At 39.9% G+C, this 72,089-nt stretch overlaps 1 protein-coding gene across 1 annotated transcript; it reads right to left on the reverse strand.

The window, feature by feature from the left end:
* Positions 1 to 11,400: 11,400 nt before the first annotated feature.
* Positions 11,401 to 34,538, reverse strand: BPNT2 (3'(2'), 5'-bisphosphate nucleotidase 2). The gene is made up of 5 exons (XM_015618945.3): positions 34,012 to 34,538; positions 21,486 to 21,645; positions 20,457 to 20,552; positions 18,442 to 18,603; positions 11,401 to 17,320 (listed from the first exon to the last, which is right to left on the reverse strand). Exons 1-5 carry the CDS (start codon positions 34,396 to 34,398, stop codon positions 17,049 to 17,051), a joined length of 1,077 nt encoding a protein of 358 aa, XP_015474431.1. The 5' UTR covers positions 34,399 to 34,538; the 3' UTR covers positions 11,401 to 17,048.
* Between the last annotated feature and the right edge of the window lie 37,551 nt (positions 34,539 to 72,089).

The following is a 72,089-nucleotide window of genomic DNA, read 5'->3' on the forward strand; positions in this document are numbered from 1 at the left end:
CTCAAAGCATCCCCACAATTTGGTATCAGACAGGAAGAAGAAACAAAGTAATTAATATCTTACCCAGATCAACATTTGGGCTTTTCTCATTAGCCTTCACCAGACAGCATAGTATAAAGCAGAGGTTTCAGAGCACACTTTTGATGCCTGTTAACAACCCCCTCAGCAGCATGCCTGAATCAGAGGACAGTGTCCTGCCATGTCAACATCTGTGCAAAACCAATCCTTTCCACTCACTTCAGTGGGGTCAGCTTTACGCATGAGATTTTCTTTGGGCTGTAGCACTGATTTTGTTGTGTTTATCTGAGAGCTCATGACAATTCCTAAAGAGGCAGCAGGACTATTATTAGTTTTCCTTGTCAATACATATGCAGTTCTAAAAAGAATAATAACATTAATCTGATGACGTCAGTAAATCTGGTGGCATTAGTAGGACTTAATTTCCAAATTCAGCTTCCTCCTAGCAGATATCACTTGAAATAACTTACACAATTTTTATCTTTTCTATTCATCCCTCTTGCCATGTATATATTTTTAGTCTTCTCTTCTTTTTTTGAAAAGGCAAATTAGCTCCATGCACTCGCTTTGTAACCTTCCAGGCTGCTGACATTTCTGATGGTTTTCAATCCCTCTGAAGCATACACACAAAAAATATTAGGAAAAGCAACAAGCTCTCACATACCTAGGACCTGGTACTGTTACAACCTTTTTGCTCATCACCCAAACTAAAGGAACTTTCAGGTTCATCTACTACCTCAAAGATTTATTTAAAAGAAGCTCTGCATGGGAATATCTTGGTCTAGGTCATGTTCACATCTGTAGATGACTATTCTAGCAAGCACTTGCCCAAAGGTCTAACTATAAAAAATATCATGCAGTACTGCAGCCATGGTTTCCAGCCTGTTTGTGTGACATTAATCATGCTTCTATTCCACTGGCATTAAACTTCTGTGTTCCTTATCAGCTATTTCAGGAAAGAAACCTGTTTAACAGTTAATCAGTACCTTCTAAAATAATTGTTTCCACTTCAAGCTACAATCCTGACATTCCAGCACATGGATAAGGAAACTTTTCTCCAGCCAAACAAAACATTACAGTCCAAGAGGGGAACCAACCTATGAGCATCCTGTTTCCAGGTAGTTTGTCATCATTCATAACAAATACTAAGGAGAGGGAAACACTGCAAAAATATTGGTGCAGGAAAAGGTTCAAAGTTTTGTATTTTACTAACACAGCTTCAACTTCATCAGAAAGCTGGAGCTGCTGCTTACACCATCATGGATTTACAATGATACTCTACTTCCCCTCTGTGGCAGAGTTTGGTAGCTCACCAGTACAGCAACATGAAAGGATGTAGGAGGTTTGTACTTCTTATTAAAGAACTTGAATTAGAAAGAATAAAAAAGAAGAAATTAGGAATGATTATCAGAAACAGTTTCAATGGCATTCATCCTTTCATTACAGTCATTCATTTTTATTTCCACCTTTCACCTGTTTCAAGACTATTTTTGTTGCCCTGCCCTGGTGCAGCTGCTGTTGTGGAACCGCTCCTTAGCCTGGCCCTCTGCCCAAGCCGGGGGCAGAAATAAAAAGAGGCAGCCCCGAGGATGCTTTTCAGTGTCCAGGCTGAAGTGTTTAATAGAAGGTCCATCCAGGTGTGCAGTGGCCTTTTAGCACGAGGAAACCAGGTCCCAGGAATGCGAGTTAATGTCTTCCCAAACAACCAACTCTTCTTTCCAAGGAAATCTCCAACAGCCCACAGACAGAAGGCAGAGTAAAACCTGGTGACTAAAAATACTGCAATGGAGTAGGAGTCCAAACAAACATCATTGGCAACAATTTATTTTATGTTGTTTCTGGAAGACAGTGTAATTAGTTTAGGTAAATAAATGATGCATTTGTGCAATCTCTACTTATTTCTTTTAAATGTGAAAAATGGTATTTTAATTTCTTTGTCTTCTAGCTCTGACTCAAACTTTTTTGGCAGAGAGGGGCGGGGCAGGTTCTCTATAATTTATAAAATCAAATTTCTCTTATTAATTTGAAAGCTTCCATGTCTCCAGACAATGCATATGACCATATCTTTAAAGCTAATTGTTACACTATCTCAAGAAATATAATATATTGGTGTTTTTAATAATGCAACTACATAATTAAAACTTAAGCTTTCAAACTATTGACCAGTGAATCTCTGACACTTTATTGTCTTTATTACAGTGATTTATAGAGTGACTTTTGTTGCTATATAGACCCTTTCTTAATTTCTTAATCTTCTCTATTGACCATTTTCACCTTTTTGTTTGTTTGTTTGTTTTGGTTTTTTGGTTTTTTGGTTTTTTTTGTTTTATCAGCCTAGACTCAATATTTCCAAAATAAGGTGTATTGTTTCATCTGATATTTCTCACAGCTTTCATTTCTTGATGAAATTCCAATGGGGACACATATCTAAACAGGTGGAATAATAATCTGACAACCCAGAATAGATCAGTCAGGCCATGGAGCAGTGAACCACGTTTGCACTGCCTTTGCAACAGGACAGGCAGCTGCCATCCTTGGCTAAAGAAATCACTAACTGATGTGAAAAGAGAGGAGAGGAGGCTTGATTTTTATCACTGTGTGATGGGAAATGAGACTGAAAAAGTACAGTGGACACGTTTGTATAGCCTAGGCACAAATCAGCAAATCTGGGACATCAGAAATACTCTGGTTTAATATCTCTTGACTAAAGACAGTTGGGAGATTCCTGGCTACTCTCCTATGGTGAAGTTCCTGTTTGGACTGACCTGTGTATAAGAAGCTGGTCAGGATGGTACTCTGCACACTCAGTATATGGATGGATTTAAAGTTAGCATTCAAAATTGGTCATCATAGGGCAGAGGAATAAAGATCTGAACTCATCAGCAACAGCAAAATGTAGAAAATATTCTGACAAAACTGGGCACCCTCGATGTTGCAGAGTTGGGAGAGGTGAACAGGAGACTATTACTGGTTGTATTGGGTAGCAAACTTGCACAATATCACAAAGTAGGGACATGAATTTGAATCTCTATAATTTCAACTCACCACATTCATGTTTAGATTTCTCTAGGAAAATCAGGAGTTTTGCCATTACCCAGTAACATACCAGTGTTACAGTTGAAGCTGAGAGAAGAGGGGCAGTCCAAGCTTCTTTCTCTGATCTTTCTGACACTAATGCTGCCACATCACAAAATTTGGAACAGAAAAACACGTTCAAGGAGCAGATAGCCAGCCTGGGATTTTTCCAAAGCACCACTGTGTGCAGGCTGCAGGTGCACACAAGCATCTTCCATAAGTCTTTTTATGAGACTAGTTATGGAGCTATAAAAATGATGTATGGTCCTCTCATAATTTTAGTATATTGAGTTCTACTGTCAAGCAATATGAAGGTGAATAATTTTCCAAAACTGACACAACATAGGTTCCAGAATTGCTTCTTCACTTCACTGGAAATAGGAAAATAATACAATTGTACAATTGCATTTCAGGAGCTACGAGCACAAAGTGACAGTGGGTCAGAGTCGTGCAGGCATTTTTGTGTCAAGCAAGTGCAATTCAGCTGCTGCCTCCTGCATCCTCCTTCTGAGTGACTGCCTAGCTCAGATATGAAATGTTTCCCTATTTTTTCTCCAGGTGAGTTGTTTGTGTTGCCTTAGAGAGATTAAACAGCTCTGCACAGGGTCAGGAGAGTGCTCAAGGCAGCAAGAAGCCAGAGAAGGGCAGTAGCAGCAGATGGTTTTGTTCTGCTGTGACAATAACAGTGGAATCCATGGCAGAGCAGTGCTTGATACCAAGGTTGGAGTGAGGAATGGAGGGGAGGAGAGGTAACAAGTGAAAAGGAAAGGAGGGATCTGAAACCAGCTCTTCCTCTGTGTGACTAGGAGTTGACCTGGAGCATTTAGAGATATCTCTGGGGACACTTATCTGAAGGTTTTCGCTGTTATATCTGCCTGATAGAAATGGAGGAAGAATAAACTGAGCAAATATTCCTACAGATGTCAGCCTTGCAGCCTCTCAGCTGCAGGGACATTTTCCTTCTTAAGCCTGTGCCTGAACAACTGGAGATATTCTGCCCAGGACATGTTTTCTACACAACACAAAAAGATCTACTAAATTTCATTCTTTTCCACTAAGAAACAGATGAATTTGGAAATAGTCACAGTTTTGCCTGCTCTCCTTTCCTGCTGATTGGTTTACCCTGCTTGACTTGGTTTAGCTATCATTTATGGAAGTAACTCAGTGCTGCAGAGACTCTCACTAGAGGGTTTATCTCTGAAAGAGGCTGAAATTTGTGTACACTGATCCTAGTTTTTATGAACAGTTTAAATAACTGATGAGAAATTTGCAACAAAAAAAATGTCAGCAAACAAGGTAATTAACAATCCAGTAAAAAAATCACTAAAAATCCTGGGATACAGTTTTGTTTCAGAACTCTTTTTGCTTTAAATGAGAGCTACCTACTTCCACAGTCATCCTCTGATAATCTGATCAGGATTTGCAGAAATGCTGAGTGCTCACAGCTTGAGGAGCTTAAAGGGGTCAGTGAAACCCGTGTGCTAACCATGTGAAGCCTTCTGTAATGCTAGGGGACCCAAAAGGCCTGCCAGAAGGCTTTCCCTGCAATTATTCAGAATATTTTAATCTCATATGCTCAAGAAATGCTGAAAGAAAGGGATTTCTAAACCATCCAAGAGGTTGCTCAAACACAATTGTGGCCAGATCTAGATCTGGTTGTTTATAGTTTTATCCAGCCTGATGTTGAAAATCTCCAAGCCTGGAACCTTCACAACCACATCCTACTCTCACAGAGAAGAAGTTTTTGCAAAAACCTTTTGTTACAACATCTGCAATGGCCAAGAAGGTGTAATCCTGATATCTCTGTAGCTATGCTTCAAGCTGCTATTAAATTGCCTCTTAGCTTTCCCTTCTCCTTGCTACAAGCCCAAGTAACAGTAATAATAACAAGGACAGTCATAATTTTTAATAGTCATAATTTACCTACTGGCCATGTTACACCTTGCATGTGTTTCACCTTTTTTTTGCAGTGAGACAGTGATCCTGGCTCAGGTGTCCACCACAAGCTTACTTTTCTATTAAAAGGTTCATTCTTTCACCTCACAAGAAAAAAACGAAAAGCATTGGAACATCAATTTTTGACACTTCTCCTTAGCACATATTGAGTGACTGTGTGATACCTTAGCACTCTCAAAGAGAGTAAATTGCAACAGGAAAATGTAGGTAAACCTTAACTTCATTTCTAAGCCAAGAAAATGAACGTAGTAAGATGGACATAGATATAAATTCATGCTTAATTTTAAAATTGCCATTATTCTGCATTCTAAAAGAAATTTTCTAAATCAAAATGGAGAGAACGAATTGTTCTATGATCTCACAAGCCAAGTCTGTCCCAGACTCCAGACATAGAGCCCAAAGAGGAAAAGTTGCTAATTCCCTACAATTTAGCCCTTTCAGTGCAAAGTGGAGGACACTCTGTATCTCTAGATAAATGTACTCCTGCCTCTGCTTCTCCTGTCTATAGCACAGAGTAGCTGAAAGTTCCGTGAACTGCTCAAATTCACCTAATGTTAGTCGAATCCTTTCCCAGTTAAGCTCCCAGCACAAGTTTCTGCTTACTAGGATGCAGCCATGTGCCAGGAACTGAGAAGGAAAGAAAGGAAGTGGCAATTTGAAAAAGTTTTGATTTTTAGATCAGATATAAATCGTTTAATGCCTTTTAACAAAAGAGAAACTGAAAACAGATTTTATCTTCAAATCTGCTTCCACTGTCATAGAAATCGTTCTGCAGACTTGTTCTTTTTCCTTTTTATGCACAAAGTATTAGAGCCAACCAGTGCTCTAAAAGAAAATAGAAAAGCAGAATTGTCTCTGAAGTTTCAGATGTCTAACAGCTGTATTGGTAAAGACTGCTCAGAAATATACCTATTCTAACATCCACACAAAGAAGGGGAATTCAAAAGTTACTCTTGCCAAATACAGTCATACATCTGAGACAAAAATAGAACTTCGTGATTTGGTTTTACTTTAAATTCCCATCCTGAGTTTTCTTATGAGGGAGTTCTGTGGGAATTCATCCTGGAAGGATTTTCAAAGCACTCAAGTATTTGCAGTTCTGATTAAGGACTCACAAACCCTTCCACTGTAGCAATCAGCTGAATAGTGCAGTTTAGATTTAAGTCAAACCCCATCAAAAAATGCTTCAGAGAGTTCTCAAGACATGAAACACTCCTGAGACAAAACTACTGCCACCTGCATGAATATCAAGGGTTTCTGCTTAGGGTTACAAGGAGGAAACAGAGCCTGAGTCCATCTCATGTCCTTATAGAGAGGATGATCTGAATTTCTACCTAAAGTAATACAGTTATGCTCTTTGGCTAATGCTCAACATTTTTAGGGAGAAATGGCTGTACTGAAGCAGCAGGAAATTGATGTAAATAATCACCTGAAGAGCCTCAGATGTTCTGTCCACTCTGTAACTAAGGGCACCATAGCGGTGACATAAGAGAAGGATTACTGCAAAGAACCACTTAAAACAAGAAGCGTATGATCATATTGATCTGAGGAAATCCCTTGCCATTTTTATTCCACACTTGTGAAGGTGGAAGTGTTAACAAAAGGCTCAGAATATGATATTTGTGATACTGCTCAGATCTATACTTTTGAAAATGTAAAGTAACCCTGAAATCCCTTGATGGCTTAAAAAGGGAGGACACAGGAACAGCCTGTTACCATCAAGAATTTTAATATTCAGAATAGTGAAATAAAAGCTTCTTCCATTAAGACAAAAGTATTTCTAGAGATGTTGAAAAGACTGCACTGTTGATCCTGAAAATATTTTTATTACATTATTTGTCCCATATTTTAACAGTGTCATCCACAAACTAGGGCATGGCAGACAAATACAGATGAGTGGGTTCCCTAACATGGAAAACATATTTGAAGCATTCATTACCATTTCAAACAAACTCCCTATGCTTTGTCTGTTAGGCATTTACAATATAATACTGAAATACTGAAGCACAAAAAAATTAATCTTGTATTTTTAATAAATTTCAGTCTTAATAGATGTTACTTCAAGTAAAAAACACCTACAAACATAAGAACAAAAAATTACAAATCAAATCAAAATCTAAGTAATTAATCTATTTTCCTGCTTAAATTAACCCATTTTCCTTCTTTGGCTTAAGTTTTATCAAATGCTTGTGATGGATATTTTCTTCTTGGCTGTTGATACATCATCATCATCATCATCATCATCATCATCATCATCATCATCATTTTTCATCTCATTTTGATATGAAATTTTCAGACTAAATATTTTGAGTGACCTTAGACATGATCCCCACATCTTCCTTCTCTCTAAGTTGAAGAACCATGGTGGTTGGAGCGTTCAGTGGGTGAGGAATTGGCTGGATGGGCCCATCCAGAGGGCAGAAGTCAGATGGAGTTCAGTGATGAGCGATGTCCCTTGGGGGCCCACACTGCCACCAGTGCTGTTTAATACCTTCATCAGTGGCTCAGTAGGCTTGAGTGCACCCTCAGCAAGCTTGCAGATGGCCTTGCCTCTGATGATCCCAGTCAATGTGTAGGACAATGAGCCACCACCCTGAGCCCACAGACACATAGCAAAGCTCAGCCAAGCCCTGATGCAGAGTGACTGCGCTGCAGAAAGTGCCTGTGATGAATGCAGACCAAGAAAGACTCAGTGATTCAAAGCATTTCAATTTATAGTGTGGACAGCTGCTCAGACAAACAAACAATGGTTTCTTTTATTTTCTTTTTTTTGTTAACACTAGCTCTCTTTTCTTTATTCTCTTTCATCACCCGAAGTAGTTAAGGAAGTTCATTTTCACATTTTAAGTATTGCACTTAAATATGCAGCTATATATAGTTAACAGGAGGAATTACTTGCACACATAAATGACAACTCCAAAATTAGCTCTCTGTTTAAAATTAAGGTGCCTAGCTTTCCCCAGCTCTTCTTTTTGCTGTTGTTATTAGACTTCCTGGTATCTGTACCATCCCTCTGGCAGACAAGGACACATTTAAATTTGCTTTCACTAGGGGAGCAACCATCCTGCAGGAGAATGAAGTCTGGGATGCAGCAAATGCATGTTCTTCAGAACTACTCCTCTCTCTCAGCTTGCCTCAGGTTTGACTAAGTGAGAGTCTGTGGAGAACAATGCACCCCTGCTTTAGCTGGGCAGCTGCAGCATGGGGCACATGGTCCTTTCTTTTGTTCCACAGGCCTGGAGGTGACAGTCACTAGAAGTCCATGTGGTACAAACTAAAGGCAATGCAATGAAATAAGTAATATCACATTTTTAATACACTGGAATGCAATTGTGGATGAAAGCACAGCTAAAATGCTGAAAGAGAAAATCACTTTTTTTTCCTTTGCATGTGAGAACTGAACACAAAGGACAACAAATGCCAGTGACAAGAGATAAGAAAAATAAACTCCAAACAACTTCAGTAGCAAGAAGCTGATAAAATATAAGTGTGATCACTGTTCTTGCAAGCACAGTGGCCTGAAAGAATCTGGAAATGTGTGATGGAGATGCTCCAAATGATCCAACATTTCCAGATAAGGATGTGTACAATTGCTCTCATGTTTATGAAAAGCCAAAAAGAAGCCTGATCTTTGCTATCTTGAAGGAAGATCTAATTGTATCAATTGTGCCCACTTAACTGAAGACATGTCACAAGTGAGGGGAAAAAAAAAATGGTGACTTTTCTTAGTAAAAAATGAAACAGGTATGTAAGTTCCTAGTCACAAAGACCTTTTTGGCTCTTCAGGGGATTCATGGAAAGACAGAGCCCTCTACTGGCCTCTGTTCCCCTCTGTTCTAAGGCCTTTAGAGATCCCAGTGTCAACACTAAAAGCTTTTCTGCCATATGCACTGTTCTTGGTGTAAATCTATTAGGATGGAGTGCAGTTTAGGTTCCAAAAGCCACTGTTAAACATGCATGAAACTATTTTTGTGAGAGAAGATTGGTATCTTATCAGAACAGCAAAGAGAGATCTGGATTAGTTCAGTTCAGTTCCAGTAGAAAACATTGCATACAAAAAATATTTTACTGTTGCTAAAATAACCTTGAAATTTTTACTGCTGATACAAATATTTCCAACAGGTTCAGGTATTAAGATTCCAGAATATTATAGGAAGCAAGTTAAAGCATTTGTCTTTCCCCTAGTACAGATCTGATATTTATTTTATCCCCTTTATTTATTTTAGTTGAACACAATCCCCTTGCAGAAATACAATGTGCACCACGTTATTGGCCCTCTGCAAACACAAACAGAGCATACCCACACAGCCTGGGTGGAGTTCAGATGAGAGGGCTGCAAACTTGACACGTGCTTTGAAGAATGAACACATCCCTTTGGAAGAAAAATGAGCAGTTTTCAAATGTAAAAGCCAAATCTGTCTAGTTCCACCTCTGTGCATACCCTAACAGAATTATTACCTATTAGCACAATGTTTGTTGTGCTTTTCATTTAGAAAATGAAATTTAGAAATCATTAATTTGGAAGAACTCCTGTAATTTGGAGTAATTTTACATTAGATATATGACAAGTAAATGGCCACCAGGATTAGGCCTACAGCAGAGATGATGGACAGCCTTTCCATTTTGTCTGCCCTGATGGCAAAGCATTCCCACAGCCCCTTCCCAGCTGCCTGACTTACAAAACCTCTGCTTTGGTACCCACTGCTGATGCCAGGTCAAACTTCCATCCTCTGCAGTGGAACTTCAGCCCTTTGCCTGGGGATCACAAATTGTCTTTGACTGACAGACTCCTAGAATACCTTTAAGCAATTGAGTTAGGGCCCAGACCAAGACAAAACTGTGTTGTGCAGCACTACCCTGGAAAATAGTTTAATTATTGTAGCAGTGCAAATGAGCCAATGTTTGTAGAAGAGCTTTCAGTGACTGGAAAGCCTTCAGCTCAGTTGGTTAGAGCAGAGTCTTGAAAACGATGCCAAGCTTGTGGGTTTGATCCCTGTATGGGCCATTCACTTAAGAGCTGGACTCTGTGGGTTGCTTCCAGCTCAAAATATTCTGTGTGCAGGATGTACTTAGTGTGCAGGATGCATGATGAGAAGTCTACTCAGGACAGTCTTACTACAGTACAAAGAAACATGCAAGTGGCTCTCAAGCATGCACAGCATAAACTAAACTTACTGCACTTGTAACAAGCTTAGCTTACATTTCTGAATTTAATATGGACAGCATAGATGCCTGAAGAGAATAAATAAAAACCAAGAAGCTGTGGAACACAATATCTGCAAGAAGCTGACCGAAAGACAAATGGGAAGCATAAATTGGGTGTATGTTGTTGAGAAGCAGGACGCCACCATGGGCTGTATAGTTTTGAACAGCGTTACACACCTTTCACACTGCTCTAAATAATGAAACCTGCAAAACGCTGTCCCTGGGGCAGGACACAATAGATCAGGTGTGAGAGAGGCAGGGTTGAGAGCCTCATGTAACTGGCTGACAGCACAGAGCGTACATCAGCCTCTCTCTGGGCCCTTCAGGCTTCCCAAAGGATACAGCTGTTTACAACAAGCCGTGCACCAAATGCACCAGACATGCACTTGTTTAGCAAGATGAGAAGAAGCCCTCCCCCTGTGGGTTGCATCTTCTCCAAAGATGCGTTTTGGAGCATCACAACAGATTCAAAATTCCTTTTCTTGTTAGATCACACATGATCTAGGGTTTTCAAAGCTTCTGTGTGCTTATGTTGCATAAGTCCAGGACGACAGATAATTTCATTGTATATCCAGTCTTGTACATACTGGTACATATTGGTATTGTACATATTGGTAAGGGTGAGAAGAGACACATTTGAAGTTGCATCCAAGAACTGCCCAAAATGCCATATTGATGTGAGACATGAAAGGATCTTTCAACTTGCTCCAAGGTTTCACTTATGAAGAGTGGTACAATAGAGTAAGGGCTAACAATTGTGCAGTTACTACCCTGCTACTACTATTCTCATGGAAACGAGACTCAAGCAGAATGGCATAACATAATTAGGAAGAGATGTGGAAATGATGTTCGAAAAAAAATTTCTCCAGATCCAAAGAACAATACTATCTGGAGGATTTCTATGCACTCACTTTTACAAACTGACCAGCTTTCACAGCAACACAAGTATGAAAACAAAACCAGTGGAGATCTTGAACTATATTTATCATGAAGTTGGCTGGATTTATCAGTAACTCCTCAGGCAGGAAGTCTCACACACATGATCGATACAGCACATGACATGCATTACTGGAAAAAAAAAATTATCTGGAGCACCAAGAAACAATAAATACCCCCTAGAATATGGAAAAACACCCTCACAGAATGGTATTTTCAGATAATTTATTTATAGAATTGTTATTTCAATTTGGCACACAATTGGAAAATGCTAATACAATTTGGTGGGACAACAGTAAAAATGCTGGAGTGTTGCTGATCCTTCGGAGAGAAAAAATGAAATGTGAATGGCAAATAAGGAACAACTGGGCTAGAAAATAATGTTACCTAAAAGTGGGCTCTATCAGCTGTAGACCATTAAAAAAAAACCCTGAAAGACTTAGACTCAGACACTGGAATGATGTTTCCAAATGTAGGCTGAAGCTGTTAAGAAGCAACTTTAACAAACCCCAGATTGCTTGCTCTATTGACAGAGGTTGAGCTTTTCAGAATTTAGCTTAATTTACTGTTCCTGTTTTATCTGGCTTGGTGCTGCTCACAACTTGAGTTCAGTGGGAATACTGCTATTGAATTCAACAAAAATCAGCCTTTCACAGAGGGCTAATGCAGCCTCTTTCATAAGCAATGAAGCTCTGCACCCAGGGGGGCCACAAATGCCAAAATGCTTGCAACATTATACTGAAAAACCATTTTCTTCATCTTTCTGGGTTTTTAACTTCTCCTTAGTCCACCTGCATCTTTTTGGTATGGTTCAGTACCCCTAATTGCATGAACCTCTCCACATTCCCATTATTTTGTGGGCAAGTATTGCACTTCTGGTAGAATCAGTCACTACCTTAGACCTTAGTTCCAAACAATACCACTTTCAGGATAAATTGGATAGTTGACTGCTGGGGTCCTCTCACACTGGACTGTCTTCACCTTTGATCTCATTTTTTTGAGCACATCAGTTAGCAAAGGATCAGAAGGGAAGAGAGGAAGAGCAAAGAGGGAAAAGTGGCCACTATTTACTGGCTCCAGAGAGAGCCTCAAATGGAAACTGGATGAGCACTTACCACACAAGAGCTGAAAGAGCTGCTGTGGCACCCCAAAACCATAACATAGAAGGCTTCAACAGCTTCTCAGTATGAATCGTGGGTGCATGACCTGCTTTTGGGGTGGGAAGACACTCACATAAAGTACTAGGACATCATTGCAAAAGCTGCCATAAAGAAGCTGTGGTTCACAAGTCAAGCAATTGAGTCCTGAGAGTTACCACACTCTTGTCTCAGTGAATTACATTACAGTGAAGCAAATATAGTGCAGTTCTATCATTGAGGACAGCAGATTAGAAGACAAGACTATTGGTGATATTTTGGCCAAGTCAAATCTGTAATTGTTTGTGTGAAAGGGCCTAAACCACTAAAGCACTGAAGAAGAGCTCAGCATTAGGGGCCTGACTGAAAACCATCCTTGTGCAGAGGCAGTCCTTCCTGCCCTCCTCCTGCTTGGGCTTAAAATCCCACAGGCATTTATCTGTGGTTCACTGAATCTCATCTGTATCATTATCTAACCCCTGAAAGACAAGAGACATGAAAAATCAATGCAATTTAAAAAGAAGGAAACAAAAGTAATTGTCCTCTGTTGCAACTTCTTCAGCACAGTCATCCACTGCCCTAGTTTACCACAGAAAACAGATCTATGAAGAGGTTGGGCATACTGGTGGGAGACAGTAGCCTAGAAAAAATGGTTTTCTGTGAGAGAAACTGCTACTGGAATGACATCCAGGAGACAACGAAGTAGCCATTCTCTGCTGGCATAACACAGCAGAGGCCCAGAATGACACTTGGACACTTCTCACTGCATAATTCTTGAGATATGTGGCCTCCTTGTTTTAGACATTAAATCAGGAGTATACAATACTGCACTGTTGTACCACCCGAACAGATAACAGGATGCTACAAAGACATTGGAATACACTTATTTATAATCAAAAAAACAGAGATGAACCCCAGTATTGACTCCCCTCCCCACTTCTGGGCTCAAGCCATTGGCCAGTAAAAAAAAACAAAAAAACCCAAAACTTTTCTCACACCTGAAACCAATTAGAAAATCTGTCCCCTGTAACAACCATGAAGTAAATGTATGGAACAATATCACTAGTTGATTTACAGTTTCACCTATATGGTTAACTCCCTATCCAAATATGCCATATCTGCTAAGTATTTTCATTATCATAACGTGCTCTATAGATCAGAACAAACAGCTCTTAAATCCATCTGTAAAAGTCTGGCAAACATGTTAATCTCAAAAACAGTTAAATACAATATTCAACCCATTTATTTCTGTGTCCATTTATTTAGAAAACATTCATTCAAAGAATGAAAGCTAGGACTCTTGGTACAGTACCAGATATTATCTATGCTATCATACACTCTTTTTAGAAGAATGAAAAAGAGAAAATACATACAGCTTTAGAATAATTTCACTTACAACCACCTTAATCATAATAGCCACTCAAAATAGCCACCATTGGAAAACCAATGCTAAAATAATACATCCTCTTACTTCCCTTATTTGGAGCTAGAATGCTACTATGATTTTTTTTTTTTTTTAAATTAAGATTTTTAAAAAATATATACTTTTGTAGGACCCACCTACAACATGCAGTCGTTTTAAGTAGCATCCCTAAAAATGGTGTGTAACAGCTTTGTGTGGAAAAGGCTAAAATGTCAAGAACACTGCTGTAGCCCAGCAGTGAGATGTGGGTATGGTATGATTTCCCACCCTCTGGGCATAAGGTTAAGTCACATCCACACTGATGAGACCAAACAAATATTTAAGCCAGAATTTGAGCAGACCATTTCAGAATGGAGTGTAAACAAAGCCAAAGAAATGACACACTGAGTGTTAACACTACACAAAGGGCACTGGGGTGCGTGCACTAAGCAAGCACGTGTGAATACTTGCTGGTCTGTGTAACAGTTACATTGACTGCAAAATGACATCTCAAACTGATATTCACCAGCTGCTCACCTATTCTCACACCAATGTAGCTACTCTTTAAATTACACTGGGAGACCACAAGCACTACCTTAGCCCTCAAGTGTGGGAAAGTTCCACGAGCTCAGGCTCTACTAGGAGTAATTAACTGGGCACCGCACTCTCATCTCTTCCTCAGTTTCACCAGGAGTGAGATTAGGCCAATAATGGTCCCCTGTGAAAGGTACTGAACACTGTAATCCATTGCAACAAAGCAATTCAGGATATTAATGTGTCTAAACAAGCACAAGTCTTCCTAATGGAAGGCTAGGCATTTTAGCCAGCATGTGGGAGGAAGGAAAGGAGGGTCTCTCCTAAGTTACTTTGTTTTCCTAGGAAAAAAATAACTTAGGTAAATACTTTTGCTCACTGGTCTATGCCTTCAACTAAGATACAAGTAAGCCCTTGTACATTACGTAACATTTTTCATTTCCCATACAGGAAGCCTGATCACAACTTATGCAAGGAAGTGAAAGAAGCATTCCCCAAAATAAAAGCAGTCTCATTTTTAGCAATAATGTTGACATAGGGTTTCAGGCTGATCCTAAAACCCCAGCTTGCCACAGATTTTATCTTAATTGCCTAATTAAATATTGTGCATTTGATCTCTGTGATACAATCAAGTTTTTATACTAGGCTAACTATGGCTATTTCTCATACTCATATTTTAATCCATGTTCTTTAACAAATAAACATACAAACAACACTTTAAAAATTAAATTAGGCTCTAAGACATTTAAGTCAGCCTTAAAAAGCTGCAATCTTCTTGTAAAATGTTAAAACCTTGATAATTTTTTTTTTTATTCTTCACTGAAGTTTGGAAGCTCAACTTTTTGAGATAGATCAGATCCTTTTTAAAAAGAGCATGATCACTTATTTGTCGTAACTTATTTTTCATAGCATATAGCAGTTTCTTAAATTTAAAAGCTGAAAGTAAAATTGCTTTGTGTATTATCTACTGTGCAAAAGTTATTTTCAAAGAGCAGCAATAGTGTCTGCGTTGGAAAAGAAGATCTCCAAAAACTACCTGTACCAAAAGGCTCATAGGACTAAGCTTCAGTCTCCTTTCCCAGTAAGTTTAAGAAACAGAAGTCTGTATCTGTAGTTATGCAACAACTGGGAGGTCTTTTGGAAATGTGAACTTCAGCTAGAGGTTGAAAGCAGTATCTAAACATTCTCCACGACTGACCTAAGGAGAAAAACCTCTTTCTAATCAGAACAGTAGTTCTCATTAACAATATGAAAGAAGTTAAAATTAAAAAATTAAGGGTTTGGATCAAGCAGCCTAAGCCTATAGTGAACAAACTTTGAACAGAAACCATCTGTAGTAACTAAGAATTTAAGGATATTTGAGGATAAATGGGCAGCTTATTTTCTCATAATTCAAATAATTTGTACATTTTAACCTTCTGAAACCTTTCAGGGGTATGCAGAGAACAACAGTGCAGATGGTTACATGTTTGAAGATAGAAGTCCACATATTTTAGAAAATTTGATATCAAATTGGCATTTGATATCAAAGGACCTGCATTCTGTTCTGTATGTACTGGACTGAAAAGAACATTTTTCAGTAAAGTCTTGCAGACTCTGCTGTACTTCAAGTGCCACACATTCTTCAATCTTGTTTAAGCAGATTCAAGTTCAAATGGTCTCTCCTCTGTCTGTAAATTACCACAAATCACAAGCTGATTGGAATGGCTGAAGAGCTTTCTGCAGGAAGAGTGTGCTGCAAGCTAAAAAGACAAAGCTATTTATTCCTGGAGTTGTAGAAAAAGTGCTGGTTTATATCTTGTGCTGGAAATGGAAATAACCAGTCAACCTACTATTTCTGTAAAATTCATTCCCTATGACTCTGTCCAATGGAAAGAAAACCCAAACAAACAAAATAACAGGTACTGAAGGAAGAGGCTGCTTCTATAGGCACAAACACCACATGATGAACAAGCCCTATATTAGAGAAAAATCTAGCATGCATCTTTCAACATTGCTTGCAGAAATCAAGGACAAGAAGTAACTTCTAAAAAACTATACAAGGAAATGCTGCCTTCTTTTAAAAATGTATAAGGAAATAATTACACTGATTAATAAAACACTGATATTCACAACCCACCTGAACTAAAACTGGTTTACATCTTCAGGAAAGAAGTCAAAATAGTACAGAACATTTCTTTTTTTCTCTTAAAAAGCAGAGAGTGCCACACCATCAAAGATAAACTGTTGCTGCATATAGATTTGAATCAACCTTCTTGTGCTTTCCATTCAGGGGATACAAAATACGAGGTCATGATTCCTGATAAACTGTTTACAGTTATCAGATGCCTACACAAATCAAGCTTTTTTCCCTACCCAATTTATTATGGAATTGCTAAAACTACAGTAAGATGTAAAAAGTTTCAAGAAGTTTCTGTGAGAAATACTTAGGATATTTTACAAAAAAAATTGATTTTTCTTTAGTTCACCTATGTTTACCAATATATATGGTAAATGCACCTTGAGTATAAGAACTGCATGAAAACAGTCTGAAAAAAAATAAAACATGGAAACTGATGTGTGCGACCATCAATCCCCTTCCTACTTCCAATTATTATTATTATTATTGTTATTTTATTCTTTTTAAATACCACCACTGACAAAACCCAATGCAAGATACAGTCCCCAAGCCCACACCAAACTGCTTTGCTTTGCTGTGCATCTTTTCCAGCAGATTTTCACACCTGCTTCTTCAGACAGAGCATCTGAAGGCTACAAAAGCACAACTTCTACTTCATCCGTCATGCTTATTTGTGTGATGTTTTTTCCAGATCTGGAAGTTTTTCAATTAGTGCTTTATGGTTCATGTTGATACTGGCTATAAGTCCTCCTTCATTGCCATCTGAGCCAGTGTAACTAATTTCTTCTCCAGTCAGGGTAGTCATATGGCCACCCAACGCTCTCAACACTGCATTTCCAGCACATATGTCCCACTTCTTAATGTACGTGACATGGATATACACGTCAGCTTCTTCTTGATTCTTTTCAGGCACATCAAGGAGGGCCAACACTTTATAACCTAGAAGAAATGGGTAGAGGTAAAAAGAAAAAAAATAAACCAAGCTTTCCTGTAGAAACACATTAAAAGAACAATACCATTTCTCAATCCCTGTATCATGCTATCTTTTTCTCCCTGGCTTTACAATAGAAAGAAAATGTATACACCACTCTTTAATAAGCAAATCAGCCCAGGGCATTCCCCTTTATTATTCATTATGCAGTACAAAGCAATTGCTCAAAACAGTATCCATTCTTTTATGGATTTTTTTTTCAATTTTTCAACTCTTTGACCAATATACTTGTTTCATTAATCTGTCCATTTCTTCAATTTCTTAAACAGAGTCAAGTCCTGGATAAGACCAGATAGAATCAGTTACACTTTCACTTTCTTGGAAATTGCATTACCAAGAAGCAATGCAAGACCTTCTTGAGTAAACAATCTGTAAGGCAGCTCTGGCTTTTTGCATTAAAGATACAGAAAGATACATTTCTGTAAAAATAAAATTTTGCATGGCTTTTCTAAGACTTTAAAACTACTCTTGTTCACACTAGTGCCTCCCATTCATGCTTGACTAGTAACATGCACAAAGACATCGCATAAATAAAAAGTATTCTAAAACTTCTTTAAATTGAGTAGGAGGCAGACAAAAATGGACTTTAGTGATACTAATTTTCTCTTTTGACATAACTGCAATAAACAGTATCAAACTTTAATGGCTTTTTTCTTAATTTTTTTAAAATCAGCCATTCTAACAGCTAACTAACAAGCAACAGATTCTCTTCCATTATTGTGCCTGTGGTCACACAACCCTTTTTCTCCCACTGAGGCACCAGTGCCTGCCATGAGCATACATCAGTGCGTTTCAATGAAAGGACCACAACAACATTGCTGGCCCAGCCTTAGATCCAGTAACATAGTGACTTGTGAACAGCCTGAAATCTGAACCAAGTCTGCATGTAGGTTCCTAAATACAGGAAAAAATGTGTCCCTATTGTCAAGGGTTTGCTTTCAGTGATGTGAAGATCAAAAGGCAAGAGGAAAAAGAGAAGACACCACGGTACATCCTTTTGTCTAGTAACAGCTACACCATTAAAACATTCTGAAGCAGTAAAATGGATAGGATGCTTAAAGAACCAAACCTGCTCCACCAGCGGGGATTATCACAGTTTTATTGCCAAATGTCTGCCGTGCAACCTGCTCAACTTTTCCTGCATGGGAGCGGGACACAATAATCCTTGGAGTCTTCTCGTTGTAGGAGGAACGAGCTTTTACATTTGACCCACCATCCACCATCGCCCAAGCTACAAGAGAAACAAAAATTCTGCTAAGATTTACAAAAGACAATCTCTGTTAAGTGTGAGGATAAAAGGGTACTTATTTAATAATACGTACTTGATACCTCACACTTTGTATCTCTCAATACTGTAAAAGAGAAAGAGCTGACAGAGGATGGGGTGCATAGCCACATATGCACACAAGGGAAGAGAAAGAGGCCACACACACATTGGTGCATATGGCATTATCCCAAGCCTGACTGTTCTTGAGTAATACTTCCAAAAAACAGAATAAGAGGGAAAAATCCGACGTAGTTAATATTTAGAATTTGCAATTGGAAAGCTACCAAAGTTAAAAGGATGGCTCCTAGTCAGAAATACATCCAATATTTCCTCAGACAATGTTTTTTTGTAAGACCAAAAAGCCCCACTACCCTTTAAAGCAGATATCAAAAATGCAATGGAGTAATTTTGTTCAGAAGGAGAGTAATGCTCAAGAAGGAAAATAGCTCAGAAGGATAGTGCTACAAAGAAAAATATTTGATGTTGTGTTTCAGAGAACTGAATTTAGAATCCACAACTTCCCACTTGTTTTATCATGAACTTCAAAGCCAAGCTTGGTAGGTGGCATCCCCCAACCATTAATTTGACATTTACTTAGTAAACTACCCAGCAATTTCATCTCAGTAGAGAGCCAGATTGTTTGGCAACAGACTGAGCTCTGTGTAATAACAATACTGACTGCCCTTTATTGCTTTGTATTTGTGTGGTAGTATTAGGAACAATTTGTCTCAAAACATATCAGTATTTCCAGCTTGGAAAATGAATACTTGTCACACAGAATGACAGAATTCATTGCATCTCATGATTCACGTCTGAACATTGCACACTTGACTATTATCAAAGGAAATAAATTTTCAACATTACAATGCTAAAAACCTATTTCTTCAGATAGGTATTGACACCTAAAAAAATATGTTCCAAAATCTCCAAGACTCTTGGAAGCATATTGGGATTTAGCACATACTTAAGTGACTGCTAATTAAATTCATATTTATAGACAGCAATATATTTAGCACAAAATGTTGAGTGTTCAGTGAGCCAAAAAAAGGACAACAAATACAAAATGCATTTATTCAGACTTAGTTTTGTGCCAGAGCTACCGCAAAACTTCAGAACTCTAGAGGTCAGTATTGCCTAAGGGAAAATGTAAACAGAAATTCCTGTTTTAAATACACAGTAAGACATGAATACTTAAACTAGTCTGAGGCCTTCAGAAGTGCATGCAAATTGTCAAACTTGCAGCAATGCTTGCTGATACATCATTAATACTAAAAAATTAATTACTTCACAGCTATGGCATTTAAAAACGTGTTAGATAATCAATAAGACTATACTAGACAGTCTTGCCTGTTATATGCAGTTGCCATTAAGATCTTTATTCAGTTTTTTTTTATTCACACCAAATAAACAGGAGCTCCTAGGTATATTATCACAGACCCAAGTTACTCTGCTAAATGAGCAAAGTACTCTTTTTTGCTAAAGATAAAAGAACACATAAAACTGCTTAGTATTTGTAGCTTTAACTTGGTTTTTTTATTTGATATAAGCACTCTAATTGAAGGGATCTTAGCTCTTAAAAGTATTTTTGGCTAGTTTGTTCTAAATACATCATTTTTATTTTAAACAAGGGTGGCATTTTCCTTTGTGGTTTTATAGCACAGAACACATCTAGAGCTCTAATTGTGTGGTCTGCTGCAGCACCGTTTTGCTGCTGGTACTATTTTCTCATTTATACCTACAAGATGTTTACCCAAACACCAAATTTTAATTAATACTATGACTGACAATGATGGAAATATGTGAAGGCATGAAGGTACCTGTGTATGATGAGAAGGGCTTGTGTATCACACCTATTACTGGTTTACCATTTACAGCCACACAAACCATTGTCGTGACATACTGTCGAAGATCCTCTGCGGGCAAAACAAGAAAGGGAGCAAGTTTACAATCAGATGCCAAGAACACAAAAGGAAAACAGACAGGAGATTATTCAGATTATTCTCTGAAGACTACTTTACATTCTGCCTCTTGCAGTTATGTAACTTTAATGTATCTTCAAATAACCTTTCAGTTTTCAAAAGACTTTGAAAACTTTTCAGCTTTCCAGCAATTTTTCCTGTTCAGTAGATGTAACCTACACTCCTACCAAATCTAATGCTATCAGCTGTGGCTTATGCAACACATGTCTTCATGGAAATCTGTGCCCCTGCATTCTCCCTTCTCTGCTTCATCTCCTATCCTCTAGTGGTTCAAAAATGGTAATTAAAAAGCAAAAATCATCCCCTGGAAAGCATAACTGTAACAGTGAAATAGTCACAAAAAAATGCCCGGTTTTGTTACTTTCTAGAATTTTAGCTGGATTGCCTTGAACTGTTTATGTGACATGCTAAAATATTTGCAAAGCGGCCAGGCTCAATTCTACATGCTTTTTTGAAAAATGACAACAAAAATTTCCTTGTATCAAGTTAAATAGTATATTTACTTAGTATTCCCTTTCAATAAACAAAACCAAACATCTAAGATACTTAAAAGTTGTCACAGTAATGACTGAAATAAAGAAACATGTAATTCCAGTACAATCCATAATTGACAGTTAAGCATTTATTACAGCAATTATTTAGTTGCAAGGATACCAAAGTAATTTCAGAGTTGGAATATATAAAAGTAAATGTTGTAATTTGAGAACTACAGAGATTTCATTATGTAATTTGTTCAATTAAATCACATTAGCTTTGACATAAGACACTTTAACAAGAGATGTCCTGTTAAATACTTACTATTTTGTCTCCAGTTTAAAAGACAAACATCAGAATTACACAAATTATTTGTCAACAAGAATCAACTACCTGTGTATTCTTGTGTAGCGTCTAAGGGATCGATCCAGACAGTGACACTTTCTGCTGGCACCTCTTTAGGCTGTATTTTTTGCTTTATTTCTTCAGGAATACTGCGATCCCAGGGGACTGTCTCCTCATCAGCTGTATCAACACGCTCCTCAGAATTTATCTGTGGTGAGACAACAAAAGCAGTTGCATTAACATATCAGATACAGTAACTGCGGCACTTGGGAAAATTACAGATTTGCTCACATTTTCTCTTTCTTCCTTCACCTCAAATGCAGGAATTAAGTAGTTTTTTCAGCAACTCACAGGCTATTATGATCATGTGACAAGCAATGCAAAACCACAATCCTGAATTTTACTGTGAACCACACCAGCTGGACACTGTTGTTTTGGCTGCAAGCTCTCCCTACTGAATGTTCCCACAGTATGAATCACATTTTTTTAAATCAATATTTAAATACAGTTGATTCAAGTACTACAGGCAGAACATTTGACTCTGGAGAATACAGTACACAGACAGCAGGGGGTCTAAAATTCAATTTATACAGACCAGTAGAAGCACATGGAAATGTAGAGATATACTATCACCAGATATTATGCAGACTGTGCATGACTTGGATGAAATTGGAAGAAATCTTAGTATATATATTCCTGCTGTAGGCACTGAGTTACAACTAGAAATTTAAGCGGCTCAATTAAATTTAACCACTACACAACTGTCAGATGAATTTATTTCACAAACAAGTTAAGTAACATCCCTTACCCATTTTTAGGGCAGGTTGGGGTAAGGTCCTAAGATGGCCTATGAAGAACATGTTTTAACAGCAGTCAAAAGTCACATTTAAGCCTGTTGTCACCTGCTGCCCAGCTTAATGAACGTTACTCCACAGTAGAGGGCATTTCAGGACATCAAGCAGAGCCTGGTAGGGAAGCACACAGCACCGATCTGCTGAATGGAATAACATTCTGCAAAACCCAACACAACATCCTTGTTACTGCAGTAGCACAATATTTTTGGATGCTCAGAGATGCAGTTGTCCCAGAAGCTGTAGGTAAGTGACATGGAAAGACAATGAAAATGAAGGAGCTATCATTTGAGCGTGACAGACCTTACATGAGCAGGATTTTTACATAACTCACATCATAACAAGAAAAGGCATCACACACATCTCAACTGTAACAAGGTATTAGCCAAGAGTTAAGGGCCATTTTCTCCAAGACAACTCAAAAAGAAAAAGGAAGCAGAACTGCAGTAACTCCAGCCATACATCATAGCTGTCTTCTCCCATAAAAACAGTATTTGAAGCATTATATGTCAAACATGGAGCTCTTGAAGTGGCCGTGACATTTACAAATTAAACATCTGTCACTATACAATAAACCTGATGATTGCATTTTCCCCTAGGGAAAACAAACAGTTCTGCAAAGTCAAGATGAGTAGTTCCACAGACTTGGCAGTCTCAACATAGCCCCTGGGCAGTTCCTAAGTTCCACTACAGCACATGACATACCATCATAAAAAACCCATTTCCTCAATAGAAGAAAGGGGCCTCCAAGAAGCTAAGGGGTTGGAACCAAATGCTCAAAAGGAGGAATATCTTGTTAAACCTGTTGTTACAGTACACTAGAATGTAAAGACTGAAATCATCTGAAAGGTACTGCTTTCAGAGAAACACTGCCTACTAGCTCAGATTCTGTACCAGTGACTGCGACACCGCAGTATTTATAATGCCATAACGTGAGAGTCTTGCTCGACAGACATGATTACTGCATGAGAAAAAAAACCAAAACAAAAAAAAACAAAACAAAACCAAAACCAACAACAAAAAACCCCATGGGAAATAGTGATAAGGTTGCATAGACATCTGGAGAAAGAAAAAAAAAACCCAAAACCAAAACCTCAAGTGGTTCACTCATTCTTCCATTCATATGACCATTTACTCTTTAGCTTTGGCTGAATACTTGCCTGAGAGGGGCTCATCAACCCTTAAAACTTCTTTCATTCCTCCTGTTTTTTGTTCTGTTTTTTTTGTTAATGAAGGAGACTATACCTGGACAACATGCCTCTGTGTTAATTCCATGTTCCTATTTGTCATTCTCATTTGCTGGCAGCTTCCAGAGGCCACGACCTTACACTTTAAACATCACTCTTCTCAAGCGATATGGATATGCAGTTCACTGCAATCCCAAACCCTCACTCATAAATTAGGAGTAGCTATGGTATAAAGACAATCACAAGGCCAAATATTTCAGGAACTAGACCTTATTTCATCAAGATGCTCTGGGGTTAATTGCCTAACAGCTGTAAGGTGTAAAAGTCCATCTGGGGAAGTTCTGGAAGCTGAGCACTGACATGAAGGTTAACTACTAATCTTCCCCAGTTACGCTTGAAGCAAAAGCAATTCTCACAAGGAACTGGATCAAACACAGAGGTTTAATAAAATATATGTAAATCAGTGCATGGAATATTGCTGAAAAGTAAAAAAAAAACCAAAAAGCTCAAAACCATTATTTCATAAATAAGGCAGTCTGGCTGCATCTCACCAGTACAGTGCTTCCCCAAAACCAGCCTGTAAGGTGCAGGAACTCCATAACAAATGAGGGATGCTGCTCATGGGAGCCAGCAGCAGAGGTGCAATACCAACACCAGGATCAGTCCACAGTGTGCCTTCCAAAGCACCCAGGTGTTTCCAGCCTTTGTGAACCTCTGCACACTGGTGACTGGAACACAGATCTGCCCAGGAACACAGGAAGCAACTCCAGCATACCACAAACTTGTCTGGATAAATGCAGTGCTCTGAACAGCCAACAGTCCTGACCACTTCAGGGAACCTCACAGAGGCTCTTTTTCCTGCGCTGGTTTAGTCCCTACCAGCACTTCCTGCTGTCTTTGTGGCACCTCATCACCCAAAAAACCTGCCTGAATACTAGCTAGCTGTCCCTGGCATGGCACACAACTTCAGGCTTTCTCCTGGTCTGAAAGAGTGGAACACAACTGGAGTTTTGCCTTTGAATTCACCCATCAAAGGTGAAAAAGTGAAAAAATATAAGCAAACACCCCCTCCCTCCTCCAAAATAGAAGCTTCTGTTCAAATACTTCAAACCAGACATCAGTACATGAAAATGCAATGCTTTTCTTAGAAAGTGTTTGGTGGCATGTTATTTTTTTTTTAATTTAGCACTTCCTCTCCTTCCCTTTATACTTCTCATTTTATGAGCTCAATAATCATTTTACGTTTTAATATGCAAATAATAAGAAGTAGCAGAGCATTTTATTCCTGAGAGCATCAGTAACCCCACTGGAAAACTATGTCCTCTGAAATCCAAATCTTAGTGCTGTTTCATTAGAAAATAAAACAAGAACGACACAAATACTATGACACCTGTATTATAAAAATACCAATTAAACTACTCAAACTGAAAGAGAAAATCATTAAAAAAAAATACAATAAAAAAAACCCCAAAACAGCCCCCCTACAGATTACCAGTCAGAATATGAGCGTAAGAGTATTCCAGGTATTACCTTCCAAAAACAGAGATTGGAACAGGTTGCCCAGAGAGGTAGTAGATGTCCTTTCTCTCAAGTATTCCGGGTCAGGTTGGATGAGGCTCTGAGCAACCTGATTGAGTTGAAGATGTCTCAGCTCATTGCAAAGAGGTTGGGCTAGACAGTCTTTAAAGGTCTCTTCCAAACCAAATTATTCTATGATTCTATGACTCAATGAATAAGTCTATTGATTTGAATGGGACCAAGGAAATGAAAAGCATTAGTAAATGAAATGAAAACTAGCAAAACATTAATAGGTGTCTGTTTTTCTGTTTTGTTGGTGCACTGATGCTGCATGACCTGTACAGCCACTTCACCAGTGATGATAAGCATTATGCATGCCCAAGACTCGACTTTTCCACCTGTATCCACCTGACATGAGATGGAGGGAAAAAGTGGAGAGAAAAAAGTAAATGCAAACATTTGCAAACAATAAAACAATAGTTTCAACATCTTCTTTCTGAGTGACTGAGAAATGTCCTCTGTGGATGGTGGAAGATACTTTATAATTACATATACCTTCTGTACTAATGTCTAGAGCAACCACTAAGAGCTCATGTTCATGTCTGTCCAATCTGGTGGCCTTCTAGATGGAGTGACTGCAACAGTTGACAAGGGTGCCAAGACCAACCAGTGTCACCTATCTAGACGTCTGCTAGGCCCACATGACATCATTGTCTCCAAATTAGAAAGACATAGATTTAAAGATTATTCAGTAGATAAGGAATTGGATGGATGGACACAGACGGGAAGTTGGGGTCAACAACTTGGACACCAGTGATGGTCTCCCCCAAGGCTCCGCTTTGGGACTGGTGCTGTTTTATATCTTTATAAAGATATATATAATGTTGTCAATGACAACACTAAGATCAAATGGACCCTCAGCAGGTTTGCAGATGAGTTGAAACCAAGCAGTGCACTTAACATAGCAGAAGGAAGGGAGACTGTCCTGAGGGACTCAGACAAGCTTGAGGAGTTGGCTCATGAGAACCTCATTAAGTTTAACAAGTGCAAGATGCTTCAGCTGGTTTGGGGTAATCCCAGGAAAGAGTACAGACTGGGGGAACTCACTGAGAGCAGGATGACAGAGACAACCTTGGGGTTTATCACAGATGTGTGCTCACAGCCCAGCCAGCCAACTACCTCCTGGGATGCATCAAAAAGGCAGCATGGCCAGCAGGTGGAAGGAAGCGATTCTCCCCCTCTCCCCTGCCATGGTGAGACCCCACCTGGAGTGCTGCAACCAGGTATGGAGTCCTCAGCACAATAATGATGTGGACTTTTTAGAGTGGGCCCAGAGAAGGGCCACAGAGATGATGAGAGGGGTGAACACCTATCCTACAAAGACAGGCTGAGAGCTGGCCTGGAAGAGAGAGAAGGCTCCTGGGAAACCTTAAGGTCTCTTAAGTGCTCAAATAGTGTTTGTAAAGAAAGAGGGAGAGTAACTTCTTACATGGGCAGATAGGGATAGGACAAGGGGGAATAGTTTTAAAGTAAAAGAGGAGAGATCTGGCTTTTAGAGAGAGATTTTAGGAAGAAGTTTACTGTGAGGGTGTTTGTCCCTGAGATCATGTTGCCTAGCGAAGTTGTGGATGTCTCATCCCTCAAAGTGCTCAAAACAAGACTGGATGGGGCTTTGAGCAACTTAGTCTGGTGGAAGGCATTGCTGCCCATGACAGGGTAGCTGGAACAAAATGACCTCTAAGGTCCCTTCCAACACAAGTCATTTTATGACTCCACAATACCCACAACTTCACACCTTTGAAGGCATGACCTATGGGGTATCTGCATGGGACTTTAATTGAATTGCTCTTACCTGGCTGTGCTTCAGAGATGTCCCAGCTCAAAGGAGAGTGGTTGAAACAGCAGTCTTTGGGATTTCCCCCACTTGGAGACCCCTTCAACCGCTGCTGCACTGCACCAAAGAGCAGCCCTACTCACTGCATTACAAGACAGACTGCTTTACCTGCATTGGCACTGCTTCTGTTTTTCTCCTCAAATGTATCAGAGGTGAAAGCTGTCTCAGCTTCTCACAGCATCTGTACATACACAAACCGTGTGAAGGAATCAGATGCCAAAACCTCTGAATGTAAATACCCACTCCACAAGTCAAGACATATAAATATGCTCAACAGGAGAGCAAAAAGCACTCAAAGCACCATTATTTCCAGTATCTGAGGAAAATATCTAACCTACTCTGGTTACAAAACAACGCTGCAGAATCTGTTACAAAGGGAGGAACGTGTATTCACACCAAGACTTAGCTCACCTGCATCCAGGACCGTTCATGATCCCTCCCTTCCACCTTTCAAATTTGGGGATGATGAATAGCAGTTTTCACTATGAATGAAAGCTGCTTTTTGAAAACTTAGGTTACTTAACTCCACAAAGAATATAAACTGGGAAATCAAAGCACCACTTCTTTTTGTAAATTAAAAATGCCTTTAAGCTTTAAAAAATTTAAATAGTAGCTTTACCAGCATAGTTAAAAAAAAAAAAACCAAAAACACCCTGATTTTGTTCAATACATGGACATTTTCAAAGCCAGATGCATGCTTTTGAAAAGGTTCTTTTCCTCCTTAGATTACCACAACATATTAGAAAGAAAAAATAAGCTTTTACAGGTGATCTTCAGGCCTTTCAAAAATGTTCCTCTTGCAAAGGCTCAATTTACATGGAATATTAGCAAGGCAGATTTTGTTATGAAAAGAAAGAAGACCTTGCTGAATCACAAAGTTTTCTAAAAAAAGCTAATTAAAAGGTAATTAAGTTTAGAAACAGTAAGTTTGAAGTCCTAATTTTTAAGCTAATAAGTTAGTTTATTTAAAAATTAAGTTTAAAACCATAAAGCACATTTGTATAAAAATGTGTAGGGTACAAAATCATACAAATGTACAGAATAATAAGAAGTATAAAACCCTCCAGTCTCATGATGACATTCATTTAATCAGAAAACAACAAGTACTTCTATAATTACATCATGACACTGAAAAAGGACACGTGCCTTTTTCAAGGCACCTAAGTCAAGGCAGACAGAGGTTTTCTTCTAACATCAACTACATCTTTCATTTTAGCAACATGAAGTCACTTAATGCAGGAACAAGATGATAGAACATGCAAAGAAGAATCTGGACAAGCCTAAATGTCAAGTAGCTCTATCAGTGCTTATCAAAACTCATTAGGTGACTTTGGCCATTAAACCAGCAGGAAGCAGACTGAAACAAACAGGACCTAATAAATGATAAAGACATATCCAATGACAACTCTGCTTCTATGGACTTGCAATGAATGAATGGAGGTTGGTGAAAACAACAAAAGTGGAGTTGAGGGAATCAGCACAGATCACAGGATTCACTGTTTCCACCAGTAATCTGCAAAAACAACTAGAATTTTAGACCAGGAAAAGAAAGCCACTTGCTCATTAGCTCACCAAAACCACACAAGTGATTTCAGTAGATGGCTAAATTCTCCATTATAGTTCTATACAAACCCAAGTCTAGCAAAGAGAAAGAGATAACTTGCTTGTCACAAGAGTTGCAACACTTCATTTCAAGAAAACATCCAAATAAGGACAAATTAGAAATCTACCAATAAAATAGACAATACCCAAAAAAAGTCCACTGTTAGTTGTTGTTAGTGTTAGTGTTAGTTGTTGTTAGTGGCTGCACTAAGAAATTCAACTCTCCAGATGCTCAGCTGATAGATTAAACACCCACAGTGTACAAACAAGCCAAATGAACTACTTGTAATTGCCTCTGAAAAGATAATCACAGAATTCATTAGCATACAGTTACACTCTTTAACTTCATTTTTATGCAGAGAGAGTGGGCATAAGTCATCTGGCATCATTTGGAACCCATGTGAGGAGATGCATCTCCAGACAACATCTATTACTGAGATTTCAGATTAACATTAACACTTCTTGTTTTACTTAGAAACCCACTGGCAGTAGCAAGGATCATCCAGGTCAGAAGAACATAAATTTCATTAAAAGCTCTAAGATACAAGGAGGTTATTCTCACAAGATGAAAAGACAAATTAATGAACCTACTCACTAAAGTGCAATACCTCTGAAGTTAAAGTAGTATTTTCTTTTTTAAAACCACCTCTTGAACATATCTATCTTTCACACAGAATCCATATCAATTGCAGAGGTTGCCATCTCATATGAAATTCCAGTTTTTTAGGTATGGTAGTTGGCACTGTGGTCAGAAGTCTATAAACAGTGAGTTGAAACCTAGATAGTACTTCAGATAGCCTGATAAAAAAAGAAATCCTTGGAGCCATTAATCTTCAAAAGTCACATTAATTTAGAAGAAAAAGTAAAACTGACATGTTCATAAAGTTTCATTTCAAGCACTGATGCTGGCATTATCATACATGCATAAGCTTGAAATGTGATATTTATCCTCAGTCTTAACTGGGAAAGAGACATAAGAACATTTGGATTCAGAACAGTGGCAAGACTCACAAAAAGATGCTCAAAGAGGAAGACTGCGATTTCCACCACAGTTGCAATATTAAAAAAAGGGAGCAAACAAGATGAAACTCTATTCAGTATTTACACTAGAAAAGAAGATATATATGGTGCAACTCTAGAACAAAAGTAAGCCAAAACAGCTCAAAATGAGAATGTAGGGCAGAATACAATCGGATCAAAGGCTGAAATCTGCATCCTGTGAAAGCAACTCCAGTATAGCACAGCAGTGAAATAGCAGAATTGTGTGGGTCTCTTTAAAATTGGCTTTTTCAGTCAGAGGACAAGAGGCAATCTGGTCAAACTGCAAATTTAAGGAACAGTCTGTCAATCATTCCTGCCTTTGTGATCAAGTAGGGCTGCTCCTTCAGATGTGCTGGATATTGGCTGAAGTGGGAAGTGAACCAGGTTACTCCTAAATAACCATGCTTTTAAATAACTTTTATTTTTAGTTTTTACTCAGGACACAATCAGTTATCAAGATCTTGACATTGATCCCTGGACAGGCCATTAAAAAAGCCTAAGGCATGATAATGAGAGGGATCTTTCAGCAGGTAATGCTGCTGAAACCCTGGTATCATGAGATCGTTTCTTCACAGAACATACCAGCATTTCTGGCTAGTCTGTCACTGAATTTCAAAAGAATGCCTCCCCAGTCTATTCCCACCCCAGCAGCAGGGCTGGATCAAGCATCTGTTTAATCTCCTCACCTAAGTCCCATCCCAGTCCTTATCACACCACCACTGTGCCAGTAGAAGAATAAATAAGGCTGCACAGAGAACCAACCAGGAAAGAAGAAACCCAGAAAAGATAAACAAAATAAATAAAAAATGAAAGCAGCAGAGGGAATGATTACAGCTGGATCAAAGCTTTAACTTGTTAGCATGACAAATAAATGAGGCCAACGTATTGTAGTGGTAACACCTCAAACCTGTAATTGCAGTTGAGAACTTCACCAGGAGAAAGCAGTGCATGTTTTAGCATTAAGTATATTTTAAAATTAACTGTACAAAGATGCTTCATGGAATACACATGAAAATATTTATTGCCAGATGTTGAGTGCAATCAGACAACACTGGGTAATACCCAAGGAAGCAGTAAGTGGCTTGCCCCTTTGTCTCTTATCCTTCTCAAGCCTGTTTCTGAGGGATATAAAAACTCCACCACTAAATCTAAACCAAATTTACTCAGCGATAAAACACAATTGAGCTGCACCTCTTTGGTCTTACCTAACACAGACTTGAGAAGTCTGAACTGATGCAAATGCATCTATTTATATTAAACAGAGCAGTTGATGTCAGCGGTGGAGTTCCTCTTCCTGTGTAGAGACAATACCTTTACTCAAGAGAACAAAGGCAAATACTTTCTGTGGGATTTTTTTCCCCCTCAGATTTTGAAAGGGCTTTTTTTATAAATCCCAACTCATTGTATTATAAGACTTTTCCCAGATTTATTTCAGCTTCTGCAAGTGAGAAGCCTAACTCTTCAATCTTCTCTTAATAACCATACTTAAAGAGACTCAGATCTTCTTCAGAAAGACCACTTGCATGCTTTCTCTTTTTATGTCCAGCAGCACAAACCAGGGAATCCAACGCTGCTCACTGACTTTATTTCAGTCGAATGACTTTTCCCCTTGGTTACTTTGTACCACTGGAAAGTCACCGTTATTCTTAGAGAATCACAGACTAATTAGAATTGTTTGGGCTGGAAGGAACTTTCCAGATCTCATTCCAACCCCCCTGTCATGGGCTGGGGCTTCTTCCACTAAACCAGGTTGCTCAAGGCTTATCCTGCCTGACTGTGAACATTTCCAGGTCATCCACAACTTCTCTGGACAACCTGGTCCAGTGCTTCAGCACTCCCACAGTAAAGAATTGTGTCCTAATGTCCAATTTAAACCTGTCCTCTTTCAATTGAAAGCCATTCCCCCTTTGCTCAGTCAACACATGCCCCTGTACAAAGCTCCTCTCCAGTTCTCCCCTTCAGGTTCTGAAAGGCTGCTGTAACATCTTGCAGGAGCCTTCTCTTGTCCAGGCTGAACAACTCAATTTCCTTTGCTTTAGAGGCATATTTTAGCACCTAGTTTTTGTGCTAGTTCATCTTTTTCCTGGCTGCAGCATTTGGAGACATTTTAAATACTGAGGTACTCCTGTTAAGCTCAAGAACTTAAGGATGTGAAAAAATCAGCATTTTGCATGAGCTTACTCTTGGAATTATTGCAGTTTTTGTTTGACAGCTTTTATTAGCATCGTCTTCTCTAGCAAGGAGAGAAGAGGAGGTTTATTTGACTACAGCAGCATCTTTTGTTCTGGAGTCACTCTGTACAGGGGGCTAAGACTACAGATATAAAGTAAGATATTTCTTACATGATGCAATTTTATACTGCCTCAGAAAATCCTCTATAATCCGTATATTCACACCAAAACTCAGCAGGTCTGTTCTATGAAAGAGCTTCAATTTTAGATGGGTTGCTCTGAAGTTACACTTGAAGGATTAGTAGATTGAGATAATACCTTGCCTTCACACCTGAGAAGCACACACAGTATGTATATAGTAGGAGAAGAAAGCTTTTATTTTAGTTTGGGGAGATGTTTATGAATACATCTTCATCACAGACTTTAAGAGACAAAATGCCTTATCAGTGTATATACAGCTTAGTGAGTATTTTTTAAACACCACATGAGGTAAACTGTTATTATCCCCATCATGTTCTTAAAATACTTAACATCCCACAGCTGATCTGTCAGACTGAGTAACTCCAGATCACCTGAAAAATTTGTCAAGTACACTCATCCTAGACATCCTCAGTTCTTGAGCTCAGTCAATCTAAGGAGTGGAGAAAACTAAAAGACATATGCCTGGTATTTTCCAGTTCCACAGACCTATGCACACATTTTCAGTTTTATATTGCCTTTGAGAACATATCTACACTTTCAAAAGTACCATCTATTCTTAAAGAATAGCAGCACACATCACCTGTGAGAAAAAAAAAAGGGAGTACCAAAGTTTTTTAAAAGTAGATGTTCAAAGTTCACACCCTCTGCCAAAGACACAAGTCAGACCGTCACTGCTAAGAATCCCAGGCTCCAGAGCAGAGTTTACATGAGACCACAGAGCAGGCAATACACAATTTACTGTGTTCTTCAAGCCCAGACAGAATCCCAGCCTTCTCTAGAAGCACATGTAAGACAACTCTTACATTTAGATTAATGAAGTTCCTCCATCTGTGAAAGGGGAGAAAGCAGAAGTTTCAAGTCAGCTAAGCTGTAAAGCCAAGATCTCTGAGGGCATTGAATAATGCAAGAGAACAGGGGTCAATACTTTTTCTTTCTTTAACACTGGGCCTGTGAAGGTGCCTTTTCAATCCAGGATATCTTCAAAATAGAACCTGCATAATCTTTCTGTAGAGGAAATTAGCTACAGCTCAAGTTTATTTCAAATATTGAAGAATTTGTTGTTTCCTCAATTTGTTGTTTCCTCTAGATTTCATATTCAGTTAGTTCTTTACAACACTTTAAAACCCCACCAAAACAAACAACCCCCCCGCCAAAAGCCAACAAACAAAAAACCATTTTTCTGTGGAACTTTCAAAACAGCTACCGAAAATCTAATAGTAACTCAATAACCAAAAACCAGACTTAGCTACTTTTTCTCTCAACCCATCCAGCAGAAGCATGCAACCACCGCCTCTGAGATCCAAATTTAGGGCTTTCTATCCATTTCAAATGATGGTGAGAAACTAAGGAATTTAACATCGAAAGACAGAAGTTCCCACTGATTGAAGTGAAAGCAGAAACAATGCAAACAAACCCCCAGAATCCTCAAAGTATAGTTGAAAGGCTAGGGTGCGACCTTAAGAGGTAGACCCAGATTTCCGAAGTGACGGAGAGCAGGAAGGGGTGTACACCTTTGAAAGCAAAGTAAACTCATTTTGTTCAGGTAGGCAGTGATCCACAGTATTGACACAGCTGTGCTTATCTGCTGTCCTGCAGCCACGAGCGCCGAACACTCGCTTACTGCAGCGCTATGTTCCTAAGCCTCGAATTCTCAGGCGCTGCTCCCGCTCCTGGCTCTCCCCAAAACTGCCGGCACGAAGGACAACCGGCAGGAAGGGTAACTACCAAACCAACGGCATTCCTCATTTCTGCATCTCAACCGGAGCCGGAATTTGCACTGTGCAAGTACCTCTATCCTTAACCACAGAGCTCATGGACCGCAACGGCGAGATCCGGCGTTCCTCCACCCCTCCCCGCCCGTAGGGTTTGATACTGTTTCACCTCGCCTGCCTTCCCCTGCAACCCAACACCCACGGCCACCAGCGTGAGGTGGCACTGCCGCAAATTCAGCGGGAGGGGAAGGAAAAGCGCAATCGAGGGCAGCGCGTCCCGCCGCGGTACAACGGGAGCGGCGGCGGTGCGGAGCTGCCCGGCCCCGGGGCTCCGCACCGCGGTCCCAGCGCCGGGCCCGCGGCAGCCCCCGCCCCACGGAGGGCGCCTGGCACCCACCTGCACGGCGGGGAAGGCGCCCTTCAGCAGGTAGAACATCCTGCGGTTGGAGAGAAGGTCGCCGGTGGTCAGCTGCTCCTCGGCCCCCTCCCGCGTCTTCCCCTTGGCCTTGGCGTTGAGGACGTTCCCCTCGCGGACCCGCTTCACCTCCTCCCCTCCCCTGACGGCGGCCAGCACGGACACGGCCAGCAGCTCCCGCAGGTCCACGGCGCCGCCGGGCGCAGAGCCGGGGGGCGTCTCGGGCCCGCCGGCCGCCGGCTCGCTCAGCATGAAGAAGGCGAAGCGGCCGGCCAGGAAGCCGGAGTAGAGGTGGTAGAGGACGCCCAGCCCCAGCAGGCAGAACACGGCCATGCCGAGCGGCGAGAGGCGGATGCCCATGGGGGCCATGGCCGCGGGGCGGGCGGGTGGCGGGGCCGGGCAGTCACCACAATCCCATGGCACGGCCGGGGCGCTCCGCTCCCGCTGCTGCTGCTGCGGCGGCGCCGGGCCGGCTCCACGCTCGCGGCCGGGAGGCAGCGCCGTCTGTATCCGGGTCAGGCGGAGGCGGAGCCCGCACTGAGCATGTCCCGCTGTCCCGCAGGCACTGGGGAGTGCCGCCGCTACCTCCGGGCTCGGCCACGGCAGCACACACCGTGCATCGCCCGCTGGTTCTCCTGAGCGCTGTGGTTTGGGGTGGTTTATTCCCCTGGGCAGCAGATGCAGCAGGAGCCCGCGGCGGCGGGGCCGAAGGAGCTGCTCCGCCCGCGGGCCAGCCCGAGCCCGAGGCTGCCCGGCACGCTGGGAAGGAGTTTTCACATGGAAATCGCTGTTGGTATAAATTGCTGCTAAATTTCTGAAGATGCACTGTTCGCAGTGCTGAGCATCACTGTTAAGCAGCTCTTCTTTTTGTCATACTGGTTCGGGAAGTTTGGGACTCTTTGCCCCCCTGTTCCTCGAAGAATACCTCTCATTCCGTAAAATGAAACAAATCCAAATGTTTCCTCAGCCAAGTGATGTGATAAAGGCCTACCTGTCTTAATATATATACTTTTATATATATATATATATATACTTTTTTCTTTGCACCTCAGTTGTTTTGGGGGAGTGTGAAACTTGATAGCCAGGATGGACATCTGGGGTGGGAACTAGGAAGAGTCTGATTTCTTTCTGTTCTAATTTATGATTCCTTTTAGTAGTTTTCAGGAAATTACAAACAAAAATATGTTAATTTGGCATTGCTTGAATTAATTACATATTTTTTACTCGAACAATGTTCTTGTCTGTTGATACACAGGTTGTAGAAACAGATCTTGGTAGTGACTGGGAAGAAGTAATTACTAGGGATCGTGCATTATAAGTGTTTTCTTGGGCATTTTTTTTTAAGTGTTAAACTTACATAATTAAGAATGTGAAAGCTATAAAGACCAAAATTAAGAGCAGCCTTGCAAACTGAATAGTCTACTCTGCATTTCCATATTAATGGCATCTGCATTTACATGGTTACATATCCAGTGTCCTGAAGGATAGCACCCTCTCTGAAGTGCAAGTGTATGATAAGGGAGTGAAAGTTAAAGGATCACAGAATGAAAAAGCATTTCATTTGAATTCAGGAGTTGGGATTCAGGAGTTGGGTTTAACTATGCTGAGTTAAATTTTATGTGCTATTAAGCAAAATCTAAAACGTCCACATTTTCCAGCTTCACACTCCTTTTAAGGTCTAAATTGTTGGTTTTAAGTGTTTTTTATTTTTTTTCTATGCAGTTGCTTCTTTGGCAGAATGGGAGCTTGAAAGGATACACTGACCATTTTCCTTAATATTGATTTCACAGTTCAACATTTCATATAATAATGGTAAGAAGCTATGCAGCAATACAGGGTTCATTTTAGAGTAGACTTGTGTCAGTAATGAGCAAAGTAGCCAACAGCAGTGCTGCCTGATGCTATCAGCAACAGTTTCTGTGTGTTCAGTAAACAGGAACTTTAAACTCCACTGTGGTGGAGGAAACCCAGAAGAAGGAAGAAAACCTGCTACTTTATGAACTGGTTTTTTAATGGAAAGAAAGTGAAATACTAGGCATTTTGTCCCACTGAAGTTTGCAAAGACCTTACAGAGGTGTAGAAAATTAATGGAATTATTACGTGCTACTTATATTTTTTTGCCTGCAGTAAACAGGAAAATATTAACAGTAATGTAAGCTGTGAAGAGGACGGTGCACAGAGGGCTCCTTATTTCTGTGTATGTACCATCTGTGCCAGATTTTAGAAGAGACTATTCATTACTGAATGCAATCACACAACCAATAGACAATATGCTCTCAGCCTGTTTCTCTGTAGCAATATTATTCTGTAATTACCAATACCATTTTTAAAGGTTGCAGTCTGGTATCTTCCATATTGTCTTCCCAATATCCCTAAGTTAGGTTCCTCATTTTTATCTAGGGTGCTATTGACTTCACCTGGGCTCCAGAACACTGCAGATATCTTTGCAGAGTGCTTTTGGCAGATGGTATAAAGATAGTTTAGGCAAGGTTTCTTTATTGCTTCAACCTGTAAGATGAGTTTCCAGAGACCATGGTGTAGGCATAAAATGGAACCAGCTTGTGAAAAAAAGAAAGAAATATCTGTGTTCATTATTAGTAAAAGCAAATTTATCCCTTTACATGAGGGCTGAGGACAAATTCTAATGGAAATGTTCCTTTTGAAAACAGGGAGCATGCCAGAACACAGGAAGTTTGTTCTCCCTGACTTTCAGAGCCTGTGGCAAGAATGTATAAACTAGTGAGCTCCCATCCTTGTCCCATCCTAGCAGTGTTTTGTCAACAGTGCTTTACAGTGCAGTATATTGTCACGGCTGCTTTGCTGACTCGTGGAAAGGCAGGGAATTCCCGCATCTTCCACAGCACCAGCCATGCAAGCAGGTTAACAGGGTCTGTCAGCAGCCACAGAAGTGCTGTGCTGCAGCAGGTTGTGTCTCTGTGACTCTGGCAGTTCATGAAATCATTCACGGGCAGTCTTCCTGAGTGCTCAGTGTTTGTGTCTGCAGTTGCAATGTGTCTGTGGAAAAGACGGGGAGTCCCTGAGGCTCAGAGCTGAGTTTGGTGTGCAGCACATGAAAAAGATCTGCTGTGTCTGCGCTTCTGAAAGGCCGAGAGAGAGCAGATGGCTGTCAGATAGTACCAGAGTACCTGCAGGGAACCTGCTGTGGAAGTACCAGTACCATCTGCAGCCCCTGCATTTCCCTGTCAGTGCTGGGAAGGCAGTCCATGACAGAGCCCCATCCAAGGTCTTTCATAGTGAGGAATAGCTTTCTTTTGAATAGAGCATTTGGTTGGAGCAGTGTGTGTGTATGGGGAGCTGTGAATAGTTATTTGGTTTAAGCAATCGAGTTCTTCCTTATTTCTCTTTTCTCATATGTTTTTTTCTGGTTTATTTTATCTGTGATACCACCTCATCCAATCCTGTTTGCAGCAGCAGTAGCAGTTAGGGATAGCTCTTTCTTATATCCTGTCTGACCAAGCAGGGCTGAGAGCCTTGGGAGGGTTGTGCAAAGACATACCAAACCTAAGGGCATTATTAAAGGATTTATTTAAATTAGAATGTAAAATAAAAGCAAAATGTACAAAATGTGTGCAGCATGAAGGTGGACCAAACGAGGCAAAGAAAGGTGGGTTAATGTCTCTATTTTAGACTGTATCCCAGTGAAGAGTTCCTAGGTACCTATAGTCCAGCTTTTCTGAAAGGTTTCTTCCCCATAGTGTGCTCCTTTGTCATGGTTGCTTCCTTTTCCTTTGTGGAGAAAGGATGGCTCCAAGTACATGTGAAGGCTGGGCTGCCATTCAGCAGAATCTTGACTGGCTGGAAAGTTGGACAGAGACAAACCAGTGAAATTCAGCAAGGGCAAGTGTAGGGTCCTGCACCTGAGGAGGAATAACCCCAGGACAGGCTGGGGCTGACCTACTGGAGAGCAGCTCTGCAGAGAACTGGGACTCTTGGTAGATGGCACGCTGACCATGAGCCAACAGTGCCCTTGAGGCCAGGAGGACAAAGAATATCCTGTGATGCATTGGGATAGGTGTGGCCAGCAGGTCAACAGGTGATCCTCCCCCTCTACTGGGCCCTAGAGAGGCCACACCTGGAGTGTTGTGTTCAGTTCTGGTCTCCAAAGTTTAGGAAAGATAAGGAGCTAGTAGGGAGGGTACATAGGAGGTCCACAATGATGATTACGGGTTTGGAGCATCTCTCAGGTGAGGAGACACTTCAGGAGCTGAGAAGGAATCTCATTAACGTGTATAAATATCCCAAAGGTGGGTGACAAGAGGATGGTGCCAGACTCTTTCCAGGACAAAGAGCAGTGACCATAAAATTAAACACAGAAAGTTACACCTTGGCTTTTTTTACACTGGGAGTGGAAGAGCGCTGGGAAAGGCTGCCCAGGAAGGTTGTGGAATCTCTCTTTCTGGAGACATTCGCTCCCTTGGACTTGTGCCTGTATTACCTGCTCTACATGACTCTGCCTTGGCAGAGGGGATTGGAATAGATGTTCTCCAGAGGTCTTTTCCAACCCTAACAAGTGTGTGATTCTGTAAAATATAAATATAGAAAGGGGCTATAATCTGCAATCCAGGTGGGAATTACATCTGTATTCCTCACTAGGGCAGGATCCAGGTCCTGGATCTGGCAGCAGGTCACACTGCCAGAACTAGAGCTGTCCCAGGCATGCATGATCCCCTGGTGTGAGCTGAGCAGAGCCTGTTCCCTACATTGCTCCAGGTCAGCTTAGCGTTGATACTGAGATGTTCTTCCAGCAGTGATGCAGCAAAGCTCCTTGCTGTCTAATTACCAGGAGAGATTGCTTTGCCCTCCTGCCTACTGGCTCTCACAAGTTCCTCCATGCACTAAGCTGTTTCCAGGGAATGCTGCTTACTGCAAGTCTGGCTCATTGCTTCGTGGCAATGCCGAGATTATAGAATGCAATACCTATGATTCAGGAGAAGGCCTAAGGGAAAACAGAACAGCCTGATCTAGGAGAGCGCATCCAAGGTGAAAGCAGATGCAAAGTGTGATGGGAAGAGATCTGACTATGGTGAGACTCTGGAAAGGAGCACAGTCCAAACCTGGATTTGCAGAAGAGCAGCTGCAGCCAGGTGCTGTGAGCTCAGGAGTCAAGGAGTGGGAAGAGACTTAAAAGGACCTGTGGGGTGGTTTGGGGAATTCCGATACAGACACCTTCTGCTTGATCTGATAGAAAAGTGGTTAGCCAAAATGTTTGGAACAAATTTTAATGGACACAGGGCTTATGAATCAGATCAGTACTTAGCTAACTGCAGACTTTTCAGTATGCTCCTTCAAGACCTTATGCTATCTTATAAGTACAGTCAAACCTGGTTTAGGAAAACAGGAAAGAGTAGAATTAAGCTGTTTTTTGAGTCATACATTTGTTAATAGGCCAGTTATGTACAAAGCTTAACAGCTATTCTGAAAAAAAAAATATCTCCAAGTCTTTAAGGAGTCAAGTGTAGAAATATCTTTTGAATAAGTAAGAAATTAAGAAGTTTAGAAGGGAAAGACTGAATTTGTATGGAACCCTTAGAGGATTAGAAGAGCGAGCTTATCGGTAAAAGCTAATGTGATACATAAAAAGAGGCTCTGTAGATACAAGCTAAGCTATATGGTATGCAGAAGACTGCAACCAAAGGAAATATGAAGAGGGAGATTTTTTTATATTTGATCTTTGTGAAAAAAGCTGAAGTGCTTGTAACTTTGTCGGGTTTGGATGCTGTACAGAGAAATCCTTTTGTTTGAATTGTAAACAGCTTGGGAGTTAAATGTAATTTCACTTGTAACTGAACGCCAAGACTGTGGAGACTAAACCACAGTGCATTTCAGCTTAGGAAATGCCCAGCACTTGTGAATTGCACTGAAGCTGTACAGAGCAGTCTAAAGAGAATGTCATAAAAATCAAGGAAAGCAGAAAAATCTGCTGTTGACAGCAAGGAAACTGCTGTGCTGACAACAAAGCAGTGGAGAAGACATCAAACTCCAGGAATATTAAGGGATTTTGTGACAGCTGTCAAGTACAGCCTACACTTTGATCAAGTAAATTAATTAGCTTGGCATGAAGTAAACTTTAGGGGTCCAAGATAAAGAGATTATAGTAAATGATGTAATAGTAAAATTGGCATGATAGTAATTTCTGGTCTTGTACACAAAGTATGTAAAATAAAAATGGTATCAAATTAGAACAGCATTTACATGTGAGTTAGTAATATTTATTAGTGTGAAATACCCATTCCATTTATAAAGGAATTGATGACATGTAAGTTCAAGGCAGTGGAAAAACTGTATTTCAAAGCTTTATGGAGAATCTTCTTTAGAAGTTTCTTTTATATTGCCTGAGGGGTTTAATTGGTGATGGACTCTTACAGACCATTTCAGAAAAGGCTGTAGTGGTAAGACCATCTCAGCTAGGCAGTTCGTTTTAACACCATGCTGGTTAACAGAGGCACCTCCCAGAGTGGGCACAGATTTTCTGTCCACCCAAAACAAGCCAGTATAATCTCTTGCTTCCAGCACTGTAGAAAGCTACAGAATCGACACTGAATGCAACCAGTTCCTCAGCCATTGGGTGACAAATCACAGCTGAAAGGAGTTTTTGCTCCTCTGTTGCCACACATGACTGCTTGTTTATTTCCAGTCCTGCACACTTCTACCCCTTGTGGTTCCAGGACAGGTAATCATGGAGCTCTTCTGCAAATGGAGCCAGTTAAAGCAGGTTTATATCCCTGTGTGGTGCTGCCCATCTTTAGCTTGGTGCAAGCCCAAGCCTGCCTGATCTCTCCACAACATGTCCCCAGCTGTGTTTCCACCTCCTCCATGCAGACTGGGGAGCCCATCCATCTGAAAACTACCCCAGCAAAGCAAACAGAAAGTACTGGGCATAGCATGCAGGTTCAGTGTTAAACTGCTCTTTTGGATGGCAAATTTGGTTGTTTTCATGTTTGAAGTTGCTGTATCCTAAGGAACTAGATGTCATGTTGTGTCATGGGCTGGGAGTGAGGGTCAAGAACACTGGAAAGCTCCTAAGTATTGTCAATAAAATCCTGTGTTGTGAAGCTGCCCCCTGTACTTCCTATTGCAGCTCCAGTATAGCTTCACAAAAGAGTGTGAATATCCTCAAGAAAAGTGCTTGTGCTCTTTGAATATCTGAGGATGGTTACCTTGAAAGGAAGTAATAAACTTCGTGTCTGCCCATAGACAATGCATTTCAAGAAGGCAATCTAAAAATCTAGGGTGGTACAGTGCTCCTGGCAAAAGCCCTCAAAATTTACATTGTTGCAATGCCATGTGCCCCTAGCCATCTTGAAACCCATGGTAATCAGTTGCTTTTGTCTTTTCCCATTCTGTCACACCCATATCTTGGTTTTTATCTTCTATACTCCCATAATTAAATTGTCACTGCTTCACCTTGCTGTTCATATTAATAATGCTAGTTTTTGTCTTGTGTGAAATAATTATAGAATTATAGAATCATAAAATCACAGAATGGTTCAGGTTGGAAAAGACCTCTAAGATCATTGAGTCTGACAATTAACCCAGCACTGCCATGTTCAGTAAACCATGTCCCCATGTACCACATTCACATTTTCTTTAAAGGCTCCAGGGGTCCATCTGTTCCCTGGGTTGCTTGCTTCAATGGCAACTTTTTGGGAAAGAACTTTGTTCTAATATCCAATCTAAACCTCCCTTGGTGGAAATGGGGACCGTTCTCTCTTGTCTGATTGTTTGTTACCTAGTAGAACAGGCTGACCCTCAAGTGGATACAACCTCCTTTCAGGGAGATGTAGAGAGCAAGTAAGTCTCCCCTGAGCCTCCTTTTTTCCAGGCTGAGCAATCCCAGTTCTGTCAGCTGCTTCTCACAGGATTTCTGCTCTAGATTCTTCCCCCATTCTGTTGTCCTTCTCTGGACACGCTCCAGCACCTCAATGTCTTTCTTTTAGAGAGGGGCCCAAAACTGAGCACTGGATTCAAGGTGTGGCCTCATCAGTGCTGAGTCCAGGGTGAAAATCACTGCCCTGCTCCTGTTGGCCACACTATTGCTGATACAGACCAGGATGCTTTTGGCCATCTGGGCACACACTGGCTCATCTTCAGCCAGCTGTTCACCAGCACTCCCAGGTCTTTTTCTGCTGTGTTGCTTTCCAGCCACCCTGCCCCAGCCTGTAGTGCTGTGTAGTGCCCCTCATCCAAATCATCAATAAAGACATTAAACAGGACTGGCCATGGTGCTGAGCCCTGGGGAACGCCAGTAGTGACCAGCCACCAGCTGGATTTAACTTCATTCACCACCACTCTATGGGCCTGTCCACAGAGCTTTTTATCAGTTTTATCCAGCCAGATTTTATCAGTGAAGAGTGCACTCATCCAAGCCACGAGCAGCCATTTTCTCCAGGGGAATGCTGTGGGAGACAGTGCCAAAGGCTCAAGGAAGTCCAGGTGTACATAATCCAAAGCCTTTCCCTATTCCACTAAGCAGTATTTCTTGTCATAGAAGATCAGGCTGGTCAAGCAGGACCTGCCTTTCATAAACCTATGGTGGCTGAGCATGATCCCCTGGTTGTCCTGCACCTGCTGCATGGTGGCTCTCAAGATGGTCTGCTCTGTGACCTTCCCTGGTGGCCAGCTCAGGCTGACAGGCCTGTAGTTTCCTGGATGCTCCTTCTGCATTTCTTGTAGATGGATGTCATGTTTGCTAACCTACAGTCACATGGAACATCCCCCATTAGCCAACACTGCTGATAAATTATTTTAAAAGAGGCAATATACTAAATATTATATAATATATTATAAATAATATTTATAAAGAGGTAATAATATAAAGAGGTTCGTTGAGCACTTCCACCACCTTCCTCAGTGGCATGGATCCCATCCAGCCTCATAGACTTTTGTGTGTCTAAGTGGTGTAGCAGTTCACTGGCCATTTCCCCTTGGATAGTGGGGGATTCATTCTCCTCCCCATCTCTGTCTTCCAGTTTAAATGTCTGGATACCCTGGGGAGAATTAGTCTTTTCTACTGAAGACTGAGGCAAAGAAAGCAGTAACTATCTCAGTCTGTTCCTCACCCTTTGCCACTATGTTTCCCCTTGCACAGAATAAAGATGGAGATAGTCCCTAGCACTCCTTTTGTTGTTGATGATGTTTTTTTAAAAACACTTTTTTGCTTTTTGTTGTTTTTTACTGACTTAATAGACTTCATTCTAGTTAGGCTTTGACCTTTCTAATTTTCTTCCTGCTTAACTTCATTATATCCTTGTAGTCTTCCTGAGTCGTCTGCCCTCTCTTCCAATAGTGCTAAAAAGCATTTGTCTTACTGTTTTCTAATACAGTCCTGATTAGAGTACTTAATTTTCAAAGATGGACTTTTAATAATAATTTTGTATTACTTTATTTAGAAAAATTAGGATATTTCAAGTGAGATTTAAGGACTACCAAGGAAGACATAACTGAAACAATAATTGGTATTTTGTCCTTTTAGTACTTTTTCTGTTAGACTAGGCAGATTAAAAGGAGCACTTGGAAGAAAGGAGAACGTTAGCTGAAGAATTATGAGTGTAAAGTAGCAGTATGTTCTGTTCTCAAGCCTTTATGGGAAACTTTTTTGTCTGTAGTTATGATTAGAATTGTCAACAAATGTTTTATTGAGACATTCCAAAGTAACATCCACTCTGTTAAAGATGCCATCCTTCTGCTTGTATAAAATTGTTATCTATGTGTACTAGAATGTTGTTCTTTTGGTTTTTACTAGTATTTTGAAGGCAATACCTTGATCCCTATTTCTCAAAGAAGACTGTGCACTACCTGCGTATATCTTCATGCCAATTTAATATTTGTGAACAATGGGGTTCTTGTTTGTCTTTTCTTTGCTTCAGAAGGCGTCAAACTGTGGGCTGCCTTCCTTTGTCATTATTTGCGTGTGAACACGTTGTTCCATGATAATTTTGAAAATAGTAGACTAAGGATTGGAGCAGCGCAAAATCAGGATCTCATCCCCCACAGAAGTAAATAATGTGCTCTCAGACAGGAGGCAATGTTCTCATGCTCATAAAAAATCTTTTTTTTTTTTTTATTCAAATGAAATGTTCTATGCATGCCGCAATTGCTTCAGTCAAGTGGATGTTTTTCCCAAGTACTTTTAGATATTAATCATAAAATTGCTCCAAAATAACTATATTTTGTTGGAACATTGCAGACTGGCATTTTATCTTTACATGTAATTATGACCCTCACATAGTATTCTAGACCAGTAATATGGATTCCTATTATTAATATTCTCCTGAGCCCCAAGAGTAGCAGTAATTTTTTAAAGATACTAAAATTTGATTCCTTAAATAATTTTTCCTGGTTAGTCAAAGAAAATAGGATTGATTGATACATGTATTTTAACATTAAAGAGCTTGAAACATCTATTTAAAATTATTTTTGTCCTCATAGAAATGTATTCCTTATTTTGCTATTGTCCTAGTAGTTTTATGCAATTGGCCCATGTTAATCTTTTACTCCTAAGAATAATTGGGAACAAAATTTTGCCAGCTTTCTTTTAATAACAGTGTTTGTCAGGATGAAAATGAATGTCTTCCAAGACACTTAGACTCAAGCACTTTGAATCCAATACAATAAGGATTTTCCTTCCAAATCCCACCTTCTTCTTTCTGTTTTTCTGCAAGTGAATGAGCAAGACACTTCTTTGAGAGTAAAAAATCTTTACGTGAACACCTCTGTTAAAACTCTTTGCATCTTATGCTAAACTTTTCTTCAGTGTGTAGCTTCAGGATGATCATGAACACTTTTAATTCAGAATTCCAATTTTAAAATGTTGCCAGTTCCCTATGAAGGCCTCTTGTTATTGCTCTTCAATCACAGTGTGCGAATGTCAAGTTTTGAAGCAACTCAACAGCCAGGGAAGCATGAAATGTGTGTGGTAGTTTCAGAAGGAGTGGTTTTCATGAAGCTGGTGTGGCTCACATTCCCATACAAGTTTACTGTGGTCGGTTAGCACATACTGGGCAGGTCTCCAACCAGCCAGATTTTTGCATTGACATCAGAGACAGTGAGACTTGTTGAAAGTCACACAAAAGTGTTAGGGCATGCTAGAGCTGAGTACACCAAATATGTGGGTCCAGGCTCTAGATGTAGCTGGAAAATCTGAATAAGAAGAGAGGGAGACAGGTGGACACTGCTGTTCAGATATTGAAAGTGCATTGTGCACCATATTCATGTTTGAAAAAGAACCTATCAGCCTGTAATCAATACATGTTTTGGGGTGGTTTTTTTGCCTATTGTGTACATTAGACCAATGCCATTCACAGACTCTGTTCAGCTTTCATCCTTATGACTTGCAAATAGGGGCTGCAGAACTGGGCTCTCAATACATACCTTGCAACATAACCTTGAACATTTGGATACTAATGACAAAGAGGTAGGGAAAAAGCTATTTTTAAAGTGGGACCTAAAGGAATAAGGGTTAATAATAATAATAATAATAATAATAATAATAATAATAATAATTAGTTAAAATAGGTAATGTTATTCTTTCATTTAACTCTATCAGTGCCTTTCCACACCATAAGAGATAACCTTAAAGGATGAGCCAGCAGTATCAGAAGGTAATGGAGTATATGCTTGGTTTCTAATCTTTGCCTAAGCACAAAATATTTGGAGATATATGAATATGAATGATGTCTTCCAAACAATTCAAATAGTACCTTGCTGAACATGACTGCAGTCCTACATCTGTAGGACTTTTTGTACTTTTGTTCTTGAAGTAGACTTTGAACATCTGTATCTGCTCTACAGATACAATCTCCCACAGAGTTTATGTCTCTTCCTCTGTAGTCTAAGTAATATATTATTTCCATAAACTTTTAATTTATGCCAATGCATTTCATGAAGTTGCAGATTACCTTCTTATTGTTGGTCCCTAATTACAGGACATTAAAACTCTTATGTCACAAAAATAACAGTCTGCCAAAGTACTTGTGTATCTGGTGCTGTATTTCTGGTATGGTTACTGTCCTGATCACAGCAGTAATATTCATACCCTTTGTGGGCTGACTGCTCCCGGAGCTGTTGCTTTGTAGTTCACAGCACTAAATAAACTGAGCATTCCATTCCCCAAAAGGCAAATAGAAGGTTAAACTAGGATGTCATCATGGTATTAATTTCCCAGGGAGTAAACACTGAACTCAGTAGAATCAGACTGTCTGCTGTTGCTAAGATACTGGCATATGAACAAAACTTCATGGTCAAAAAAATAAGGCTAACACATGTGAAAGAATCAGCCCTAGGCGCTCAATCTCTTCCTGCAGTAGAGAGCTATCATCCATCAACACAATCACCAGAGGGCTACATGCAGTCTTAACAAGCACTTTAACATACTGGTGATGTAACTCAACAGAGGTGAATTTGTCCAGAATGTGTTTAAAGCAAATGTCCATGTGTAGATTTGTCACACTGCATTGCCTGAGCCAAAACTGGTTTAGTGATCCAGGGATCACTCTCTATGTATGTATGTATGTATGTATGTATGTATATATTAAATGGACAATTGTTGATGCTTCCATGTGTTGTGTATTTTAGATTTGTTCCACAGGGCAGGCAAGAGATGCTGAAGCAAGTCAGAGTCCAAAGTGCTGACTGAAAAGCCTTTATCTTGTACCATTCAGAATTCTCCAAGATTCTTAATAACTAAAACCTTGTAGTTATAAGGCTACAAACAGCACAGTTCTTCAAAGAAAGATTCAATAATCTGTGAAGAAAGAAACCCTACTAAGCTGTCTCTGCAATACAAGCAAAGACAATAATGGATCTTGTTCAAGCAAACACATGATTAAACCTGGCAGTGCACATTAAACATTTGATGTGGCCAAAACATTGTGTGGTACATTTGGCACACCTGAAAGACTACTGATAGGAAAAGAGGCAATGGACACAAACTAGAACACACAATATTCCAACTGCACACAAGAAAACAATTTTTTTTTACTATAAGGGTGGTCAAATTCTGGCAGAGGTTACCCAAAAGACTGTTTGAGTCTACATCCTTGCATATGGAGTATACACTTAATGAAGTCTGGATGGCAGTATATTATCAGTGAGAGATATCACAAGTTATATCCATGAGGGAATATTATTTTTTCTGTTTTCTTATTGCTGAGAATTCTAACTACTGGTGAAGTGTCATTGAAACACAGACGTCTCTCTGCATATCTCTTGCCATGGGCACCTTGCAAATTTAGCATCACTCTAGAATGTTAGGTAATGTTGCCATCTGGACATTTTGGAGAGTCTTACTTCTGAGAAAAGAGTTATTCACTCCTGAGAAAACAATTCTTATTTGTGAAGGCTCAGCTCAGCAACTCTGCTGAGATGAAGGAGGCTCTTAGCTCAGTAGCTGATGTCTCAAAGCTGTAAATGCAGGCTGCAGAATCAGGCATACCTCAAAGCACTCACTATGCTCAGTCCTTGAGCCGTTATCTAAAAATGTTTATTATTTAAACTTTTTTTTTTTTTTTTTTAAGATGGTGAGGAAATTATGTGTTCCCGGGGTTGATGATCATTCAGATGCATTAAAATAATCTATTTAGACCTGCATTTTAGTAGTGTTTAAATCATGCTTTGCATGCTGTTCAGCTCCCTGGAGTCACTAGGTTTTTCCTGTTTCCAGAATAAATAAAAGGAGGTGGGAATAACATTTGTGTTATGCACTTTTTAATGATTATTTAAAATTAAATAATGTTTATCTTCCAAATTATCCTGGAAAATATCTGGAATAATTTCTTTGGAGCTAATGGAATTTCAGTAATGGAGAACAAAATGTAAGTGATATTAGAATCTAACACAGGAAGTATTTAGAAAATGTTTAGAATATTGGAATAATAAATCAAAAATAAAAAGGAATCAAATGTTAGCTTTCTTTCATTGTTACTAAAATGGTATTTAAATCAACATTAGCTAAAGTTATAAAAATAACCCCATTCTTGATGAGTCGTTGCATTGCTTGCAAGCTGCTTCAGAGGAAGCCATTATAAATAAATTCATTTGAAAGTGTCCTGTTTCCATGTTCTACTTCCATCTTCCTCTTTCAATTGCATTAGTTAAAATTCTCCATTAAATTAAAACGTGATGTTAGTGAGGACTAGCAGTGCTTGCTAGAATCTATTTTATTCCTTATTCCACTGCCTTAAACCTGGAATAATTATAGCAATTGAATTACTCGTGATTTATGCCACCTTTAGTCAGAGCACACTCTGAGTTTAGAAAGTGTGATTTTAATGTCATGTAAAACTTTCTCATTCATATTAGGAGATGCTGATGTGTCTCATGCAGACAAAACCCAGCTCTGGCAGGACTGTGCTGTTACAGAAAGTCATTTCTATTTAATGTGGTTTTGAGACTTAGCGCAGTCTTGTTGAAATATTTTCTGCTTAGAGACTCTCAAACTTCTGTAATTCTTGGTATATGTGGTTCAGAGAAGTCTCTAATTTTTGTCTTTCCAAAGAAACTGGGAAACAGATCATTAGGAGGGGTGTCCCCTGTGCCAAGGGGAAGTTGTTTGGGACAGGGCTCTGCCAGCTCTGCCCCTAATAGCAGATGAAATTGTGGTGGGAGAGCTGAAGGATGAGAAGAGCACACACAAGAACATAGTGGCATCTGGGTAGATATTATAAAGGGAATGGAAAAACTGGAATGAAAGCTGCTATTTGGTTATGTTGCTTGAAAGCATCATGACTGATTGAAGCTGTAAGGGGTTCTTTACTTTGGTACTTTTCACACGTCTCTCCAATTGCCTGGCATTAATCCATGGGTCATCTCTGCTTTGTGGGAATGGAAGACTGTTTCAGGGACAAATGACACTTATTTTCTTTATCCTAATGCCAAGCATTTTGGGCATAGCAAGAGGCAGGACTGAGTGCTTCATATATTACCAGGGAAATTAAGCATATACATTTTAGAACAGGCAAGAATCTTGCAGTCAGTTATCTAGAAAGTGTGGCTGTGGATTTTTAAAATAATGTGAGAGCATGCCTATATTCACTGTACTGCCTGATTTCAAGCACCTCCTGATGCATCTTAGATTTTGAGGAGCTGTGCAAATCCCTTATACATTTTTCAAGGTGAGACAGCTTGTGTGGGATTCATCTCACCTACCTTTTTTAATCCCAGTAATTAGGCTCTATCACAGTGAGTGGAAGCAGGGTAAAACCACTGGTTTGCATTTATCTGCTCATAAAGTGAATTGTTCTCTCAAGCAAATTGTTTTTCTCTGTTGAGCAGACAGGCACCAGAGGACAATCTAGCTCTTATATAGCTAATGTCAGTTGAAAAGTACTCTGATCACATTATACCATATCCCTAAGGAAAAATGTACCCACCCACTGCCTCAGTATCTTTTCTTCACAACATTAAGCACACAGTATTTAAGCTGTGAGGAATTCTTCATCAGCCAGAACTTTGAGATAAAGCTGTACCATCTCTTTCATGTAGGAGCTGCCCAAAGGGTCCTTAAGTCCCCACAGGCTGAATTTTAGGACACAAAGTCTAAACTAGAACAAAATCACTCCTGTTTGCTTGATGAAGCATTCCAAGTGTAAAGACATAAAAGTAAATTTTCCCTTCCTCAGTAGATTTTTGAAAATGGGGTCCATTTCCTTCAGTTTTATTTTCTCTTTTGTACACTTCTAACCCCTAAAGAAAGAGCAAAGCTAAACTAAACTCAGGTTAATTTGGGCTGATGTGACTGGGCACTCCAGAGGCCCTTTCTCCCATGAAGCCCATAGAGGTCACTGCTGAAGTGCCAGCTCCTGGCCATGCCCCTGACCCTGGCCTCCCCTCTTGCTGCCTTTCTTGCAGCTGACCTGCTCCCCCTGCCCACCAGCTGTGCCTGCTGGCTGCCCCACAGCCCAGGGCAGACAGCACAGCAGAAAACAAGCAGCATTTGCATCCCAGATGAGAATAAGAGAGTAAGATTTCTTGAGACAGCTAGCACACATGCATGAGAATATCTTCCTAGTAATATGTTCACTTCCATGCTATGTAGAAGACATTTCTAACTCGTGTCTAGGGGTCTGGCATGTTTGGTAGCTGTGGAAAATGACAACACATAATATCTTAGTTCCTGAGTTCAGCAGAGAAACCAAGATCACAAGGATTTTCTTCACAAAGAAATCCTGTCAAGATTAAAACCAGAATACTGAGTCAAAATGGTGTAGTGAACTAATTTATTTGTTTTTTAGGTGCTCGGTGCCTGATTAAAAAGCATATGTGAATCCTTTTTATCTATGGTTATTGAAACGTGAATAATTCTTTTATTCATTCTGAGATCAATATTTTCCTTGCTTGAAGACAGGGAGAACCGGCATAGATACAGTTCATGCAAAATTAAAGAAACTGAGTTTGAGGTTGCTGTAAACTCATGTTATCCTCATTATTCACTGTTTACATTTTCTATCCTGTTGTATGTGAAACCTCTATCTCCCTGCAGAGGGAGTTCATAGTGTGAAAACAGCAAGCTCATGTTTAACGACTGAAAAGAGAATTGTCAGTAAAAAGAACTAAGAGAAACATAAACAGACATTTGAGCATTTAACTGTTAGTAGAATTCCTTTCTGTGGAGAAGTATGTGTATAAACATATACTTCTGTCTGTATGACCTTGTGCCTGAGAGCACAAATAGCCTCTCACAGCAGGCAGTTATTAAATAACTCTTAAATTATGGAATAAATCACAGAATAAATCATAGAATGAATCATAGAATCATAGAATCATAGAATCATAGAATCATAGAATCATAGAATCATAGAATCATAGAATCATAGAATCATAGAATCATAGAATGGCTTGGCTTGGAATGGAGTTTCAAGATCATCCAGTTCCACCTGCCCTTACAGAGGCAGGGACACCTTCCATTAGATCGTTTTGCCCAGAGCCCCATCCAACCTGGCTTTGAACACTCACAGGTTTGGGGCATCCACAACTTCTCTGGGCAACTTCTCCAATGTCTCAGCACTCTCAGAGTAAAGAATTTTGTCCCAGTATCTAATCTTAACTTCCACTCTTTCAGTTTAAAATGTTGGGTTTTTTTTTTAAATTTAGTAAAATAAAAAAATTATCTGCAGTTTAAGTGCACATTGTTCTATTCCAACAATGAAACTGCTAGAGAGAATAATTGGTGGATCAAGGCATGTCGTGTGCTCAAATATCTGTACAGAAAGTAACTTGACACTTAGGAACAAATGCAGTAGAAAACACAAGGACAGTCTTCTTCCAGGACTTCCACTTGCACCACAGCAGACATTTTGATATTGTGAAACCTGAAGGAGTTTCCTGAATGATTCCCAGAGTGCTTCCTAAAGAAGATCACAGACTTTGAGCTGCTCTGTCTTGCACGATGATGTCTTTAATATATTTCTGAACTGGTTTATTCTTGGAGGATATGGTCGCCATCAGCTTGAAGAGGCTGCACTGCCACACTGCATACAGCTGCTTGCAGATGAAGTTTCTGATTTCACTCTGTGCCTTATCCATGCAGCTGGAATTCATGCTGACAGTCAGTGATGGAGTCCTAGTGGTTTTGACACAGTAAAAACAGGAGGCCCAGCTGCTGGGTCGAGCATAAATTGGAGTAAATATCAGCAATCTCAGTGCAGTTAACAGTAGATCAACTTGCAAAAAAAGTGGGAGTAAAAAACGGGAAAGCCCCATAACTTTAACTCATGCAGTGTCTTGCTGAATGCAAAAGTGATTATTAGCTTTGTCCTGAAAATAAAAACCCAAACTAGCATGTTTAGACATATGTGTGTATATTTGGCTAGAAGGTTCTGCAAAATTTCCCTCAAAGCTTGGCTGAAACTTGCCAATTTTTCTTTTCTGACCACAAGAAAAACATAAACCAACAAAACCAGGTTTTGAGTGAAGCACATACTACAAAAGAAAGGGCTGATTGACTCCCAAATCTGATAAATAGATGGATGGAAACTTTTCAAGTAAGTCTTCTGGTGAGAATAGGCTTAAGCAACTCACCAGGGTAGTACCTTCTCCTTGAACTGTGTTGGCCCCAGCTGTGCAGAAGCACGTGCCAGGGAAGATGCATAAGGCCTCAGGGCTCCTTACAGGATAAGAATGGAAGCAATAAAATGTGGAGCAAAACATACATTGTGTTTGCAAGATAGGAAGATGAGGAAAGAGTCTAATTTTCAGCACCATCCAACAGATTGACTTCCTCCCTGGGTAATAGGGGTGACACAAGTCTCAGCTCTTTACCAGAAAACTTGGGAGGCTGCAGAGCAGCATCTGGCATCTCAGTTTGAGGCAGTTACTTGATCACCATTTAATATCTGAGGTGGTTGCCAAATGCCCTTTGAGGGACTAAATTAGGGACTATTTAGGGAGTTTTCTCCCTGGGTATAGCTTTTATTAAAGCAACATGCATGACTAATTACAAAGTAATGAAAGCTGGAAACTGAAATTGATGAAAAAGCTGAAAAAAAGTCGTCTTTCAGTATTTCTTTTGACACAGTAAGTCCTGGGTAAGCAAACGTAAAATGAGCTTATGTCATCCTGAATAGAAGCATTTAGTGCATTGATGTTGATTATCATGTGTTCTTTTGCCTCAAGCTTTCCTGTTTACGCTGCATTTTTGCAGAAAGCCCCTGTATGTGTTTGTTAGCTGGGCAATGCTGAGAGCTGCAGGCTGAGAATCAGCCCGAGACGGAGCTCTTCTCTGGTGAATGGACTTTTGTAAGCATCTGCTTTCTGCATTGATGTCCCACAGAATGTCAAGGCAAGGTGACACAGCAGCTTTGCTTTTGCCTTTGAGCTAGTGTCGGGGACCCAGCATGTGTGACTATTACCTAGACTGAACAGGTTGACATTTCTGCTCTTGGGGCACAGTGGAAGCCTTGCTGTAAAGGCATATCAGAGCTGTTTTGGAGGCACAGAGAGTAATAGCAATATTACTGCCATTTGTGCTGCTGTCTAGAAAATAATGTCTCAGGACCTCTCCATGATGACATCTATCCCAGTTTGTATGCAGAGTAATCCAAAACTGGTTTGATTATTGAAAGAGAAAATAGATGTGAAGAAGGAGACTGAAAGCAGTCGGCACTGGAAATGGAGAGGCAGCCCATGGGCACTGCACTGCTGTACCAGCATTGAACACTGGTGACATGGGCTTAGCTACCAAGTGTTTGCTCAGGGCTTTAGCAGGTTTCAGTCAGTCCAGGTTTCACTCTTAATGCTTCCTGTGTCAATTAGCTTAAAGCTGGCTCCGCTGTCTTAACAAAGCCTGCATCTGCTTGAAGCAACTGCAGTGTCACTCAGCCTGGAATGAAAGTACAGGAGTCAGAGATGAGATAAGTCTGAGCCTGACCGGGGAAATCAAGGCTAAGATGGATGGGAAGATTAAAAGGTGGGGGCAGGAGTGGATAGGATAAGAAATCTGATGCAGAGGAGAACAGACCAAAATGAGCAGTGAAGAGATGCTCTCTGCCTTGGTGTGATGCAGTAAATGTGCTATGCATGCTGAGCAATGCAGAAAATAAGAAGTAATTCCTCTGCCAGTGATCATTGCTCATCCAAGGCACAGAGTGCACTCATGCCCTGTGAAAAGAGTTGTATGTGAGCATGTAATGAGAGACAATGTCAAAAAAAAGTGCACAGAAAGAGGCTTCAGGAAAGCTGCACAGGGAATTTTAATCAGCTTTTCTTGACTTTGAAGCAGAGTTGACACCTACTCTGTTCGTTTTCACATGTTTTTTTGTCCATTATAAGCTCCTTTAGATTATCAAGTGAAAATATGCTGTTTGTTTTTGGATGCAAGTGAAAAAACCTGTGTCAGGACGGATTTCTACATCTTTTGTGGCACAGCATGGGAAAATAGCTGTACAAGCTTTTTCTGTCATTTTTTCCTGGAAGAGTTCCATATTGGTACCCGCTAGAGGCAGAAAGTCAGAAAAAGTGGCTTATTGAATGGCAATAATGTAAGGAGATTTGCTTGGTGAATAAAAGCCTAATTGCCTAGAAGTTAAAACTTTTTTTTTCTAATGGATTGTTGGGGGTCTTTTTGGGTGGAGAGAAGTGAATATTTTATCTTTTTACCTCCTTAAACATGTATTGTAGTAGTAGACTACATCTGCCTTTCTCGTACAACTTTCTTTCTTAACATTGAATTAAATCTGCTGATCAATAACTCACCAAGTTCAATAGATACATTTGATCTTTATCCCGTGGCTGAGGTGATAAATGCAAGCTTCTTTTACTGATACAAGCACAATGAATGCAGGTAATCTGCTATTTTCTCTCTGATAGCCTATGCTATCTACTCTTAATCTATGTGAGAGTAAAGCCTGATCTACCATTACACATGACATAACAACAGTATGAAGAGATGTGACATTCAAATAAAAAAATGAGATGTTTTGAATACTTTTCGATAGCTTGTAGAAAAGTGCAGTACATAGAATAAAAAATAGGGAATCTCCCCCTTCATTTCTAAAACTTTCAGGACAGGCAATGTCATATAAAACTTCTGACCTTTATCCCCAGATATTGTCTGTGTGAGAATTCAGCTGAATTTGTTGCCATATGGAAGTCAATAAAACATGACATTACAACTCATTATTACATTGCTAATTTGCTTTCCAGAATTTTGTGAAAGACCCTCCCCTGAAGAGACAATTGAAGATAGAGAAAGGTATCTTGGACAGGTACAATGCTCAATGCATACATCAAATTGTTATGAGATAACAAATGTGCATTTTGTCTTCTTAAAAAGTGTCTATGGACTTGTTAACTTCAAGTCCTTTCTGTCTTCCCAGAAGGACAGCTATCAATGAAAACACACAAGCTATTAAGGAACAATGAACAGAGATACTGCATCAAGACAGGCTCCAATAATCCATTTATATCCCATAAGTTCCCCTTTTTCTCTGTTTTCCTGAAGATCCTGCCGGCCCTTAAATCCCTACACAGTTCTCTCATGGTTTTCCATGCAAAACTCCAGTAGTTACTATATCACTTTTCCTCTAAGATTTCTTGAAAGCTAATTTCTTCTGTGATACCTGCTAAGCAAGCAACACTGCTGAGCTGCTGCTGGTGGTTAATGGGGTGCAGAAGCATGGTCATCTTGGTTTGTAGCTCTGTAATCAATTGACTTTTCAGTTTCCCAGATTAATTTATTTAAAAAAAAAAAAAAAAAAAGAGGAAAAAACAAACCACAGCTTTCTAATTGTTCTGAACAACAACAAAACAAAACTCAGTTTATGTCTGTAAAAGGATTTTTACGTAATTCTAGGAAAACAAAGATAAAAGAGGCTTGTGTTCCCTGAAATTAACTTGATATCTAAGAAAAAAAAATATAAACAAAATTATTTCAAAATGATAAACAATGGGAAAAATGTAAAAAGACACACTGGCACATTTTAACTTGTTTTGAAGTTGTATTTCAGTTCTAGGGAGGTCAAGCCAATCTGATAAACTCAAAATAAAACTGTTCAAGATCAGTCTTTCCATATACTTTCCAGTGTGAAAAGTGCTCTATGGAAAATTTGAGTCAGCTGGAGTTCATTGGTGCATTTTCTGTTATCCATCATTTATCTCGTGTTTCTATTGTTATCTCTTTGAAGCAGAGCTCTCTATACATGGTTAGATAGCAGACAGAAAGATGGGGTATTGTTCTCTTACTGGGGCTTGTGTGTCTACCTAAAAAGAAACAAAAGACTGGGATTTCCAACCCAGTGTTAGAAATGCCCTATTTATGGTCTCAATTTTTACACTGTGTTCAGTTTAGCTTGCTAAGACACTACAATTTCCCATGCTGCATTACTGAATTTGTCATCACTCCCAGCCAGCCCCAAGTGAGAGGCAATAGTTCTTCTTCCCAGTCATGTCACTGCATAAATTTCAAAGCCTCCAAAAACAATCTCAGGTCACAAGAGTTTTGCACCTGTGCCACCAGGGGAAGCAAGAAGCCAAGAAACACTCAAGAGTACAAACAGCATGGACAGTGATCACTTCAGCAAGGTTTGTCCAAAGGCACTCAATTTACTTCTTATTACAGAAACATTTTTTTCTCCTTCTCATATATTATCAGACTCACCCCTACCTCCTCTTGTTTGCCTGATTATTCTGATCCTGTACATCTCCTTGCCCATCTGGAGGTGGATTGCCAGTCCCAATTTTCCTTCACTTTGTGTAGTCATTTACAATGATGATACATTTCTCTCAGCTCTGCTCAGAATATAATGGTACAAACGCAGTAGCCAAGGGTGCATTGCATTTCACATCTGTTGTCCAGATGTCTTGCAACTCTCATTGCCCCTTCGGAGAGACTAAGGTCAGATGGGATAAAGACATCCATGGCTTTGTCTGCACTGCTGGTGAGTAAACCCTATCTCATTTGTCAGACATGAAATTCCCTGTCCAATTTCCGTGCTCACAGCCTGATGGCAGCGCGTGTCCTTTACTCAGTGGTGGTGAAGGGCTGCTACTCACATGGGGTGATAAAGTCCTATGTGCTTGGGCTGCTCATAGATTGTGTACATGCCAAAAAACTACTCCAGTTTTGCTAGCTTGTGGCCCAGCACACACCTCTGTACTCATCTTGTGTACCAGGCTGTCTCAAGATAAGCAGTCTCACGATATGCTTAGCCCTGCAGAAAAAGTCCAGGGAGACACACTATTAAAACCTTCCAGTTTTTTCACTGTTGAGAACATTTCCAGTGAGAAAAAACTGGTGAAAAGATAAATTGTTGCAGTTATGGGTGTCCAAGAAGGTTTTTTGTTGTTTTTTTTTCCTCTAAAAATCCCCTCTGATCTGTAATGTGTCATTACATACTTTTCAGAGCAGGGACTCTAACATGGCTTTCCCATTTCCACCCAGCAGAAGTCACCCTCTCTCCATTTTTTTTTCCTCTGGGGACAATAAATATTTAATTAAGTGCATCCAAAGGAAGAGCTCCAAAAGAAGAAATTAAGAGAAACCTGTTTCAGATGGTCTAAACTGCTGACAAAACTACTTTTATTGTGAGACATGGCATAAGCCAAGTTCATGTTCCAGTTCTGAGTCACACAGAGGGAATTTGAATGGATGAAAGAGGAGCAGAATAACTGTAGGAGACTATATATTAACAGGTAAATTTCAGATGTTTTGTCAAAGTAGGTTTTGATTAACTAAAACCTTTTCCAGTAGTGATTAATGACAGCTTTTCAGGAAAAAGAAAAATAAAATTGAAAAACAATAGTATTTTGCAGGGGAATAAAAAGTAAAAGCCCTGTGTTTGAAATAACTTTTTTTCTTTTTGCAAGGTTTATGTGACACTGGCTACTTCAGCAACTGAAATTTTGGAAAATAAATCACCACATTGAAAGTGGGAGGTAGAAGAATGACTTTCTGCTTCAGAATCTCCTAGGGAATATTTGAGTTCAAATTTCTTCAGTCAAAAAGCAAGGTAACTGATATTTAATTAAGTGTAAAACCCACATGACAAATAATCTTCTAAGTCTAGAAGGCAAATTATCTTGGAAAGGCAAATTATCCCAATCAAAACATAGCACATAGGTGTGCAGGACTTTGAGAATGGCATTAGCTCAAGGCAATTCAAAATTGTTAATTTGATTCTTGTCAGGAAAATTGCAGACGTGCAATTTTAAAAAAAGTTGAACAAATGAGGTAGTGGTCAAAGTTTAATCAGAAATTATGTACCTGCTCAGTTTCTGATGACAATAACCAAAATGTAGACAAGGGGAAAAAAAAAAAAAGAACAAAAAAACCTGAGAAACTTCAGAAAATTTGACATTAATAGGTAGAATAGCTTTACTGAATACACATGTTTAATTTCAGTCCTAGCCAGAGATTCCATCACTCATCCTGGAGTGAATCAGTGTGTCAGCACAAGGAAAGCAAACTTGAGGGGAGGGAGATGTTAGGAGTCATCCCCATACCTCATGCTGAAAAACATATGCCCTTGCTGCATTAGCAGTGCTATTCCATGGAAATAACAGTCAATTCTTTCTTAAAAGGAGGAATTGGTTTTGGGTTTGGAAAGATGTCTTGGTTTTGCCTGCAACAGAGTTCATTTTCTTCTTAGTAGTTGATGCAGTGCTGTGTCTTTTGGGTTCAGTATGAGAACAATGTTGATAACATACTGATATTTTGGCTGTTCCTAAGTGGTGGTTACTCTAAGAGAAAGAATTTTTAGTGTCTCATGATTTGTAGATGAAGAGTTGCACAAGAATCCAGGTGGGAGCATGGCCAGGACTGCTGACCTGATCTGGCCAAATGTGTATCCCAAAGCACAGAAGGTCATGGTCAGTGTACAGACTGACCTGGGGAGCTACTGAAGGTGGATGGTCACTGTTAAGGGATGGCCTGGCCATTGATCCACAGGTGGTGAGCAACTGTGTTGGGAACCCCTCGTTTCTCTTGGGTTCCTCTCTTTATCCTATTACCCTATTGCACAATTATTGTTATTATTATGAGCATATTTATTATTGTTATTACAGTATTTTGTTTCAATTATTAAATTGCTCTTTTCTCAACCCAAAAGGTTTACCTTTTCTTTCTGATCCTCCACCTTACTGGCATCAGGGGTGAGAGGCAGTGGGGGAGCAGCTGCACGGTACTTTGTTGCTGGCTGGGATTACATCACAAAATCATATGACCAAACAACTTAAGTAACTTTGGCAATTTTTCTTTTGTTCTAGGATTTTACCCTTTAGTAATGATGGGAACACAATAATCATAACAGTGATGACAATGGGTGTCCAGGAAGGAGGTGAAACAGGACAAGATCATATGACTTTTAGCTACTGTTCTTCCTGCATCAGAGCTTTTTGAGCTCAGGGAATTTCCTGGGAATTCCAGGACTGTTCTATTTAATAACTGGCAATGGATCTCTTTAAATTTTCGTCCAGGCTCTACTTATATCCACAGACACCTCTCCCCTTTAGGCATGCCACAGGCCTGCTGTACATTAATGGAGAAATAACTTTCTTTTGATAATTTCAAACCTGGGTTTCACTACTTTCCTTTCAGGCCTGTAAAAATTGTACCTGACTTCTGCCCTATGGCAAGAAATTTTGGGGGAAGTGGTGGCCACAAAAATAGGGAGGCCTGGGTTTTGTTTGTAATGTTTTTTCTTTTTTTTTTTTTTAATCTGGAATTAGTTTCTACCACAATGATTCTTTCACTCTGACTAGGGGTTATTTCAGAATACTATATAATTTTTTTGCCATTGGACTTGACCTGTTTTCTTCCAAACCTCCTTCGACAGAAGAAAAAGGGGCACACTACATAATTCATTAGATACCAGAAGTACATTAAAAATGTATTTAACAAGAACTAATCCCACCAGGAAATCAAGTAACAGCTTATTTCCTCAAAGCAGTCTTGATGGATCAGGCTTGTATTTTAAGATTTGAGATTTTATATTAATTGGGGAAAAAGTGGTTCATTATGCTACTTATGCTCAAAAAAGTCCCCCAAATAAAACAAAATATAAACCAAAACCAAACAAATCTAAACCAACAAAATAAAACAAACACAAAAGCACCAAATTAAAAAAGAAATATAAACCCCAAAACCCTGTAACAAGTTCAGCTGAACAGCAGGAACTTAATGAACCCAAATAAAAATTGCTGTGCTCAAACTCAGAATACATGTACCTTCAGGCAGCAATCTTAAGAAAAACTAGTTTGTTGAATTATTTAGTGAACATGGCAGATCCTGGATGAAACCTTTTTTCATCTGCTCAACTCCAGATAAATGGCATGTGTGGGTAACCTGTGCTTGGAGGAGAGGGCTTGTCCTCCTGCAGAAAGAGGCCACACAGAGAGGTGGGTGGTGTGGTAATTGCCCTGGTGCTTGTGGTTGAAGGGTGAGCTTGCTCAGCACAGAGGGCTTACTTTGAGCTCCCACAGTGGAGCGACACTGCTGGATGTCAGTGGAGATATTTATAGCAGTTCACTGTATGCTTTGAGAAAAACTGTCAGGAGATCTCCGGAACCTATTTTAACATCAGCCAAACATAAACTATTGATCGCTGTGCTCTTCCCTTTAACAAGAGTACATGCTAGTGTATGAGATCTTGAATACAGTCACGTGGAAGTTTTTTAGAGAAAATTTATTGTTTCTTCTTTCTCTTTTTTTTTTTTAAAAAAAAAACCCTTTTATTTCTGTCGAGAAATGTCAGTATGAAAGAAATCAAAGCACCCTGTAGAATCGTGTTAGTTTGTGGATCTGTTCAAGAGAAGCAAGGTAATTTTCCCAGGGAAATTTTCTTTGTTTTCCTTCTGACGTGCCCTCCTCCACCCTGTGTAAAAGGCAGGTGCCAAGCTCAGAGTATGGCACCCATGGCCAAGAGCCCCGAGGTTTTTATAATGCAATAGGATGTTTTCTATAGGTGAAAAGGGGAAAAGGCCAGTAAAGGTAATTTCACCACTTTTGGACAAAGTATGAAGTATCTCTGGGATTTTTTCCTATGGTTTTTGAAAATGCTCGGGGGATTTTGACCTATTAATCTCATTTGTTTATGTGTGAAGCTTTTAGGCAGGGGTAAGTGCGTGAGAGCAGTGGAAGCTGGGCACTGGAGAAGGCTGGAGGAGAAAGAAGGATGGATTCTTTATAGCCTAGCAATTTGAAATCCTTAATGAATAAATGATTTCTCTCCTGTCCCAAGAACTTGTCCTGCAGAACACGGTGCTCTGCAGGAACAATAGTCTCAGATCAATGACCTATATAAGACAAATGTACCTTTTCAAATCCTAAACCAGATATTTAATTAGAAAGCATTTCCATTTCAATTACCTTCATGCATCCCATCAATACTCCTAACTTTTCATCAATATTTCCTTTTCCACCCAGTCTGAGAAGTGCAGATCTTTACAAAGAGTTATTTTGGCAATTAGGTAACTAAAGAAAATGACCAGAGCTGCAAAAGTCCTTAACCCTAACTCTTACCCATTAAAAGCAACGATAGTTGCTGTATATTGCAAAATGATGAGACCTCCACTGGTTGCCTTCATAGAAAAGGTCCTATCATTAACTACCTATGATTAAGACAGGAGAATAAATATATTACACAGTGGGGAAAATCTTAAAAAGACAGGTGTTTCACACAAAACAAAACAAAACAAAACAAAACAAAATTATTAGTGTTAAGTTTTTCCCAGGCCCGTCATTTATTGTCTAGCATAAATTTAAATACAATTTTGAAGTACAAAACCAGATTGCAATATTGAAAAAAAAAAAAAACCACAACAAAAAACAACCACCATGGAATAGTGTTCTAACTTTAGATAAATTTAAGTTTTAATACATTTTAATTAGATGAAAACTGCAAATAATCACAACTGCTAAGTATGAGTAATACTTGGGGGTTTTATTGTTTGCAATATCTATATAAAATGAGATAATAGGAAGGAGTCCGTGTTTCTAAGGGATGCAACAGGTATCAAGCCATTTCTTCCCATAAGCAATTTTCCCATGACCAAATTTTCACTGAAATTTGATCGTTTCCTATCGAAATCTTATTTATTTGGAAGCAGTTTATCACTACTGAGGCTAATTATTTGGTGCTAGATAAGAGAGCTTAAGGTCTTGCTTTGCAGCTGGTATGTTTCTGAGATCTATTAAAAACACACTTTAGTTCACAGCCAGATGCCACATTTCTCTTACCATTTGCAAATCTTTTATATAGATGACACAACTAAAACAGCAAAAGTGAAAAAGTACTGTCTGTGGATTTGTTTTTATTTTTAAATTTATCCTGTTTCCATTTCATTTTCCTCATAAAATGTGTGTGTTCTGTTCCCAAGCAGCTGTTCTGGGTCAAAGAGTTGGTGGTGGTAACTCTACATGTTATTATGAAGTAAGCCAGGACTATGACGTTGTTTTTTAAAAAGAGTAAGAAAGGATGCCTGTGGATTTGAGATGTGATGGAGAGAACATTCAGAAGATGTGAACTTAGCCTTACACTATAATCAGGCTTGGTCAGACATAAATTTTCAAATGAACTACATTTATTGGTTATAGTTTCACATTTTAATGTGAACTATATAATGAAGATATATTCATGATTCATTTTATTTAATTATTTAATGAAGATTCAGATCACATGAACCAAATTCCATCTTGGTCCCCATCCCTATTTGGTAAGTTTGTGCCTTCAGGGTTACCTTACTAATAGACTGGAACTTGACTTATGGTTCCAGTCATGCAAATAATTAGTTTGACCAGTGGTAATGAAACTATTAGAAAAAAACTAATTACCAGTTGAAGCATTTGCAGCAACAGAGCCCCAAATCCTTAGATATATTACTTAGTTTCCTCACTGTTATTCAGCCTTCTTCACTAATTTTGACTGTAAACATGTAGTTATTTTCAGCAATGAAGGATGAAATATGGTGTCAGGAAAATTCATATTTTCTTTCTCTTGGTGTCAATTTTTAGTTTTCAGCATGAATCACATATGAAGCATGATCCATCAGAATACCTTTAGCCTAGTCATGTTCCTGACTATTCAGTTACATCCTCTTGCAGAAAATAATCTGATTTCTAATGGATAACAACAACTCTTTCTGGGTCTGAGAAGCAAAGTAATTTCCTGATAAGCTAAACATGAGAGATCAGAGAGAATTAGATTTCTGAGATCAACTGCTATAAAGAAGAATTTAGAATAAATTTAGAATTTAGAATAAATTGAAAAAACTTCCATCGACACCTACAAGAGATACCAATTTCCATGACCCATTATTTGTACTTTGTGTCCAGAATGGCACTGTATTTTTTTCTCTTATATTTCAGAAGTTTGCTGAAGACTGACTGTGGCTGCCATAAGCCATTCTGGAATGCATAGTTTTTGGTTGTGATGAATCCTACTAGAGCAGTTTGGGATCACCCATTGTCTCAGAAACCTTTACAGTGCACATAATGTTTGAGATGCAATGCTTTATGAGTAAGACAGAATCAAAGAAACACAGAAGGATTAGGGTCAGAAGAGACTTTTCAAGGTCATTGTAGAACCATAGAATGGCTTGATTTGGAAGGCACATTCAAGATTATCCACTTCCAAACCCCCTGCCATGGGCAGGGACACTGTCAACTAGACCAGGTTCCTCAAAGCCCCATCCAACCTGGCCTTGAATGCTTCCAGGGATGATGCATCCAGCATTTCTTTGAGCATACTGTGCAGTGCCTCACAACCCTCAAAATACAGAATTTTTACCTAATGTGTGGTCTAAACCTACTTTCTTTCCATTTTAAACCAAATCCCTTGTCCTCTCTTTACATGTCCTTGTAAAAAGTCCCTTTCCACCTTTCTTCAAGGCTCCCTTCAAGTACTGAGAGGTCACAATTAGGTCACCCTGGAGCCTTCTCTTTTCCAGGCTGAAAATCCCACCTCTCTCAGCCTTTCTTCATAGGAGAGGTGTTCCATCCCTCTAATTATCTTGGTGGCTTCTTCCAGACTTGCTCCATGTCCTTTCTGTCTTCCTGTGCTGGGGACCCCGGAGCTGGATGCAGGGTTCCAGGTGGGCTCTCACCAGAATGGAGTAGAGGGGCAGAAATCCCCTCCCTGTCCCTGCTGGCCACGTGGCTTTGGATGCAGCCCAGGACACTTTGGCTTTCTGGGCTGAGTGCACATTGCTGGGTCATGGCCAGCCTCTCATCCACCAACACCCCACGTCCTTCTCAGCAGGGATTCTCTTGGCCTGTCCATCCTCAGCCTGGGTTGATACCTGTCCTCTAGTTCAACTCCACAGTTCAAACAGGGTCACCTAATAACACCAGGTCCAATCAGGTCTTTAATACCTCCAAAGGTGGATAATCAACAACTTCCTTGGGTAACCTATGTCAGAGTTTGACAACCCTTATGGTAAAAAATAGTTTTCTTGTGTGCAATTGGAATATCATGTGTTTTAATTTGTGTCTGTTACTTCTTGTCCCTTCAGTGGCCACTACTAAGAATAGTCTGTCTTCCCCACCATCATTTGTTCCTATCAGGTGTTTCTAATCAATGTACATTGATCAGGTGCCTTTAAGCCTTCTCTCAGTTGAGGAATCCTGTCTCTTTCAGCCTGTCCTCACATAGAAAAAAAGAAGGAAATTTTTAACCTATCAACTAAAAAATTTTGGAAGGTTTTCCTGAAAAAGAAAATCGAGACATTAGTCTTGATCTAGTTTTTCTCATAAGCTATGCAATTTCAGTTCAGTGTGTAAGTGCCAGATTAAATCATTAACAGAGTGATAATTTGGCAGTTTTTGTCAAGAAGCTCATCAGAGCACTATGTTGTACATCTGGAGCTTTCACATGTGTTTTTGCCTAGGCTTAGATGTGGTGGCAAAGCAATGCCATGGTTAGTGTTCAAGCTATGTGTGCATTGACAGCTTGCACTGTGTCCAGAATTTCCAGGCTGTTTTGATCAAAAGCTATTGAAACAGACATGAAGATGGTGCAAGGACTAACTGTTGGGAGAATCTGCCATGGTCTTGCTCTTTGTGGGAAGGTGTTGGTAGTGAGAACCACACATTGTGGGATATCGCTCATCGCTAGCACAGAAACCAAAGTAAGCAGGTGCTAACGTCTATCAACAAGGACTAAGGTAGGCTGTAGCTGAAAGTAGGCATTGATTTGCCTTGCCAAGGAAAACTTTCTCCACAGTTTCTCAACATAGAAGTCAGAAGTGACATTTGCTACAATATTACATAATTTTTAATGCCTTGATTTGTGAATCAGCCTTGCTGGGCAATGGAAAAATCTGTGCTGCTTGGCTTGTAGATGGCATTAATTTCCAAAACTTCAGTTAATAGTTTTTTCCCCAATTTTAATGTTTTTTTTTTCTCCTACAGCTGGTAATATTTCTAATTAAACGACACTACCAGTGTTCAGGAAGCTGCCACAACTGACAGAAGTTGCTTCCTGGAGACATCATGATACCCCACATGACAAATGTGCTGCCTTCCTCTGCTCTGTGTTTGCTTATTTTGATCAAACCTTTAAAGGCTCAGGGACTGACATTCCCTAGCCTCACATTTTGCAAAGAAATCAAAACCCTGCAATATATTATGTGCACATCCCTAAATCTCTGATCTCTCTGAACCTGCAGAAGATTTGTGGTTGTTCAAATTGTTTCTGAGCGTGTTCTTTGTCAGTGCTGTTTGTGGCACTGCAAAGCCTGTGAGCACCTGTCACTGATCAGCACACTTACTGCACTGATGACTGTACAAACCCCAAACAGGAGGGTGCTCTGTGACTCCCAATCCCACAGATCACAAAGGCACCAACCTCCATTCAGCCCAGGGAAGTGAAACCTCCAAGCACAGGTTTCTGTCTACTTATGTCTTGCTATGCATGTGCTATAATATTTTTCAGTACATGGTGGTAAATGTTTTACTTATTACAGGTGACACTTTTGTTTGGCTGAAAAGATGAAATTCAGAGATAAATACTTCTTTATGATTCACTAGTGGATATCTGTATCCAGACTACCTGTAAGTCAAACAGTGTCATTCTTTCATGAGTCCTTTTAAGTGACAAAATACTTGACCTTTATTTTCCAGATTGTGAACAGCGACATGGAGAGATTATGTCCTAGCCCCTTCAGGGAATTCATTTCAGTGCAATTGTGGATTTTCCCAGACTGCAGAGAGCAGCAAACTGCAGCTTCCCAAAGTTTAGGTTAATAATGTCCTACCAAAGATAGTCTTCTTCCTTCATCCACCAGCATTTTTCTACAGAAAAAAAACCCCAAAACCAGTGAATAAAGCTGCCAGAGCTCAGTCCAGGAAGAAAGATTTTATTCCATCAGATAAAAGGAATGTCTATAGTCTCTCTCTCTCAGGGCCTGTCAACTAATCTAAGATAGCAGCAGAATTTTTTTATGTGCTACACTATTTTCTAACTAATCTCATTTTAAGAAAAGTAACATAATGAGCATTTATTTGGGGCACTCAGCATACTTTTCTTAAAGCCAGACAAAAAAGGAAATCTGGTACTTGTTTTATTTCTACTTTATCACTTTATCTGACAGCTTGACATAAGAGCAAACACAAGAGCATAGCTCTGTATAAGATATTAATCTTAAATGATCACAAAACAATTTTCTTCTCCAGATTATCTAACACAGTCTAATTGGCAACGATGGATCCTGTGTACAAAAATAGTTTGGAGATGCTATTATTGTAGCAGAGCAGTATTTTTTTTTTTTTCTGGAATCTATTTTAAATGCTTTTATTAGTTAGTTCTGTGGGCTTTTTTTCCAGGTTGCTTTATAAATCTTTGGAAACTCTGAATTCTCAAGTGCTGTCTCCCGACAATGAATTCTGGAACAGTGACCAACAAAAAGCCATACAGCTTGAATGACATTTGAAAAAAATACTGCCCCAGAAAAAGTGCTTGATGAGTGTGTCTCACAGTCTTGTAGCTGGATATTTAAGTAGACTTTTAAAAATAGTGAATTCACAGTAGCCTGGTGGGTTGCCATGATGGCTCTTAAGGTGCCACACTGTGACTCTTTACCATGAGTTTGGGTGCAATAACATGGTAAAGGCTGTAATTACAATTACACTGACATCAAAGGAGAGCATTCAGACATGTGTAAAATCTGAGAACAGCCTTTATGAACTCAGTACAATAATTGATGTTTTTTTAATTTGGGATCACAATGTTCCAAACCTGGTGATGCAAATGCAGTTATCCTGATCCCCTTCTTAATATGTACCAGAAGAAGAGTATCATGAGTAGATATTAAACCATTGGCAAGCAAGTGCTAAAGTGTTGAGAATTCATTAAAAAACAACTTTGACATTTTGACAACTGGATAAAGTTCATTGATTGTATTTTTCTGTTTCTGAAATCTCTTAAGTTTTGCATGTTCCAAATGACAGATAGGTTTCCAAAACCCCAGAGCAAAAGAATAACATGTGAGCTTCAAGCTCTCTCTTCATCATGCGTTAATGTCTTTTTGGCAGTTGAACTTGACTAGAGCTACAATTTCTTTAGTTTTGTCTGGAATTGCTACTGTGGTGCCTTTCTGTAGTTCTGTATTTTAATGCCAAACTTTGTAGTGTTTATTCCTTTCTATTAACAGATTTACTGAGGGAATATGATGCCTGCAACATCAGGGTTTTGTTCCTGATGCCCCAGCATGCTGTTGGCATCCCAAGTACCTGTAATATATCACCTCCTTCTGGTTCCTTGGCCCCCTGTGCCAGGCACCTCTGGTTGCCTGGGGTGAGGAGCAGGCTGTCCTGCTCTGCTGTGTGGTCATGGCCACCTTGTCCCTTGTCACCTGCCTCTGCAGGAAGGGGTCTGGGTAGGTGTATACAAGTGAGAAGAGTCGGAGAGGCCGGGAGTCCATTAAAGGAAAAATATTCAGACAAATTAATGAGGAGTTGCTATGAGACGCTGTCACTGGGTAAGAACCGTGTTGCACCGGGGACCCGGCTATTTGAAGTGCAAATCTCCAGGCTTTTGTAGTCTCGTCTTTTAAACACCCTAATGACTTTCTGCAGTGGTCTGTCTGCTCCAGCCACTGTTCAGGAGCCTTATTTCTTCCTGCAGGGATTGCCCTTCCTCTGCTTGAGGCTTTGCAGGAGCCTGCTGCAGGCTGTGAGCCCTCAGGTGGATCTGTGGGAGCGCTGGAGCTGTGCCAAGCACTGTGGAAAACGGGAGGCAGGAAAAGTGGGGCAGAGCACTCAGACCTGACCCAGAGCTTCCTGAAATCGATGGGAGTCCCTCCCCTCCTGCGCTTGGCCACAGAGCTCTGGGGAGATCCCGATGGGTTACTTGTCTGGAAGCAGCTCCACCTTCACAGAGCCCATGTCAGGACCAACTATTTTTCTTCTCTTGTCACTACATGTTAGTGGAAAGGAGTGTAAGACACACGAAAGCCTGTCTGGATCTGTACAGCCCTGTGACAATACTGCCTGAATGGCAGTCCCCTCCCTGAGCACGGGCAAGAGAAATACACCGACACTAGCTGCAATTCGGTTTCCCATACAGCAGATGGAGTTTTTTTATTTATAATAGCTCAGCGTTGTGTCAGAGAAAGGAGAGATGCCAAAACCCCAGCCAAAACACTGGAGCCAAGCACCCGTGGATATGGGAAAGTTGCCTTCTGGATCCAAGCGTTGGAGGGCTCTGGGAGGCCCACCTACCTCAGGAACAGATGTGAGTAATTAATATTTGACTTGAGCTAGCTGATCAATCCTAGATAAATTGCTTGAAGGTTAATCACAAGATTCTGAGTCACTTTTATTTTTATTTTTACCTGAATTCTTGTGGGATTTCTGCCACGTGTGAAAGGAATATAAGGACTTTGATGTGCAAAGAAACTACATGGGGTGAATCTCACTGCCACCATGAAGTGTTTGGTGATGGGAATGGTAGTGATTAGGTATCAAAAGGACTAAAAAGTCTGTATACAAAAATGTCTGTTCTTGGGCAGATTTATAGGGGCAAAGATCAAGAGCTGAATAATTGTCTTATGTGTTCCAGGATGTGAATCAATAATAGTGCTGCTAATTGGTGCCCGGCAGATTTATTCAGATGCAAACCTCTCAGTTTGTGATTTGGGTCTGTCTCATTTCTCTCCAGGTGTCATTCATACCACTGTTATTTGAGGTCACATGAAGCAGGGTTGTTAGGTAAAAGACAGCTGTTCACCAATGGCTGAATGTCAATATGCATAAAAAGAAAAATATCATTGCATCCTTCACTCAAGTGTACAAGTGTGGATTCTCTGAAATCACTCCAGCTGTGTTGGAGTTACAACAGCCAGGTATTTCATCTAGAAAGTACACTGGCATCATTTAGATGCAAAGTGCTGCTCAAAGATAATTTGTTATCAATACATTACAGTGCTCCTGGCCAATTGCTTAGTGCTAGATAGCTCTGAAAGTAAATTATTACCATAGAATATACAGTAACCACTTCAGTTTATGTTTGCAAATTACAATGAAAGCTAGTTGAAATTCCACTCTAACTATAACTTACTCTTGTCCTGGGAGTTTTTCTTCAGTTGAAGGTGACTTCTGTTCTGTTCTTAACCTTGCAACCTCCATAAATCTTAGAGTTTTTTGTTTTGTTTTGTTTTGTTTTTAACTATATTGACTGTTGTCAATTATTAGCAAAATCCTGAAATTTGGTACTGGGCTGCAAATATAGAAAATGCAATGATGCCCTAAAGCTCAGACAGGTGAAGGACAGTGGGCCTAATAGTATTATTCATACTAATAGCTGTTTTTATTTACTTTTTCTCAGTAACATTTGTTGATCTATCTGACTTCAGGTATCAAAAATTTTTCATTTGAAATAGGATTTCATCAAAACCTCCACTGAATGAGTGGTTGATCTGCAAGGTAAAGCACTTGTATGTAGTGCCAAAGGTAAGTTTGCCTTTACAAAGACCTGCACTTTGCATTTCTGAGGCTGCACTACAGTCTTTCAAATAAGGGCATAATCACATTGCTCAAATCACTCATTCTTATCAAGAAGGACAAAATTAGTCATGCTCTGAGCTCAAAGTGGTATCCAACAATCATTTTTACCCCCTTCGCTTTGTATCCAGTTGCACAGCTCTCAAATGTGCAGGCCAGAGAACATCAGGGAAAGGTGAGGGAGATGGATGGGGAGCTCCCTTTTCTTTATAGGGCCCACACTAAGCACAATATGTCCCTGTGGAGTTTCAACCAGGACAAACCCTCTGCCATCTGTGCTGATGGTGAGGCAGAAATGCTGATATGCCCATTTCACTTACTCCACACCCCAGTGCCCTGCCTGAAGCGATGCCCTGGAGAAGTATCCCTTGGGCTTTGTACACAGAAAGCAGTGACAACCCATTATTTGTGGACAGGCCACCATTTCTTGTCCTCACAATTGTCTCCTATGCATTGCTGGTGTGCCCAGCCCCTGTGCAGGGTGCAGAGAGAAGGGGGGATGTGAGCTTCCCTTGGGTGTTGGGGCTGTGTGTGCTCCCTTCCTGTCATCCCTCATACATTGCCATCCTTTTTCAGGCTGCACAGGAAGAGTTTGAGGGCTGCCAGTGCAGCATAGGACACAATTTGGGGATCCCATAATTGTAGTGTCATGTAGGTATACATAATGGTATCTGAAGCCTGCTGTGGTAAAGCAACATCACCCTGCACTTCATAATAGCTGAGGCCTACTGGTAATTGCTCTCTTTTTAGAGTCAAGGGATGATAACCCTCACCACAGAGGGCTGCAAGTTTAAACCATTTATTTATACTCCTCTCTGGAGGTATTTGAATCTGACCTCAGACACTCTGACCCTAATGTTCTACACTCTGATTCTAAGTATTAGGAAGTGTAGGATCCAGACAGTCTGTTCAAGTTTAGCAGTCACTTGAATTTAGCAAATTGTCTCATCTGAGAAAAATACTTCCATAGTATTATGCTCTTAAATCTAATAATTAATAAATAAATATATAATAATTAATAAATTAATCTAATAATCTAAGTGTCCTGCCCTTCATTAACTGCACATGTCATTTTGTTTCTGCTTTGTTTTACTGTGTCACATAATTAAATATAACATCTATTTTTCCCAAGCCACTGAGCACATCTGCTACTAGCATATATTTAGTGGTTCTGTTGTAATGGATTCCCAGTCTGGCATGTCATAGAAGATCAAGGCCTGGCTGGTACAACATCAGTAAGTGCTTTAAAGAAAGCAGACAAATCTAAGGATTGCTTATGCCTATAAACGTGGAATAACCAGGATGCATTTGCAAAAGACACAAATATGTTTCAGTTTTGTTCTCAGGTTGCTGCACAAAGGTTAGCTCATTCATTAAAGTATCTTAGAAATGGAGAGTTGAGTATCACCTGGGAGAGTTGCTTATCCAGTCCCTCCATGCTGGGGCAGGATCAGTTATCAATACTGGGAACAGACTGGAAGTGAAAGAATATTTTTCTGAGACAAGCAAAATGCAAAATAAAGTAGATTAATTAGAGCTGCTCTGCTTCAAAGGCTCCCTGTTCTTTAATATATTGATCACAGTGTTCAAAGTTCTTTATGATGCCTCTTCCCCCCAAAAATGCTCCTAATTGAATATTGGACTATATTCTGATGAGACCTCATGTAAATTTCAAGAACTCAACTAATTTGTCAGTGTGAAGTGAACGTCAGAATTAAAGGCAGCTTCAGTGCTCAGATAGTGTGCAAGTCTGTGATTTGAACTTTCTTTTTTTTTCAAAGGGAAGAAATAAAATTGCAGAGATTCACAAGTGTGGTGCATGACCCATGAGTCAATGTGGAGTTTTATTCACCACTAAAAATTGCTGCAAAATGGAGTAATTTCTACCAAGGTCAACAGAAAGGGTTTGAGATGTTTTTTGAGACGTTGGAGTGAGGAGAGTGGGAAAGGAGTCTAAAGGAGTAGCACATGTAGGTTAACAGAGAAAGATCCCTCAGGCTGCTTGCAGAAGTATCAGAAGTTTGCCTTGGCAAGCCTCCTTCCCCTCCTCACCAGTTTTTCTGCTTTGTTGTCTCCATGAGACAATCTGGGAAGCTCCTCATCCCATAGGAGTTGGGTGGTAGACAGTAATTCCGTTGGTTAAACAGGGCCAGGTGATGTGACCCAGGGCAGGTGATTTGACCTGCACACACTACTTTGAGCTTCTCAGCACACTAGGACTAGGGCACTAGGGCACTATTGATCTGACACTGAGAGAAAATCTTGCTGCAGGTATTGTGGGAGTTGAAATGAAGAGTTAGACAAAAGAGAGAATTAAAAAAAATAAAAGGTTGGTTGATTCTTACACTAACAGCTTATTAGCCAAAGCAAAAGTTATTTTAGCAACTCTGTAGCCAAAACTAGGAATTTTTATGTTCCTTCCTTCCACTTACTGATAGCTTTCCAAAGAGAAAGAGGGTGCAAAAGCAGCTGTGCTGCGTTTCCCCCACTCACTGTCTTTTTTCTCACCCAGCCTGGGGGTCGCAGTGGCTTCTTGTGCACAGATTTCTGCTGGTGGGCAGCTCCCATCAGCTGGGGTGGCCTCAGCAGCTGGCTATGAGCTCTGCTGGCC

This window comes from Parus major, chromosome 2 (genome assembly GCF_001522545.3).
Source record: "Parus major isolate Abel chromosome 2, Parus_major1.1, whole genome shotgun sequence".
Classification (NCBI taxonomy): Eukaryota; Metazoa; Chordata; class Aves; order Passeriformes; family Paridae; genus Parus; species Parus major.

Bases quoted from the DNA above. Each gene is read 5' to 3' on its own strand.
- BPNT2 (XM_015618945.3), bottom strand. From the start codon at position 34,398: ATGGCCCCCATGGGCATCCGCCTCTCGCCGCTCGGCATGGCCGTGTTC. The intron at 21,646-34,011 runs GTGGGTGCCAGG...GTCTCACCACAG, and splicing joins GCGCCTTCCCCGCCGTGCAG to ATAAATTCTGAGGAGCGTGT. The intron at 18,604-20,456 runs GTACCTTCATGC...TTTCTCTTGTAG, and splicing joins GCCCTTCTCATCATACACAG to CTTGGGCGATGGTGGATGGT.